Below are 70,382 nucleotides of genomic sequence, written 5' to 3' on the forward strand. Positions count from 1 at the left end.
GATAGAATGATGGACTCCTAAGTATTCCACATCTCATTTTTAATAACCCAAAGCATCTTTCAATAACATTACGTGCTGAGGCATGTTTCATATTAAAAAATTCTTGCGGAGTACTTGGCTGATAACATTGACGCCAGGCATTCAAATGATATCGTTCTCCTCTAAAAGGTGCAAGAAATCCCTCACAATTTGTGTATCTAGTATCAACTAGATAATAACAACCTATAAAAAAATTTAATTATTAATTCCCAAAAAAGTTTGATCTTAATGAATAATTCAAAGTCCTCTAACTATCCACTTTACCATGAGGAACTTTTAGTTCATACCTTCTACTAATGGCATCTCGAAGAACTCGTCCATCAGCAACAGAACCTTTCTAACCAGGAAGAACATAAACAAATTGCATTTCAGGTGTACAAACATCTAGCATATTTGTTTCTATGTCACCTTTCCGCGTTCGATATCTAGGTTTATCAACTGTTGGAACCCTAATCTTGATGTGGGTTCCATCAAGAGTACCTAAGCAATTCTATATCACATGTTATAAAACCTTAAGTTAGGATACTAAATTTAAATCTAAATCAACTAAATTATGTACAAGCTATATATAAAACTTATTCCAATACCTTAAACCATTTCCACCTTGTGTCTGAAGAATCTGCTATAATTGGGTCTGGCTTTTTAAATAACACATCTTGTAAGCGTATGACAGCATTTAAAACACTATGAAATGATCTGCTAACAGTTTCCCCAGACCTATTGATGTGATGCTTGATAACTCGATTTTTAAGGTGATGGGAAATGATATGTAAAAACATTGCAACTTGCTCATCAACAAGCATGTGCCTTGATGACTTCAATCCCCCTAACGTTTGTAACATCTCACATAGTTTGAAAAAGGCAAATCTATTCATCCTAACTTGTTCAAGACAGGTCTCGTCACTAGCATGTACAAGCCTTTTCACATAATCCCATTGTGCATAAAAATCTAAAATATAGGACCTAATCCTTGGTCTATAAGTATAAAGGCTATCGATGGCACCCAATGTAAGTATAAACCAACTCGCAATGTTACAGATTTCCAACCATATTGTCAATGCAATTCCAATTCTTTTACGCCTCACACTTTGTGCAATTAAAGGCAAACGAGCCATTACTGCAAGATATTAATGTGTTCCATATTGTCAAATTTATTTAAAAGGGTCACATTTCTCCAATCATAATTTCAAAAACAGTAAACTAAAATTAAATAATTTAATTGCCAAAGAACTTACAGTGATTGTGTGAAAAGAAGACGCTCAACTGTGGGTGGAGGAAGCAATCAAACAAGCCGCTTCAATAGGAAGCAATATCACACTATCAAAGAAAAATGAACAATACTAGTTTAGAATCTTAACCGTATTTTTTGACAACAATGTTACAAATTTAACATTAACAAACCACATTTTTCTTTAAAGAATTTTTAGAAGCACTTTCAATCATAATAACAATGAATATTTGTTTTCTTTCAATCATAATTTTAGAAGCACTTTCAAGCATTCAACCCTTGATTTAATTACGATTTTAACGGATTCACCTTTAAGTTGGTAATAGTTTAAAATTATGGATTAATTAACGTAATTAGATTTTCAAAAAAGTTATAATTTAAGTTATAAATTTTGTTTAGTATATTAATTAAAACTACATACTGAATATAATTAGATTATTTGATAAGATAATATAATCTTAAATGAAATATAATAAAGAAATAGAATTTACTCTCTATTAAATGATAAATTTTCCACATTTTTAAAAGAAAATTTTATCTACCAGTTTTTATTGTAGGTTATCAAACATATTTAAAACATTAAATTATGAAAATATTAATTTTAAAAAAATTTCCAAACACTCTATCATCAAACAAGGCTTTTGTAAAAAACAAAAGAAGACTTTAAAATAAAATAAAATAATATTACAATGTAGACTTACAAGTTACAAATGGTGTGCGAGATTAAATAAGGGAAAGAAAGTAAGCAGTGGGAGGAAATTGTAATATAAATCCCTTTCCTTTTAAATTATTTCAATAGCATTCAGCAAGTTATATTTTCCCAATTTTCTTATATTCAACAATTCAACATTTCAACTTCCAATTTTACTTAATAAAGTAGTATAAATTATAAAGCCGTTTAAAAAGATGTTCTTAAATTTATCACTACTTTTAAAAGTTAAATACATTATTTAAATTGAAATAGAAGTAAAATAATGATACAATAAGTTAATTATTGGTCATATTATTTAAATTTAATTAAAATTTCATAAATTAGTGACTATATATAAAAATACCAATAAAAATTATCCTATACCAATAAATTATCCTATAAAGCCCATTATTGAAATGAAATTGATCCCAAATTCAAAATTTTCAATACCAATAAAAATCAACTTATTACATCACCACTTGCAAGATATAACTATAAAAAATTACTATGGAGTAAACTAGAAAAAAATTGTAATGGCCTGAATTTTCAGTGATGTCGGAATGGTGATTCGAGATCACTAAATCTGACAAATGAGTAGAAAATATTATTAATTTAGTGAGAATAAGTAAATGTGAAGTTGGGAAAATTTTTGAAATAGTGAATAGTGTACTAGGAATAAATATTAAAATAATTAAAATTGAAAACGAGGTATCGAGACCTCAAAGATTTTAAACCGAGCCATAAGTATTTTTAGAAATATTTTTAGAGTGTCATTGAGTTGGTATTAAAGTTTCGTTAGAAAATTTTAACGTTTGGATAGTCAATTAACTAAAAAGGACTAAATTGAAAATAGTGTAAAATTTGTTAAATTGTGATTAAATAGCTTAAGTGATTAAAAAGGAGGGATTTAAAAGGCAATTAGGCCCAAACTATATGGGCTGGACGGTTGGGCAAGAAAAATCTGGAAAAGTGATGTAATAAGGGTAAAATTGGAAATTTTGTAAAAGTTAACAAATAAAAATCTCAATTAAAAGAGTTTCTAGGCAATTCTTCATAATTATCAGCCAAAAAATGCCATTGAAGAGTTCCTCCAAGCTGGTTTTTCATATATTTGAATCATGTAAGTTTAATTCTTGATTATTTCTTCTAATTTTTGTGGTTTTGATACTTTTACAATTAGATCCAACTAATTGTTTCATTAGTTATTGATCTTATGGCTGATTTTGAAAGTTACCATTGATGAGTACTGAATTTTTATGATGAATAAGCATGGAATTAAAGCTTTGATTTTGTTATATGATGATTCTATTAAAGTAATTTTGATAGAAATTGATTTTAGGGACCTAATTGTGAAAAAGTTGGGAATTAGTGTTTGGTGTTGCGGTTTTGAATATTAAAGGCTATGTAGTAGTCTAAAATAGTTGTAAAAGGTGTTTATTGAGAAAAATTAGATCAATTGAGGGGTTAATTGAGTAGGGACCAAATTGTAAAAACTGTAAAGTTTGGGGTAAAAGTGTAATTTCGAAAATTTAAGGGCATAAATTGTGAAATGGATTAGAATAGAATTATATGCTGATGAATGAATAAATTTGTATTTTAGATCGAGAACCCGAAGCAAGCGAGGAAAAGAAAAAGTAGTTGATTAGTCCACGAACTTTTACAAATTCGCAAATCGACCTGTAAGTTCATATGGCTGAAATTTAATGATTAAATGTTAATTTCATGAATTATATAATGTATGATGAAATGTATTTAGTGTTGAAAGAGAGTAAAATAAAATGCGAAAATCGAATAAATGATCAAATTAAGCGAACGGATTTGAGTACTTCGATCAAGAGATAAAGTGATAAGTGGTAGCTTTAGCTACACTTATCGATCAAGTGAAAAGTGATAAGTGCTACACTTATCGATCAAGAGACAAAGTGATAAGTGGTAGCTTTAGCTACACTTATCTGATCAAGTGAAAAAGTGATAAGTGTTATACTTATCTGATCAAGTGAAAAAGTGATAAGTGCTATACTTATCTGATCAAGTGACAAAGTGATAAGTGGTAGCTTAGCTACACTTATCTGATCAGGGACAAATGATAAGTGATCATACGTAAGACCATAGTTATACTATGGCAAAGTGAAAGTGAAGTACTCAATTTTCCGTGACCGTTCCTTAATTTTGATCAAGGATGGTAAGTGACAAATGGGCCCAAAGGAATTATGGTAAAAGAATAAGTAGTAGTGAGTTTATACCAAGGAACTCACCAAAGATTGTGGTTGACAGGTAAATTTACTAATGGTGTATATTGTATAAGTGTACAAGTGTTTGGTAAGATTTATGTTTTTTGCCTATGAACTTACTAAGCTTTTCTATAAGCTTACATGTGTGTGTTTATTGTTTTTGTAGATTAACGTATTTATACATTCGGAGGATCAGATCTACATCAAGAATCACACTATCCAGATATACTCCGGTAGATTATGTTAAGCAACTTTTTGGATTTATATGGCATGTATAGGGAACTGAAGTAAAAAGTAATAGAATGAATGACTAAGTATGCAAAGTAAATTTGAATGTTATGGTTGTGTTAGATATCGAAATATATACATGTTTTTAGTTTGAAATGGTTGATTGGTTGAACTTCATTAGTATTTAAATGAAGTAGATGAAATACTGGAATTGGTTGTGATTTGAAATTTGCAGGGAAGGTTAGACAATTATAAAGGGGTTATATTGAATTTTTTTTAAAAATTGCAATGGAGCAGTTCTTGGATAGTAGCATTGATGTAATTTTGAAAAATCACCAAAAATAGTGGAAATAGAATTAGAAGTTGAGTGAGATATGAAATTAAAGCTGAAAGAGTCTACTTTCACATGAAAGAAGTGGAGTAAGCAAAAGAATTATATACTTTTAGATATTTGAATTTTAGTGAAACAGGGCAAGAATGTTTTTGAAGTCCCCTGTTCTGACTTTAGAAATTCATTAAAAATTGTACAGAAGGAATTATGAGTTATAATTTATATGTATAGATTCCTTAATGAGTCTATTTTCAGTAGAAATAAGTTTAAGCACCATATGAAGTCTGTAATAAGAGATAATTAAATTTTAGTGATGAGTTGTCAGGATAGTCAATCAGTGAAACAGGGGAGACTTCAACTAATAAACTGTACTAATTTGCTACACCAAAAATTCTGAAAAATTTATGGTGAATAGATATATGAGTCTAGTTTTAGGGAAAATTTACTGATCTAAATTTTGAGTTTTGTATCTTGAATTATAATTATTTTAGTGAATGCTGCGCAGGTGGATAGCTTTATTATGAATGAAGAAATTAAATTTGAAAGTAAATTTTTATGCCCCAAACTTTTAAGTTAAGTCAAGTAACGCCTCATGCTCGACTTCGGCAACGATATTGGGTAAGGGGTGTTACAAAAATAGTCTAATTTACTGGAATTGCAACTATAAAATACCTCTTGAAATGCAACTAGAGCTTCAGCTTGCCAACGATTTATGTCTGGAGCAAATCGGTAGGTAACAGTCCAATACCTACAAAGGAATCACAGTCAATCAGCCAATCATCCTAGTGACAGACAGCCACATTTTAAGCAAAATAACGAGCAAAAGAAAAGAAAGAACAAATAACAAGGGCAGAAGCACGCAATTCATTCAACAATATGAGGTCTATATCTATAGGTTCCGTAAAATACAAACAACAAGTTTCATAACAATATGAGGTCTATATGTCAACGTTAACAGTTTCAGGGAACGAATTAATGGTGCCCCCCCGACGTTGCGTAAGAGACGATATCTTCCACCCAGAAATATGCCAGAGATGCTAAAACCCATGATTTTTTTTCAGCTTTCTCAGGTCATGTAAGATTGACTGGTTAAATTCCACATATAGCGTATGTCAGCAAGTAAAAGCCCCAGCCAGTAAACATTTTGACCCCAAAGAGACAACCACCACACTGACAGGAGGTGCAAGCAAGAATAACTTTATGTTACATAGCATGCACCATGATATCTACATCAACATGAAGTTAAAATACTTATCTTAATGAAAACAGATTACCAACAGTTCTAGTTTCTAACATGCCAGCACAATTAGAGATTAAGATACAATTGACTGATTGATGGTTACAAGGAAAGAAGATGATCCACAACATGAAGTTCATTTAGTAGGAAGAAAAAATAACATGAAAATTAACAGAACCTAGCACACTGAGAGAGAATGTTTACAAGAGATTACCTATGACTCTATCTCAAGCATTACCTAAAGAGGAAATGGTAAAGAATAAACTAATTCTTACATTACATCCTGCGGTCTTATATAATCTTCCAAGGTGAAAGATTTTTACATCTTTCTGCTCATACACCCTATCCCTCTCCTTATACGCAGGTTTATGAATATATTGAAATGACTCAAATCAGTTGAACAAGAAACTAATATTATTTAACTTTTTAGATCCTACTCTCTAGAGATTTAAGATACGCGCGGTTGTTTCTTTGTTCTGAATAGGAATAGTCCCTCATTCACTCATGCAATATTGGTTACACACAGGATGCTAACTCAAACTCGAACTCATTACTGTATAAGAAATGCAAATTTTGATAGCCGAGTGTAAGGTGCTAGCTTAGCTTTATATTTTGGTGTTAAAAGTAACTACATTTGTAACCACTCAATTCATGAACAATATCACATAGCTTCATAACAATTCATTCAAATGAAGTTCATAATCAAGCAATTAAACTCACGGCATAAACCAAAATGAAAAAACAAGACCAGTGCTACAAGCCTACAAGTCAACCATAAATTTTCCAACATCATGCATTATCATCCATAACAAGCAGAAACAAAGAATGAACACAGCAGAAGTAATATCAGATAGAAAAACGATTAAATTAAAGTATTACCATATAAAATGTGCTCTTAGCTTCAGCTCACAAACAGGGAAAAGTTCAAAATCTTTATTTAATACTCTCTAGGTTTAGAAATCAATATGCCAGAAAATATTTATCATCAAGTACATGCACATATACATAGACATAAGGAAGCAACAGAATCCAATATGTTACATCTACAAACTAAAAAGAACAATCTAATCATCTTCTTCTCAAAGAATTAAAGTTCACCTACAGAAACCACACAAATGAGATTAACGTTCCTAAAAGATTGCAACTCTAAATAAACTGTTCAGTTACAGTAATAATACATTGTAACCCTGACATTGCACTAGTTTAAGCCCTAGTTTTCAGAAACATTAGATGTCAATTTTTAACGATAGTTACATGATTCAACTAATTTGATGAATCAAGTCTTAAACTTTTTAAAACCTGAAACTAATGCATGATTCAATTTCTAGAAATGTTGAATCTTTCATCATAGAAATTAAAAACATAAAAGGGAAAACACGTTGAAAGAAAAATGTTAGGGCAGACAATGTTTACCTTGATTGAATTAGAAAGGTTTTCTTGACGGTTTATTTGGAAATACTTGTTGGGATTTGAAGAACAGAAGTCTGTTTTTGGACTTCCCTACTCACTACATTTGAAGAACAGAAGGGTGCGGGTGCGTTTGGTTCGACAAAACAATCAAATGAAAGTGAAACGGGAACGGTGGAGGTCACTTTGCTGGCCTGTTTGATGTTGGGAGGGAGAGTTCTGGAGGTGGATTGCGGCTTGGGAAGATGAGGGTAAAACAGGGCATAGAAATTCTAAGAATGCTAAACGGGAGCTAAACTGAACAAAGGGCAGGGAATAGAAATCGGTGAGTAAGGAGGAATACGTACGTAACCGATTCGGCGCGTAATGGGCATTACAGTGAACCAAACGCCGGAATAGGTGGGGCCCACCAATTCGGCGCGTAATGGTAAACCCATTACATCAAACCAAACAAGCTATTATTCCCTTCCCATCCCACCTCTCATCTACCCCAAACCCTCCCCCCATCCATTTTTTTTTAATATTTTCCCTCCAAAATTTTACTCCCCCTATTTACTTTCCCTCAAACTTTTATTCCCCAAAACTTTTTATTTTCCCCATAAACTTTTACTTCTCACCCTTTACTCTCAAATAAAAAATTAAAATTATCCAAAAAAAATCGCTAAACATAAATAGTAATAATTTTATTTATATCTACTATTTATATTATTAAATTAAATTTCACATTTTATATTATTTATATTATTGAATTGTTTAGTCATATCGAATATTTATATTAAAATTGAATTATTAATTATGCCATGAAATATTCGTGTTAAAATTTTATATTGGTATCAATTTCACATTTTATTTTTAAAATAAATTTTATTAAAAAATCATATTTTTACATTTAATATATTTTTAATTCCAAAATATATAGTGACAAGAATCAAGATAATTGAAACAACTAAGTAAGCAAAGAAGCTAACTAGTATATAAAAATTAATAAATAAATTATGAGGTGATGAAAGTTAATAAAAAATTTGATTAAGGTGGACAAATTTTATTATGATGGGTACAAGGACCCAAAATTATTTTTTAAAATTTAACTCGAACAAATATATTCGATTCGAATTCCATCTCACTCGACTCGATTCGAGAAAACTTCAAATAAAGTTAGGATGATAAAATGATATTCGAAAACTCGATTAACTCAAAAATTTTTGATTGGATTCGATTCGATCGAATGCTCACCCTTAACTTTAATGTCAGACTAGATGGATAATGGGAGGGTAATTTTGACTTTTGGGGAGACGGAATGGATAATTTCGTAAATCTACATTATAATTTAAATTTACCAGGGATTCACTGAGCGGGAAATTTAAAAAATTCTGAGTTTTTGAGTCTTCAACCTTTTTTGCCCTTCGGCTCCATCCAGGCTAACTTATCTCTCACTGAAATCAAGATTCTAGATTCAGGGTTTCTCACCAATCAGCTATTGTGAAACTTGGGAAAATTTCACTTGCCTACACTCCTTCAAGAATTGAACTCTCCTTGGACGCATTTGCAATGAACGGATCTTGTTTGGAATTCAAGAATCCGATCCAAGACGCGATTTCCAGGGTCCGATTCGCGCCGCAGTCCAACAACCTCCTCATTTCTTCTTGGGACCCCGTCAGTAGTCTTCTCTTATGTCTTATTTCAGTTTTGTTTTCCGATGAATTGCAATCGCTCGAACTGATTTTGATTCTCTGATTTGTAACAGTGTCTTCGACTGTATGATGTGGATTGTTCTCAACTTAGATTAGAAGCTCCGTCCGAGGCTGCGCTTCTCGACTGTTGTTTCCAGGAGGAATCTGTCGCTTTCAGCGCTGCCTCTGATGGTTCTATTACAAGGTTTTTCATTTTAATTGATTTAGTGAATTCGAATTTTCATTTAAGCTCTTACATGAGAGGTTTCTTCTTCAGTTAGGGTTTCTACTATTAAACTGAATGAAAAAAAGGTTCCTAACCGGTTATAATCTGATGAGTTATAAAAAGTAAGCAATGTGTATCTTAGTTGAGTTGAATTTAGCAAGCAAATGAGATTTTCCTACTTGTTAACCTCATTTGATCATGCATCTGATGCATGGTAATAATTTTGTTATGTAAATTTGATATTTTGCAATGTACATTAACTTTATTGTCATTTCAATCGGGAAAAAGTTTGGAATTTTAATTATCACTCTTTGTGACTGGACTTCGGGAAAAAGATATCTGCTTTGAATTTTATACCATATTGCTAAAATGTGATTAAGAGCATGAAATATATAACCACTTTCTTTTGTAAATCCAAGCTTCTTTACATATGGAAATCCTTTTATTTTTCTAGGTATGATTTGCATTCTGGAATCAGCAATAAAATAGGAAATCATGATGATATAGCAACATGCGTGGAATATTCTACTGAAACTCGTAAGTTAGCTACTTCGTTTCTACAGAAAAGTGCACATGTGGAACATATACATCAAGAGACTTCGTTTTACTTTTATGTCCCGCAACTTGTCTTTGTCTTGTTTCAATCAGCAAACGAATGTAATTTGTCCTAAAGGTCCCTGATTGTTTCTATGTACTTTATCATGGTAATCTGTGAACAAGTAATGATGGTTACATTTTGTAATTAAATTTCCTTGTAATTCATTTAGCTAAGAAACTAAACATCGTTCCATTACCTTAAACCTTCTATAAACGTTGTAAGTGTCCACTATTTTGTGTATCGGGTTTTTCACAACTTAATCACTAAAAAGATTAAGAATATTCTAAAGAATATTGCTCTGTTCTGTACTTCCCTCGCAGAAGTTGATGAGCAACTGAATGTTTTGTTTTTCATGTTGTTATATAAGCTGGGGCTTTGACAATGCTGTCATAAAGAAATTTTAGCTGATAAATGACTTGGTCCTCTTTTCAGAAGGCTTTCAAGAGCACCGCTGTCAGTTTTAATTGCATGTACATGTATAAATATGCACCTATGCAACTATGTGCATAATGTTAATAATATAATTCTTAGAATGTATTTGTGAGTTTACGGTTTCATATGACAGCACAATGTTTTGTTCTTGCCGTTGGAGGGGCCATGTCCCATGAGGACCCTTTAAATTGCAATTTTCTGATGAACATCCAAAACAGCCCTTAATACAACCTTAGATCTTAGATTACCATTCAAATATGTTTCTATAATCCGATTTATTTCTAGTAGAAGTTAAACTCCTAATTCTATTATTTCAGGTCAAGTGATTACTGCAGGTTTTGATAAGAAGATCATAGCCTGGGACATTTTTGGAGCAAAACCACTTGTGTACCTGAGAAATCTAGATGCAGAAGTGGAGTCAATGTCACTCTCTGGATATGAATTAATAATAGCTGTCGGATCATCAGTAGATATTTATGACTTGCGTAACTCAGACAAATGTGTTCAATCAAATAAATTTTGTATGGATGTTCCAATACGATGTGTCTCCTCAATTCCTTATTTGAAAGGTATTATTTCTTGATTGTGTTGGCTCTACATGTAATGATGTTGTGAAGACTTGTTGACGAATGGTCTATTATATCCTATGACCAAACAGCAAGCCGTGAATTTCACATGAATGAAGATTTTATGCATAGCCTTCTGTCAGAAATCGTAATCTTCAATATACCAACTTTCTGAGATGACTTTCAACTTTCTTAATACTGCCCTTAAAGCAGATTAATGTCTATGCAGGATATGCAGTTGGATCGGTAGATGGACGAGTAAAATTAGAGATTTCATATCCGTCCAGTTCAAACAATATCGGGTTAGTTTTTGAAAATCGTATAACTTTGGGGCCGTTTTAACAGTTGAACATTGAAAATCATGGTCTGGGTCAATTTATAAACCATTTTATTCATGCATCTGAAAGCACTTAAAGTTAAATTTTCCTCTAGACCTAAACAGAAAGCATATCGTTCAATAGCCTTCTTAGCCTTTGGCATAATTTTGAAAGTATACCTACGGATATTGGATTATGCCTTACTTTATACATCTCATGCTTGCAGGTATATGTTCCGATGTCATCCAAGATCAAGAGATGGAAGAAACCATCTAGTACCAGTGAATGACATTGCATTCAACCCATTGTATGTGCTCTTCTATCAGTAGCCTCTCGTAGATTATGGACATTGCTGTATAACGGGATTTTTATGGTACTTTCTGTTTTAGCATCTCAGGTGCTTTTGTCACCGGTGATAATGTGGGTTATGTTACAGCATGGGATGCTAAAAGTAGAAGAAGACTCTTTGAGGTGATCTTATGCGTTCTTTTTACTTTTACTTCTTGTGCTGTTACTCTAGATAAGTGCATCATATGATTCCTCAGACTATCAAATAGTGGTTTTAGTTTGGGATAATATGCTTATGTAACTGATGGTTGATACCATAGCGACCTTCATTAAGCAAATAAAATGCTTTTAGAAGGCACATGCTAAATAACTAGTGTCAAACAATGCAATTATGATAATAATGATGAACAATTTGTAGAGAAATTCGTTGTTGACTTTGCTTTTCTTTGGTTTTAGTTGCCTGATTGCGCAAACAGTATTGCGTCCTTGACATACAACAATGAAGGACAAATTTTGGCTGTTGCATCAAGCCATACTTACCAAGAGGCCACTGAAATGTTAGTTGTTCTTCGATTTCTATTACCTCCACCATCTCGTGTTTACATGATTTGATAAAGTGTATATATATATATATATATATATATATATAACAAGAGGGAGTTGAGTGTGTCTTGTCATTTGTTATTAATTTTTCAATTGAATCATTTCCAATTTTCCGGAGACAGAGAAAAACCCCCACAAATATTTGTGCATAAACTGGAGGAAAGCCATCTCGGATCAGTTTCTGATGGAAGTTCAAGCAGGAAATGACTGCTTCAGGCATAGCAATCAAAAGAACACAGCTGCACACTCTTGTATGTACAACATTGAGAAGGTGCTTCTAGTCATTGATTGCCGGTAGATTTATTGATAATTTGAAAATGAAGCCTGATTCTGTCTGGATCAAGATAGCAAGAACTTTCAACATTTACTTATGATCGTTACCCCTTTGCTTGCTCATTTTCAGATCACCGGCAGAGTCTGCCAAATCAATCTGTTTCTTGCATCCTGAACCTGACTCCCTACTGGGCTGAGACCTAAAAGGCCATTTACTTTTTTGTACTTCATTCAGTTTTCTTCTTGTCACTGGTATTTTGAAGTAACACGAAGAGGGTGCTATAACTATAATAACATAATGTTTAATTTATGTATTGTATTTTGTTTGTAAAAGATTTGGTCATCATAATTCATGATTGTAGTGTGTTTAGGGTTACATGGTTGGGACTATGGGAAATTTGGAGTTTGTCGAAGACTTGAATTGAGTTCAATTGGTTTTTCTTCTTCTTCTTCTAATTGGTATGAAAAAAGAAATCTGCATCCAGCAATAATCTATCTGTTAATACCCGATTTATTAAAAAGAAATAGAAAAAAAATGGTAGTAACTGCTAAAATATCAGATTTGAGTTGACACTGGGGCCCAAAGAAGCCCACGTGGAAACATCTCAAGCTGAGTATCAGTTCCACGCACTAACTAACTCGTTCACTCTCCTTACTCTCCCTCGATTTCCCACTTCGAAGCTTTGCTTTGATCCGTATCTCTCGCTTTCTCCAAAAACTTGCGAATTCTTTAGCTTCGTCGCCATGTCTGATGAAGATCATCATTTTGAATCTAAAGCTGACGCCGGAGCTTCTAAGACATTTCCACAGCAGGCAGGCACCATTAGAAAGAATGGTCATATCGTCATCAAAAGTCGGCCTTGCAAGGTTACATTTTTTTAATTTTATTGTTTATGTTCATTTATGCCGCTGTTACTCTTTATTTTTAAGATCACCAGAATTTCTTTTATGTATTTATCAAAATCTGTAAATAAATTGTTGAATCTCCGAATTTGTTTGGCGAAATTAGTGAAATGAAGGGTTTTATCTTTGATTTTTAATTATTACTTAGCTAAAATAATATTTTTTTGTTGTTGAAATTTTGCAGGTTGTGGAAGTTTCAACTTCCAAGACTGGGAAGCACGGACACGCCAAATGTCACTTTGTTGGAATTGATATCTTCACTGGGAAAAAGGTGGAAGATATAGTTCCTTCGTCTCACAACTGTGATGTAAGTCGCTCTTATTCGCTCGCTTTACTCATTATGCTGTAGGTTTTGGAGGCTAAAGGATGTTGTTTGGTTACAGGTTCCTCATGTCAATCGCACTGATTACCAGCTGATTGATATCTCCGAGGATGGATTTGTAAAACCTATTATTTGGTTTGTTTTTGACATTCTTTTTGGGCTTTAGACGATGTTCTGATCATATCATTTGCTAATGATTTAGGTGAGCTTGCTGACTGAAAGTGGGAACACTAAGGACGATCTGCGGCTTCCAACTGATGAATTTCTGCTTACACAGGTTAGTTTGCATGTCAAAACGGGTATCTCATTTCTTTCCTTTTTGCTACCCTGAAATTGCCAAATTCATCCAACTTCATATGGTTTCTCACCCATTTTCCATGTTTTAGTATTGCTCCCACTTCATTTTTCATAAAATACCCCAAATTCTCGTGCTGCAACACTTGTCATCGACACTGTCTGTCTTTAGATACGGGGACTCTACAAATATATGAAACTCTTGAAAAAAAGACATCGAACATATAATCATATCAATGTTGGACCAAGTAGGTAGGAGTATGTGATTTGAAAATAATATGTAGTGTTTGGTGAATGTAGATAAAGACAGGATTTGCAGAGGGGAAGGATCTGATTGTGACAGTGATGTCAGCAATGGGTGAAGAGCAGATCTGTGCTCTGAAAGATATTGGCCCCAAGTAAATTCCTGGGGGGCGTCCTTCACATTTCACATTTAGTGCATGGAATGGGTTTTGCTAATTTAGTGCATTCTTTAAGACCATTTAAATTTAATTTATTTTAAATAATTGACAATTTTATTTGTCATTTTTTAAAGATATTTCTCTTAGATAATAATTTAAGGTCGTTAATAATAATTTTTGACATGTTTTACTGTATCAAAAGTGTATTTTAGTTTATATGCTTTTCATGTTATGTTCCAATTGGGGGGGTATGTCAAAACATAAGAATGAGTCTGAGAAACCCACCCTTTGAGACACAAAATCAGATTGAAAAATTATTGTTTATGGTTGAAAACCAAAATAGTTAATCCTTACAACAAGCTTTGATCTCAATAATCTAGTCAATTGCTTTGCTGGTGTGATAAAGATGATGAAAATTACAAGGCAGAAATAACAAAATAAATGAATGCAAACAATGGTGTTGAATTTAAATCTGCATTTTAATCATCTTTGACACTTACAATGGTAGGAATTTGGCCATGATTTGCAAAATCAATCTTATTCAGCCGCAGACAGCACAAGGCTTGCTCTGGTAATTCCTCTGGTTTTTGTGCCTGCACCAGAAACTAAATGTTATGAATTTCTCCTCTATTTAGTTTCGTCCTATTCGGAAATTCAGAGAAAATGGGAAGAAGCTACCTGAATAGTCAAACCCAGATTAATGATTCCATTCTTCATGCGGTCTAGAAACGATTCAAGTCCTTTCCTAGATATGTAGCTAAATCTGTGTATATCAAGGTCGATCTCGAAGTAATTTGGTCCCTGCATCATGATCAACACAGAGACGCAACTTTTAACCTCGGAAGAAGTTAAAAAATGGTTGCATGCTTTCTAAAACACTATATGCACTAGGCGTAGGCTATGTTGTTTGAGACGTCAACTGAAAATGTTTTCAGAATTAAGTACGGAAATATAATCTATCGACAGACTCAAGCCTGAGTAACCTAGGCTTAGTTCATGCCCTAGAAAAACTGCTAACACTATCCAGGCATAGATAGAAAGATCATATCCCATACTTGTGTCCGAATATGTGATGGCAGTAAATACTTCACGAAAAGTAAAAAGTAGAAACAACGTAGAATCATTTGACTGCATGTAATTGAATTCCTTCAAACCTTGCATATACATGCATCTATACAGTATGTGAAAGCAGCAAAGAAAGCTATAAATTACCTTATAAAAATTATGTTGAGGACGCGAAAGCACTGGCTTATCGTTATAAGCTTGAATAAGCTTCTTTTCAGTAGAACCTAACTGAAGCTCGTCTGGGTTAACTAAACTGGCCATAATTTTTAGCCTCTCTCTGAAAGGAACAATGGACTCTTTCGCAAACCCTTTAACCTTTTCCATTTCATCTTCAATAAATTTCTGTAACAAAGCACGGACACTAATATCAACTAAAATATTCTTCAAGGTGGAAAGAATAGATCCTACTCTATATTACTTGAGCTCAAGTGTGATTTTCTGGCATGAATTTATTTTCAAAATTTTCATGTATTCGAAGGGTTATTGAAGAATCATAACCCCATATCCAAGCGCAGCATAAAATGGCAGTACTTAATTCGTTGGTAGCTAACATTGAATGTTAAGTTGTACGGGGAAATTGGTAAGGGGAATACCTTTATGCTGTCCTGGAAGTGAGGGGATACATCTTTGTCAAAAGTATCCGAGACCTTAAAATATAACACAAGGCTCAAGCCTTCCCCGTTGGCATCACCAAGAAACACACTTGCTGGATAGGTCGGAACCTGCAACAAGTATACCAAACAAATTATAGATGTCATAAAAACAATTTACCAAACAATGATGAAAAGAAGACATTATCCGGGGCAATAAGGAGAGAAATAAGAACCTGTATATTAACAATCAGAAGTGCAGGCACATTTTCATGCGGTTTTACGTGTGGTAGTTCGAGATGCTGAGCAATGTGATTCACTTTCCGAGGGCAGATAAATAAATCGACCCCAATTGGTACATATGGGCTACAATCAGGAGCAGGGAACTTCTGTTTATCTCTGCATGATAAGGCTCAACTTCAGTTCTACTTAAGAAAATGATATATTGTGGAATGCAGATAACAGTGAACTAAATGGCTTACCGAAAGTAATTCTTGCCTCGGAGCTTAAAAAGCAAAGGAGAAATCTCCGACCAGCTTCCTACCGTCGGTTTCTCTCCTGAGCATGGAATTATAAGTCCAGCTCTTGGACGGTATAAGTACCTCTCAGCTGCACCTGTTAACAAATTTGTTAGCCCTAGTTGAAAGATAGAAAGGCTATTCGTTTGATTTTGTTTTGATTTTTAGAGTATATACCAATGCTATAATTCACAAATATCATGAATTATGCATATATATTTTTTTATCAGAATGTTCCTACAAGTTCGATTAAGAGGTCTACTTTACAAAATTCCAAGATTTTACCGTCAAAAGATTTCCTCTTCACGGAAAGCATGATAACTGTTGATTTCTTTCGGCTTTCTTGGGTTTTCTCCCCCGAATCAACCGTGCCATCTTTGCGGCCCTTAGAGCTGTAACTTTCATACACTCTTTCATGTTTAGACCCGTTATCAACAAGGCATGATGAATTTCCGTACTGAAACACTTGTGCATTTGAAATATTCCCTATCGGATTACCTAATGAAGAAAATGCATCTGGAGGCAGCAACAAAAGGGGAGAAAAAAGTGTAAGCTTTGCCAACCAACTGAACATTGAAAATCGTAGTCGAAAGAAATATAACTTGGTTGCAATAAGATGCAACTGCATTACCTCCATATACACTGCCAGCATCATCATCCGACTCGGACTCCATAATGCTAACAGAATCGAACCATACTTCCTCTTGGCATCTTCCTGCAAAATAATTTCATTTCTACAGTTACAAATTGTTTGGATTTCAATAAGGTAGGAAATATGTAGAAAATATCTCCTAACAAGCACAAATGCGAAAAGCATTCACCATGCATATTCATATATGTATATGTAACATATATCAGAAATTTTGTAGTGAGAGATGAATAGAAGAAGAGACCATTGGCATCAATTTGACTGTGGTTCCATTGTAGCTGGGTTAGATGAAATGCCACATTAGACAACTCCGAGCGCTTACAATTGCAGGTGGTTGAAGCACCCTTCTGAACATATTCACTAACAGCAATATCTGTTACGTGACTCCCAGCATCGCTCATCCTTTTCATGCATTCATCAGGAATGGAAGTGGCGATTTTCCCACGGTTCTTGCAGAATCTGCCAAAGCGTCCTTTGTGCGGCCTTGATCGTGCCTTTTCACTATGTACGGAGACACAGCCGCCCATTATGCTGATAATCTTTTATCACAACTGCTACTAGTGAAGCTGAATCAGGCACAAAGGAACCACTAACCTGCAGATTAATCCAAGACAAATGAATCAAATGTTGCAAAGCAACATCAAACATGAGGACCTTAGTACCATCCTAAGAAGACAACGTATGAATTAAACATTCATGAATGCAGCATGCAAAAATAATATTAGCAATGAACGAGCGAATTATTCCAAACTCGAAATGTGGTTATATTATCTGTTCTTAATAACAGATAAACTCATTACTACTTTCGGCTAAGAACCTGGAAATCCATTGCATGACCAAGACATGCACAAAATAGACTAAAAAATTGATGAACTTGGCTAAACAAACTAGTAAATTACTATAAGAATTTGGCTCATACCTTAAAGTCATTCCAAAAGAAAAAGCACTCCTTTGGAGATTCCTTATCCAATCAAAATCACATCAAGCGAAGCTTATTCCATTGGATCGCCTAAGAAGCTTGACCAAAACTAACACTGTCCTACCTGAACATCAATAATATGTATTAAAAAAAATGCAACTAAAAAACCAATATAATTTTATCATAATTATGTTGAGAAATTCTAAAAGACACTTGCAAAACATCCTCAATTTCGAAACCTAAAAGAGACACCGTGGGCTAAGATAACAACAAACTATTTCGTCTAATCATTGAAGTCTTCCCCCCCCCCCCAAAAAAAAAAAAAAAAAACGCCCCACCACATGATTGGATCCCTAAGTATGTATTTAGAAAATCAGAGTGACTAATCCTTAAACTAGGAATTTTCAAAAAATATATATATATAGTTGTATCAAATATTGCTAGATAAAAAAGATACTTACAAAACTAGTAGGAAAATAGTTATATTTGATAAAGAAAAAAAATAGAGCAAAATCATAATGAAAACGGAATCAAATCAAGTTTCGAAATTGAAACGATCATGATTACTGTAAAACATTTAAAAAGGAGAAAAAAAGAAGAAGAAGAAGAAACGAAAACGACAAGCTTTCAGTAAGCAATACGAATGACAAAACTCAATCAAGTTTGAAGGAACAAAAAAAACCAAGTGGAGAGAAGAACCTATGGAGAGAAAGAGAGCAAGGTTAAAATCCGGATATGGAGGAGGAACAGCTGTTTCTTCACTTCGGACACTTTGAATTCCTGTCACAGTCTCAATCACTATCTAAGATCGATACAGAGCTGAAAAATCAGAGAAAATACGAAAAAAAAGAAAAAAAAAAAAGACAGAGAAGAAACTGTGACTCTTCCGTTGTAAACAGATGCTTACTCTGCAAACCTCACCTTTTAAATGTTGTCTTTCTTTTCTGCGCTCAATTACTGCCTGTGGGTTATTATTATTATTATTTATTTTCTTTGTCGCCCGAGATTTCGCGGGCATTACTGTATTTGTGTTAAATGTTAATCCTACATCTATTTTACAAAGGTAAGAAAGCATATTGATTTTATAGTCCAAAACCTCGGCTTATAAGAGGTTCATTGAATCTCTGTTTTCTCTTCATTAATTATGTTATGGATCATAGATGGTAAGCCAAATAAGAAAACACGTGTTTGTCATAGAAACCATCAAATAATCATTGAATTTCACAAAAGGCTTCTGTTGGGTAAAATTATCAAATCATTGATTCTTTTTTAATTTATTGGCTGAGAGAAGAAAAGCGAATTTCACAAGATACTAAATATTTAAATTTAATTGGAAAACAATTTTCATGAAAATATAATAACATCAAATTAAAACTTGTTTCAACAAGTTGTATTGCTGAGAACAAAAACGTTGCAATCAAACTGATGTTGGTTTTTAGGAAAAAATTAATTTAATTAGTTAAAAAGAAAAAATGAAAGCACAAATATGTCTCCATCATGGCAGAGAGGCAAATAATTACGATTGCGCGTTCGTGTGCAGCTGCTCCATGAAAACGACACCGTATGGGCATTAAACAATTTTAGGGTTGTTCCATATTGATTATTATAAATTCAAATGAAAGTGGTAGCTTAAGGAATATAAAATTTAATTGTTTTGCTTAAGGATCTTGAGGGTGTGATATTTGATCTTTGCCATCCTTTTTCTATTTTCAGATTCCAAATATTTATTTAAAAAATATGTTGGGTTTTAATTATAAAAACGATATTGGTATGGTTGTCTCCAACCCAGCTTTCAATTTCAGACCGAGCTTTTTTATCATTATTGTTGTTGTCCTCTCATTTTTGTCTTAATTACAAAAATAGGATTTGTTAAGTGTATGTGATGGTAAGATGATTGATTTGAGTTTGTGTTTGAAGTGGGAAGTTTGGGCAATGATTAGTTGAATTTGTCATTAAGTGGAGAGGTTTGAGGCAATGTGGGAAAGTGGTTGAGCCGTAAAGGGGGAGTTTTTAGATGAATTCAAGTCCAAAATTGGTCTCCAATTCTCCATCTCACCAACCTGTTGAAGAAGCAAAGGAAACAGGACATTAGTTTGAAGTCAATATTTGTACATTTCTACATATTGTAAGTATGGATGAAAGAGAAGGCTGTTTGAAGTAAATAATGATTTTAACTGGGGAGAATAGAATATGTGAAAACACGAAAACTTGTTCGGGACAAAGTAGACCAAATCCAAAGACTAATTTATGGTTAGTGGAGAGTCATCTCAACACATCACTGGTCTTAGGATAATATTTAATAGGGAATTAAAACTCACCTACTCAATTATTTTGCCTTCAAACTTAGCTACATTTGCACTGAACCTCTATTTCTTTGCGATTTTGGTTTTGAATGTCAAATCCCTTACCAAATTTTGAGGAATTTCATTTTAAATTTTAAGACTTTAATTTAGATTTGATTTTTTCTAAACTGAAAATGTTGATGTTATATAAAATTATTGGAAAAGGGATACAAATGACGTGGTGTCACTCTTTCATACAATTATTTTCCGATGCAATAATAAGGTATTTTAAGTTTAAGTGATTTTAGATATACCTAATTTCAATCCGATTTGACATGTATAATTATTTTTATGGTTATGTGAGTTTAAAAAATTATTTTAATTGATAATTTTAAAATCTTTTATACTTAATATTACTAGATTTAACAAAACAGAAGTTATTAACATTTTGATTTATTAACAGGTAGATTTAAATGTCATGTTGGGTTTTATTTTTGGCATAATGACTTATTTGATCCTCCAATTTTATAAAAAAAGAAGAAATCATTTTAGTTCTCTATTTAATTTTTATTATTATCTTTTTAACCTTTAAACTTGCATTTTTTGTCAAATCACCCTAAAATGAATAGAAAAATTTATAATTTTTAAACTTTGTTGACATTGCATACATGTAGGTTGCCACGTGGATGACACATCAAAATTTAAAATTTTAATATATATAAACTTTTTAATGATTAAAATCATTAAAATTATATAAAAATTCTAAAATTTATAAATTTTTAAATATTTAAAATATTAATTAAATGCTCTACATGGTGGCAATCCATGTGGCATCAGTAAAGTTAATAAACATTAAATTTGTCATCCATTTTGGGATCATTTGACAAAAAATATAAATTCAATTGTTAAAGAGACAAAATTAAATAAAAGACTAAAATGATTTATTTTGGTAAGATGAGGGGTGCAAAAAATCATTATACATTTACTTTTTCTTCTTTTATGAGCTCGGAAATATGTACATTTAACGTGCTGTTCTGCCAATAGTTCAAGATCCAAGGTTTTAAAAAAATTGCTTATTTTATTTTGTTTTGTGGGGAAATTAAAAGTTTTGACTAAAAAGATGGCAAAGCATTAAAGTCCAGTGTGTCGAATGGCTTAATTTATTGAGATCAGTAGTAGTAGATATTTGAATACTTCCACGTCCATTCAATTTCACAATAAATTATAGGTTTAATTATAAAACGGATAAACTACATCCATGGTCACTAAACTATTAGTAAGTTTATGTGTTGATCACGTAACTTTAAAAAATTATAAAGTGGTATTATATATTCTCTTTCTTGTCTACAATTCAGTTTTTTTCTTGAAACAACTTTGAATGTCACAAATTTGGGTACCAAAATCCAAACAATTTTTTTCTTCAGTTTTTGACACTGACTATCATATTAGCTTGGATCTAAGGTATGTTTTTTAACTCGTCGATGGGTACTAATCTACTTTACTGATCATTGAATTGTCACTTGAAACTTGTTAGCCAGACTGTTTTTAAAAAAAATAAATAACAATTCAGTAACTTAAAATAAAAATTTTGAATAGTCCAATAACTTAAATGAAAACTTTTGAATAACTAAATGACCATTTTGTAATTTTTGAAATTGAATGAACAAAATGTAAACTTACAAATAATTCAATGACTTTGAATGTAGTTTACGTTTATAAAAGTGGCTCTTAAATTGTATTTTTTTACTTAGTTTTTTTATTACTTAAATTACTCATTTTACCTAAAACAATATCAACCCATAAAAATATAACACACTTATTAGATATATATTTTAATAAAATAGATGAAATATCACTTAAAAAACTATAATAAAAATGATAATATTTAAGAGTCATGCCTAGATTATATTGGATTTCTTTAAAACTCATCAAATAAATCCCACCCTATAATGTAATAAATAAATCTCTAGTATCATAAAGATGTTGATTGAGATAGTATTTTAATTCAGTTGAAAATTATTAAAAAATATTATTTTACAAAATAAATTTTATTATTGCGAGAGTGTTTTATTTTGTATATTTTATAAATTAAGAAAAATATTTTGAACTAAGAACACCATTTATATGAAGAGTAATTATTCGTCGATTGCTACCACAAACGGATTTAAAATGATGTCAAGTGTCTTTTTAATTATCACTTGTGAAATTCTTTTTACGTCACTAACCGTGTATAGGATAATTATTCTTAGACAAAAATTTTAACTTTATCATAAATACCAAAGCCACATTTAATTTTTGTATAAATTTTAATTCATATATTTGTTATATAAAACTTTTAATTTGTTGGTGGTTTTCTTTGGAATATTGTTTTAAAGAAAGTGGGTAGTTATTGTAAAGAAAGTGAGTTTTATTCTTATTTTTAAAATCAAATTATTTTGTAACCTACTAAGATATTAATTTTTAAACCTTTGTGGAATATTGTTTTAAAGAAAGTGGGTAGTTATTCTAAAGAACGCGAGTTCTTTACTTCTTTCTTTTTTTTAATTAAATTAATTTATAATCCCACTAATGTATATATTGAAATCAACAAATCTTTCATACGAATTCTCTTCTCGACAGTGCAACGTGTTTTACCATTGCACCCAACATTTGTCGGTAATAAGTTTTTTTTACGATTTCAATTAAATTGTCTTTTTCTCACTTAAATTGGTGTCTGATTAATTTGTGACATTAACTCAATTAAAGATTTAAATTTAGATCAGTTTTATAATACACTCATATTTTGGTTGTGTTGGGAATATCTTAAATTCTTAGTTTCTTAAATTCAAGTCTACCAAATTAATATGTAGTCAACCTTCTCTGTCACAGTCTCATTTGTCTGTCAAGATTTTGCTAATTAGTATAGGGAGGGGATTGTTGTACACCTAACATGCTGTTATGGAGGGATAATTATTGTCTACCTATCATAGAATTTATCTAGTGAATTTCCACCAAACGAAAGAAGTGAGAACTATGTTAAGGAAAAAAAAGAAAGTAGAAAACAAATCAACAAAATTAAAAGACGTATAACAGGCGCATGCATGATTGCTTTTATACCTACCTGGTTTTACATTCTTTTACACGACTAATTATAAAGTTCATAAATCTAATAAGTTTAATTAATCAGTGTGAGTTATCAAATTAAAATAATTAATTTATCATGAATTATTAAATTCAAGTAATCAAGTTATAAGTTAATGATGTTTCAAATTCATAGTAGAATATTTAATCAAAGAACTTAATATCTTCAAGCCCACTCCTTGAAGCTTATTTCATTTAACAAAATATAATTAATAGATTTTTTCATGTGAAATTTAAACATTTTATTAAAATAATATTTTAACTAAGATAATCTTTATTTAATAAATTATAATTAATAAACTTCCTTATATGAAATATCTATAATTTTACTTAAAATTTTAAATAATATATTTTATAGAGAACTAATTTAATAAAGAATGTATTTAATAATCATGATGGTTGCTTTTACAAGTGAAAAACTTGACTATTATAGCGAAAGACTGTTATAACGAGGCGGACGGTATTACTTTTAGTTTAATTCTACTATTAATATATTATTTTTGATTTAATCAAATCACTCAAACATTTTATGCGTGGTATATATAAAAATAGATAAAATAAAAATGAAATAATTCAAAAAATATTTTATTCGCATTTTATGATTTATATAATTGAACTATCCGAAGCGATCGAATCGGTAATTTAATCGATTCCACCGTCGATTTAATTTTAGAAAACTTGAAGATGACTTTTTTTTTTTTTTAATGGGAGTTAGAGCCACATGTTTGGTAGACAGCTTAGGCTTGTCCTTTGTTTGGGCCTTTAAGAGAAGCAGTAATGGGCTTTTTATTTTGGATTTAATGCATGGTTGCATTGACAGAGTCATGTAATTAATACACCATAGCTCATTCATTTCCTCAATCTTACTAAAAATGGGAGCAATATAATTTATCATATAGGACGAGTAACTGTCAATGAAATATTTTTATTAGTAGCAATTACTTGAGCTGAAAAGTGTAAAACTTTGGCTATCGAAGCTGAAATAATGATATCAGAAAATTTTCTTCCTTTATTTTCTCTACTAGAAAACAGAACACATGAAATGATTCAAATTAAGACTTGTAAATTCTAATAATCCTGACTGAATGTTGATAAGCTTACAAAAATTATTGTATTTGTTTGCTGTGTATGCAAAATCTTATTTATTAAGAGTATAAAAATGAAGCAGTAAGTAGTAAATTAATGGAAACTAATTGATGAAGGTGATAGAAGGAAGATCAGGTAAGCTCCACATTTCACAAGCTGATGAAGATCCTATTCCTTGATCATCTTCTTCCTTGAATTCCAATCTCATTTCATTTTCACAACTGTTACTGTTTCTGAGATTAGATGGTTGACATTGTTGTTGGATGTTGTGATTATTTTCTGATTCACGCTGTTTAAGCCTCAAGCATTCAGGTATCCCATTGAAGGCGTAAAGAGATGCCGAGAACTTCCGTTCATATTTCATTCTCTTCATCGTCTCTCTAAGCATGCAGGGATCAAGGTCGTCGCCATTAATGTCTTCTTGCTGCTTCTCCATTGGCTCCACCATTTCTTCCGCAATCTCAAACGGAGAACGGTAATCACACGACGATCCAAAAGAATCCAAAAACTGGAAATCCATGATATCGATGTCTTGTTTCGAACCCACGTAATCAGGGTTCCCATCAACGTTATTATTATCCTCCAAATGAAGTGATTTGGGATCAGCACAAGTTGAGCCGAAGCTCTCCAGCATGCAATCACTAGAGGAGGTGCTGCAGTCTTCAGGAACATTGAAGAAATCATCAAAGCAAATGGTGTCTAGTTGGTTAAGAGGGAAATTGGGAGGCATATTGGAAGATGCAGAAGCAGCATCATTTCTAGCTTTGAGCCTGAGCAAGAGAAGATTGGCGATTTTAGAAGGCAGGGCTGGTTTGGAAATGGAAGATGGTGAAAAAGGCCAGAAATTGGTTCGAGTATTGGCTCCACGAAGCAAATAAGCAGCTTCATCGTAAGCTCTGGCTGCTTCTTCAGCAGTATCGTAAGTTCCCAACCATACCCTAATCTTTTGAATCGTATCTTTAATCTCCGCCACCCATCTCCCCGACGGCCTTTGCCTCACTCCCACGAATCGTTTTCTCGCACGACGGCCTCCACTCAATGCCGCCGCAACCGCAGCAACATTAGCATCCATCGCCGCCTTTTCATCCACATTGTTGTTTCCTTTCTCTTCATCATTAACATCAGTGGCCATCACTTTTCTCTTCCCCATGATTATGATTTCCTAGTTCATCAACACTAATGGAAATGTGTTTATATAAGGGGGAGATTCGGATTATGAAGCTGAAATATGAGAGGGTGGTGTTGTAACTATTTCTTTGTTGTATGCTTAATTCGGCTTTAATTTCTTAGTGGATTTTATGCATTCCTTTCACTTTCATGCAAGGAGGAGATTACAAGGAAAAATTATTTTAAAAAGAAAAAGCCATTAAAGTGTACCTTTTTTAAACTTTGATTTAGTCAGAGAAAGTTTAATTATTTGTTTTTATCCTTTCCATCTTAACCATCAAATATTTCTGTACCTCCATGGTTTAAATTTAGTAGGCAACTAGGCCTCTCTAAAATTTGGTATCCAATCTTTTGAGTTTTATTCTTATACGATTTTAATTTTTATTTTACTTTAAATCTATTTAGATTTTTTTTAAAAAAAATTAATCTTTATTATTTTTTAATAATTAAAATATTATTAACCTCATGTGATGATTTGATGGTCAACGGGGTTTACCGCCCCAGGTGTGGTTTAGATTTAAATTGCGCTAGTTGTAATTCACCAACAACAAAAAAATTAAAACATCATTATAGAAATGAATAAGAAGATGCACACACAAATATAAGAGGGTTATCAATGAACCTTAGCATTATTGGCAAAAGTTAAAATCACGAGCCTCTGAGTAGAGTCTCACTTTACAAAATTGTTATGTGTGATGCAATCTCATCATACGTGGTTACCATAGGTAGATTTTATCAAATTATATTCTGATTCGTGATCGAATTAATTTGGTTCTTCAATATATATTTGTAGTTATACTATATTTATATTTATATTTATATTTATATAAGAAAGTTAATATTTAACAGGCACAAACCCTATATACTATAGTTAACCACAACCTGAATAATAACTTTAATAGTTTTTTTAATCTTAAATAAAATTATTCATTAAAACTTTGTATTCACTTCATTAATCAAATGTGAAGTTATGATTAAAATGGATATAATTTCAGAAAGGGTCGGCTTTCCGGTAAGCTTCTCCCTAAGTAAAGCACATTCCAATATTCCTTTTGCTTGATATCTTAAAGAATATTGCGTGCTAACATCATCAATCTAAGACATCTATTTGATTTTAACGCCAACATTTTCAACCCATTTTTTTTTCTTTTATACGCACACAACCAACTTTATTAGGATTTATCTTGAAAAGTAACAATTTTTATTAAGAATTTAATCCAATGCTTGATGCATTCGTAATAACATGCATTACGTTATAATTCAATCATTAGTGTTCGTTTTTTAAAAACTAAAAACGTAAAATGTCAATCTTTAAATAAATTTTTAAAAAATAAAACAATTATGGAAGGCAACTTTCCAAAAGAGGAGACAGAAGAAGCTTCGTGAATGAATGGTGATGGAGTAATGCCCATGGGTTTACGTTTTTTGTGTTGTTTTTATTTTTCTTTGAAATTACCACCCACGATTTCACACAATAAAATATACATGCGACGATAATGTCGCTTTGTTTCAATAAAAATTATAAAAAAAAAAAATTAAAATTGGGATGGGGAACCTGCTAGCCTATGTCCCAGAAATTTAAAGATTTAAGGTGGGTTTGGATTAACAGTGCGTTTATATGTAGTTAGTGTAAAAACAACGGTGATGGTGAGATTAGATACTCTAGCGATACTGTAGCGTGAGACAAAAAGATAAGCGCACCACATCGCATCCCACCGCCATTCAAACTCACCCTTAATTTCGGATTGAGTTTAATTCGGTGAGATTAAAAATAGAAGTAATAGTAAGATTACTTTTTATAGTGACGAGTTTGAATACTATACTAGTGAATAAAATTTATGATGAGAGGTGCTCATGGGTCGGGACCAACTAAAATTTTTGGCATGTTTGCTAGATCAGTGCCCAACCTAAAAAATGGACTTAAAATTTTACCCAAGCCCAATCCAACCCAGTCGTATTAAAATTTTTTATATAATTTTTTAAAAGATATAATACATCAAAAATAATAAAAAAATTAAAATAAATGTTTCCCATCAAATTGAAAATAAATTAAAAAAACATATATACTTAAATAACACTAAGATAGGTACAACTTAATAAGCAAATACCTCTAAAATGGTAACAAAATTAACAATAAAACAAGAGTTATACAATACCCAAATAATAACATCAAAATAGTAGCAACATAATAGTGAAATGATAGCAAAATAGTGAGAAAACAACAAGAAATTAGCAGCAAAATAGTAAAAAGCAGTAAAAAATAGTTTTTTTTTTTGCAAATTCGGGCTGGGTCAGGCCAAGCTTAAGCCAAAAAAAGCCTTCCTCGAGGCTTGACACATTTTCTAAGCGGGCCTTATTTTTTGTCTAAGCCTATTTTTCGGGCTTATATTTTTACCTAAACCTTTTCATTTTTTGGACAAGCCAAGTGACTCGACCCAAGGACAGATCTATAGCGATGACATTGAATTTAAAGTAGAAAATGATTCCTTTTAGGTGTAATTGATGAGAAAGTTACTTTAGTCTAAAAATTATTAATTAAAATATTACTTACTATAGCGATGAATTTAAATATTGTAGTGGTGAGATTAAAACCAATGATGAGATCTATGTTTAGATTCAATCACAACGAAGACAATAAGTTGAAAGTAGAAAATAATTCTTTTAAGTGTAATTGAAGAGAAAGTTACTTTCTAATGGAAAGTATTAATTAAAATATCGGAAAGTTACATTAGAATGTTTGGTACATTAACACTTTAATGTTACTTTATAAAATTACTCTTATTAAATAAAATAAAATATTCATTTATTTTAAATTTTAAAATTTTTTATTATCAATTATTTGAATTAAATATTTAATAATATATTTTTAATAATTTTATTATTAACAAATATTTGAATTAATCCACAATGTATGATTTTCTCACGTCAATTAAATTTGTTATATGATGTAACTTGTATATTAACTTAAGATTGTAAAGATGTACAATTTATAATCATTTTTCCTCATTACATTGTAGGTATAGCTTCAATGCCTCGTTTGGGTATTTGTGTAGTAACATGAGGAAAAAGTTTATTTATCACTTATGTGTTACAGTTAGACATAAACTAAAGAATAATTAGGGTATTTTACAAAAATAATACAAAAAAATAAAAAAAATACCAAAATAGTATTAATTTTTTTATTTACCAAAATAATACATAAAAAACATGACAGCCTGGTGGAGGGCCTGCCACAGACGACACTGGACTGGTGGAGGGCCTGCTACAGGCGACACCGGACTGAAATGTAATGATCTAAAGTATTCAAGGACCTAATATGCAAATTTATCATTTTGAGCAAAGAAAGTGAAATGGCGCCGCCTGACAGTGTGGCGGCACTAAACTTTAAACGTGGCTAATTACCTTCTAAGCCCTCCTTATTTATTATTTTCTTTTTATTCCCCTTCAACTCACTACATTATGTTTAAACAAGCCCTCAACCTATTTTTGTAGTTAAATAAGCTCTTAATCTATGATTTTTACTCATAAAAGCCCTTTATTTTATTATTAAAGTAAATATATTTTACCCAAAGTAAAGCTATTTAAAAAAGTATAAACTAATTCGCATTTTATGTTTATGTGAATTTGATAAGAATAGTTTATTAAATAAAAAATTTTAAATTTTACTTTAATAATAAAATAAAGGGCTTTTAATAAATTAATAAATTCAATCATCGATGCAAGGATAATTTCATGCCTTTAATAAATTAGTTCTAGTTGTTAACTCAATACTGGACAACCAATTTTACCTTACTTGTTCAATAACTTAAAGACAACTTGTTTGTAATTACTTCCCTTATTAATAAATAACCTCGCAACTCAACCCCTAAGATTTAACTTATCAACAACATTAATAACTAGAGAAACTTAATCCCCTAACCCACAAATCCACCTCAACGGGGGTTCATTTAAGCTAAATTGCACATCCACACCACATGTAAATTACGATATAAACGAGTTATACAGTTTGCACTAGTATTAGAATGAGTTAAAGAACTACAAATTTAATTATCTTAATTGATTCGACAACCATTCTAAGCTCTTGAATATTGGTCATCTAATCAATAAACTTGAGCAATTGTAACTAAAATTGCAGATTCATGAATACTAAAGAACAAAGAAGAATTAAAGCGCAAATTAAGTCTCACAAATTTATTAAATCAACTTTCGATAAAATCTTTAACTAGAAAAGAGAGTTTAGAAACACATAAAATAAACAAAAACAAAATAAAACTAAGAAGGACTAGGTCTACATCTCTAAGTTTTAACCTAATAATGTCTATTTATAGGGCAAAAAAATAGCATAAATGTTTAAAATACAAAGTGCCCTAAATCATATAAAATAGAATTCTTCAAGATATTTTGATAATTTTCGCGTCAAACTTCCATGCCATTTTTGGATATCTTCCTAACGTTTTTGGGCTTCATCCATGAAATAACTTTAGCTAGATTTTTTAGTTATCTTTGAATCCGTATATTATGGGCCGAAAAAGAAGTCTATAGTTAAGTTATGGCCAAAATATTGAAATTATACTATGTTAAAAGTTTAAATCGAAAAAACTTGTTAAAAATAAACTTTAAACTCTTTTTTCTCCAATTATTAATAATAAATAAAATATAAAAATAAATAATATTATTACAACATAAATAATATAAATAAAGAAAAAAATATCGTGCCAACTTATATTATATTGAAGTTCCCAACTTTAAAACCTTTTTAAATGTTACTTTTTAAGAAAAATCATTTATAACAATTATGAGAAAAAAAAAATCATGCCAATGAAATTGAGGGGTTGGCCCACAGTAATCTCCCAATGGAAGACCCAAACGAAGTAGACCTAATCAACAATCCTAAGCGGTTCCCACTTTCTCAAGCCCTTCTTCGGAGATATTTTATTTGCCATTATCCAAAGTAGATATTTTAAGCCAATATATACAATTAGAGGACCAATCTCTAGAGATAAAATGGATGAAGGCGAAACATGGGGTGGCTTCAACGACTGGGAGCAAGTCAAAGTCCCAACACATTCAAGCTCAATCCATCATCAGTCCACACCACCAGCTGAACCAGACATTGTTCATCGAGGACTCGAAATGTCATCGGGTGATGAAGCAGAGGTTAATTCATCAGTCGCCTCTAACAATGGGGATGAACCTAATTCAGGGCCTTTGAAGAAAGCCAACGAGTTTGGTCGAATCCTGAGTAATGGGGTAGTAAAAGTTGCTGCTAGACTTGGATATTATTTGCGGATTTTGCCTTTTGGGGCAACTACTGGTATTTTAGCCGCTTTGTTGGTGCCATTTGTGTATGCTAAAATGAGGAAATGGCGTGCAAGAGTCAAGGAAGAGAAGAAGGATCCCTTGATTCTTTTGATTCAAGAGAAAGACCAGGTCAGTTTCTAATGTTCTTTTATCTTTCTTTCATGATCTCGTAGTCAAGGTGTCTCACATGGATATATATATATATATATCCGATATGAGTTCATACCCATACATATATCCACAAACATAAAACTAATTCTAGATTACTTTTTCTTTTTCCAATTTTAATGGTGCAGATGATCAACAAGCTGCTTATTCAAATTGCTCATATGAAAGAGCTGATATCTACACGACGCAGGGTTCCAGTGCTTCGAGTCAGTTGACTGACCATTTTTATCAACATGGAATCATTTTCACTCATGATTTCCTTTGTAATTTTTAGTCAGTTTATGAATTTTACACTACCCTTTTGTATATGCAACAGAAAACATATATATATCTCGATATACTACTCCCATTTTTGTACAATTAGACGCCTATTAATATTTCCTCTTTTTGGTTTATTTTTAAAAAATTATAAACTCTACAATTATGCTAGTTTTTACTCATCATGACTTATTTCAACTTTCAATTTTATAAAAAAAAAATCATTGTAATATTCTATTTATTTTTAGTCTTTTTTTAAATTTTTTTAATTTATATTATTTGAATGAAAAAATTAACAAATATTAACTTTGCGATACACGTGTATGTCATCGTGATTTACAAATTGAAAAACTATTATGCAGAAAATAAAATTTTTAAAGGTTTTTATAAATAATGAAAAATAAAAACTTATCTTTTATATTAAAAGGGGGGGGGGGGGGTTGTGTTTCAACCCGTTTTGAACCCTTAGGATCCGAAATTCTTTCAGTGATGGTGTAATTGCATTTTTAAAAAAATCTTTTTCAGTTTGTTTCCTCTGCGATTTGATACCCAGTACAATTTTAATTAATTCAATTTGATCCTGATCTAATTTCAAATGCATTCAATTTGATCACTTCTATTTTTTTTTATGTAGGTCTAAATCTAAATGTTTATGCTTGTTATAGAATATATCACGACCCGGCCCGCGATCCGGTCAGTTGACTTGAAACAGTTCGTGATCCAGTATGTTGACCCAAATCAGCTCACCAGCCTCCAGTAGTTTGCTAACTTATTGGCTCCCTACCTCTCTATAATAGCTCAGCACATCGTGGTACGGTCTCGTATACTGCAGGATTTCAGCAAAGATATCTCTAAAGATATATGTCAAGCCTAAAAGATGTAACATGTCATTATGCATGTTACCTAATTACCCCTAACACATCACATCAAGTAGTTGTACCTTATAAATATGGAGAATGACCTCATGGAACTGTAAAAAGGACCATTAACAATGCTATAGGATGTTAATTATTAATGCTACTATATATGTTTGATTTTTGGTTTAGTCAAATTAATTAAATTCATTGTGTAAAAAAATTTCAACTATTAAATGAACATTTTATATACATCTTTTAAGTTGATATGATAGAGATGTCGATCGGTTCAAATTTTTACATTCATGACGGTATAATTATAGATAAATTCAACAGTTGGATCGCTCCTATTAAACTTAAAATTTTAAAGCTATTTATATATTTCAAATATCATTTATGAACAATTTTAGTTAATAGACCAATATTTAAATAACTACAATTTTATAAAATAAACGAGCAACCCGTGTATAAATTAGTTTTGAACAACATATTTTTATAATGCATATTGAAATACTTAGAAAAATTAAAATGAAAATACATAGACGGTTGAAAATTTTAAAGTATAATAATAATTTAAATAATTAAAATATTGCTAACAAAATTGCATGTAATCAATCCGTACATGGGACGGGTAAAAGAGTAATGTACATATATAAAAGAAAAAGGTGAATTTCATAATAATAATAATAATAATAATAATAATTTTCCAACATAAGCTCTTTTATGGTGTAAATCAAAAGTTTAAATATTATTCATAAGTCCCAACAATCTTAAAATTTTATGTCTAAAAGCAAAAGTTATTTACATTTTTTACTTTAAAAAAAGCAAAAAAAACAAAATCACTAATAAGATTTTCGATTAGGAAAGGCCTAGGGAATGGCCCAAATCACTTGAAAGCCCAAAATTACAAAGCAAAGTTCATCTACGGTCAATGAAGTTTCTTGCAGCATAACTCGGGCGACTCTTATCCGGTCGGATCCGACCCAAACTTGAACTAGTTAAAGCCTAAAGGGCACAATCTGAGTTGAGCAGGAAGCGTGTAACTCGGGGAAAGATCGATTCATCAGTCTTCTTCTCTAAGTAGAGGTATGATTTTCAAACTTTACTTTAGGGTTTTGAATTTTGCCAGTCTAAACTTTGATTTGTTTCTTTTCCCCGGTATGATTCAAGATATATGTGTTAATTTTCTTTAACAACGCAATTTTCGTTGTGAATTGGTTCTTTTTATGATTATTCTTTGAAATCTTCTTTTGTTTGATTTTGATGCGTTATGTGCTCAAGGCAGCCCCGCCGCCGTTGATTTGTCATCAGATCATCTGAGTAAAAAACTTTTGAGCACCTTTTTACTTATGAATACTCTATTAGATGACTTTGCCTTTTCTTTCCCTTGTTAGCAAGAGATGGAACCTTGAATAGCTAATAATTGCAATTTCAAGTATGGTTAGATATCCACATTCCTCGAAGCAATTATGACGCTTCCAATTTTTTCATCATAAGATTGAAATTTTCAAGGGTTGCGGATGCTCATTATCACTTGGTTTTGATGTCACATGACTGTTTATTCCATGGTAACTACATTGACATTCCATAGTTATTTGCGGTTTAATGAAATGAAACTTCAGTGGGTAACTGTAGGTCAGGTAAAAAGAACCCTAATATCCTTTTCTCTTGTGCTCTTGTAATATGTTGAAACCTTTAGCAATAACAAGCTTTGTAGTTGTGGATTCGTAGAATTTATGGTGTTTTTCCCATAGATTTGTATAATATGCACCTCTTCTCAGTAGATCTCTGAAATGGCACATGGATATGGATGATGGACAATGATTCGTGGTAAAACATGTTTAAAGGGGACTGAACAATTGAACTCTTTATTCTCACAATCTTTTATAAAAGGTTGCATGGCCTGTGAAGGTCGAAGTTGGCTTGTAAGAATAGTTCTGGTTGCGTAAAAAAAGTGAGTTGTTTGATGGTGTTATTCTTTTTATTGAGTGATGGTAATCTAATTTGTTGCTATTAAATTCCATTGACTGTTGTTTGTTGAGTTTGTCCAATTTGAGATTTACTAGCTAGAATGGCTGCAATCCATTTTGTCGAAGTAGCTAGAAACTTCTCGGGCTTTTAACCTTTGTGTCCCTTTTTGTACTGGAATTTAATTATTTATGTGAGTTCGTCTATGTCAAACTGAATTGCTGATTTTGCAGGTTTTGGATTTGTAAGCATTTACAATGTCTTCGTCCTATCTCCCAGCAACCACCGACTCAATTGCTCAGGCCTTAGAAGCCAAAACACCATCTGAAGCCATCTCGATCCTTTACCATGTAATAGAAAATCCTGCATCTGCTCCTGACGCTCTACGGATTAAAGAGCAGGCCATAACAAATCTATCTGATCTTCTTAGACAAGAGAACCGAGCAGAGGAGCTCAGAAGCCTTCTGACCCAACTGAGGCCCTTTTTTGCACTAATTCCAAAGGCAAAAACTGCTAAAATTGTCCGTGGTATAATTGATGATGTAGCTAAGATACCAGGAACATCAGATCTCCAGATTTCTCTTTGCAAAGAAGTGGTGCAGTGGACTCGTGCTGAGAAGCGAACTTTCCTTCGCCAACGAGTTGAGGCAAAGCTTGCGGCACTTTTGATGGAGAACAAGGAGTACTCTGAGGCACTGAATCTCCTTTCTGGTCTAATCAAGGAGGTCAGAAGGTTGGATGACAAGCTTCTTCTAGTTGACATAGACTTGTTAGAGAGTAAGCTTCATTTCTCTCTTCGAAACCTGCCGAAAGCCAAGGCATCTCTAACAGCTGCAAGGACAGCGGCAAATGCAATTTATGTGCCACCAGCGCAACAAGGTAATATAGATTTGCAAAGCGGAATCCTCCATGCAGAGGAAAAGGATTACAAAACTGCTTATAGCTACTTCTTTGAAGCATTTGAAGCATTCAATGCCCTAGAAGATCCCCGTGCTGTTTTTAGTCTCAAGTATATGTTGTTGTGCAAGATAATGGTGAGCCAGGCCGATGATGTTGCTAGTATAATATCATCCAAGGCAGGGCTACAGTATGTGGGGCCTGAACTTGATGCTATGAAAGCTGTTGCTGACGCCCATGCCAAACGTTCCCTGAAGCTTTTCGAGATTGCTCTTCATGATTTCAAGGCTCAACTAGAGGAAGACCCAATTGTTCACAGGCACCTTTCTTCGCTATATGACACTCTATTGGAGCAGAACCTGTGCCGATTGATTGAGCCTTTCTCAAGGGTTGAGATTGCACATATTGCTGAACTGATTGAGTTGCCTGTAGACCATTTGGAGAAGAAACTTTCTCAGATGATTCTTGACAAGAAGTTTTCAGGGACGCTGGATCAGGGTGCTGGATGCCTCGTCATCTTTGACGATCCCAAGACCGATGCCATTTTCCCTGCAACATTGGAGACCATCTCCAACATTGGCAAGGTTGTAGATAGCCTCTATGTGAGGTCTGCTAAGATAATGGCATAAGAGTCAAGATTTACCGATGCTTATATACAGCTTGCAACTCGGTTCTAGCCAAAAACAAGTGTTCAGTGACACTGGATGTTCACATGTTTTAATGTTTCAGCTTTTAATTTAATGGTATTGCGGCACAACATTTGGTTCAAAATATGGAGTTGATTCAGACAATCTTGTGTTTGCTCACGTATGCCGAGTTTTCTTTATTTCATAAACGATATAGAATCCTATTTATTTCTGATCACTGAATTTTTAGTATTTATGAATATACCTTTTTTTCCATATATTCATTCTTCTTAGCAAATGCCAACCTATTTTGATTTTTCTTTTAGGGATGTTTTTATTATTAAATTGATAAATTTAATTCCTACATAATTATTCTTTGAGTTGAACTACAAGTGAAATAAATCATTTTATTTCATTTTTAACTGTAAATAATAACTCTATTACAATTTAGCTTTTTTTAACGGTTTTTAACCATATAAAAAATTAATACATTTAATAATATGCACCAAATTAATCTAATCTCGGACTTAGCATGGCAGGTGCTTCCATGAATTAGCAAGGAGTAACACGCAGCGTTTTGGGTAGAAGAGACGACCAACAAGGCAACTACAACTAACAAAACACGAGACAGAATCTAGCTGTCCGAAGGAAGCTTTGCTATATCTTTGTCCAGTTTTACGGGTCCTCATTTAGATTATTTTACCAAACCCCCAACTTCCACAACAGTTTTCTTCAATTAGATCTAAATCTTTTTCTCATTGGTGATCTAATCTTTGGCTGAAAATTTTGTGAAGATGAGTGAGGTTTTCGAAGGTTATGAACGACAGTACTGCGAACTCTCTGCCAATCTTTCCCGAAAATGCAATTCTGCTTCTGCTATTACAGATTCAGGTACTTTCCTAACATGGATCAATCCATTTCAATTCCCCCCTCCCGGGCCACCCCCAAAAAAAGCATATAATTTTTTATGGTGTGAAAACCTTTTGCAGAACAGAAGAAACAGAAGTTTTCGGAGATCAATTCTGGGATCGATGAGGCTGATGTCCTGGTACTATGTTGTCTAAAGATTTTGGTTTTGTTTTTGTGGGTTTGTTGTTTGATATGGATTTGTCTTTTTTATGGGTAGATTCGGAAAATGGACCTGGAAGCGAGGAGTTTGCAACCAGGGGTTAAGGCTTCACTTCTTGCTAAATTAAGGGAATACAAAGCTGATCTGAACAAATTGAAGAAGGAATTCAAGAGAATTTCTTCACCCAATGCTCATGATGAGTTGTTAGAATCAGGGATTGCTGATATACACTCGGTAATTTCTGGATCTTTCTATCACATGATTTAGGATGTTTGAGGGATGACGACTTGATTTATAACTCTATGCGTCTACTTTAACTTTGTCATCTAACTTGCTTGGAGAAACTTTATGTGAAGTCATTGCCTATGTTACTTGCATTATACATGTATATGTTCGATACAAGTATGTTCAATTTTTTCTATGTTTTTGTATGCATTTGGAGGATCTTTGAAAAGTTCATATGTGTTACACACAAGTATCAAATACGTATACTTCAAAAAACATTGAAGAGTCAGAGAGCAAGAACAACATAGTCTGTTGTTATTTGTTGAAGTTATAATAATAATAATCAAGCATTACATCCATGTATAAAAAATCTTTGAATAAATCAAACAAACAAGCCTGAACATAACTGGACAACTCCAATGCGAAGTTAGACCGAACCCACATTTGGTGAAACGTGAGCTTGGTAGTAACTCAAAGTTCTCAAAGTTTTGGAACTTCCTTCTTAGCATTAAGCCAGAGTCTTTATTGACATGCATGCTTGTTTTTGACTGTTAAACAAGTTGGTGAAGAATTTTTTGTGTTGAGTCGTGACCCATGGTGCAGGTTTCTGCTGAGCAAAGGGATCGATTGTCAATGTCAGTGGAGAGACTAAATCAGTCAAGTGAGAGAATTAAGGAGAGTAGAAGAACTGTTCTGGAAACAGAAGAGCTCGGTATTTCGATACTTGAAGATTTGCATCAACAGCGACAAACTCTTTTACATGCCCATAACAAGGTGTTGTTTCTCATCAAAATGCTCGTGCTTATTTCTCGATCGCATATTGTTCTTTTTCACTGAACCTTGATTTCTCTCTAATCTCTTTGTTGTGTCAATTGGGTCCATATTACATGTTTAGCTAGTTTCTCATGCATAATGGAGGTTTTTTTAGAATTGGCAACAGGTTGGGGTGGGTAGACTTTTTACTTATTCCGCTCCTGATCTAACCTTCAAATATTCCACCCCATACCTGTTCAGAACTTGAACTTCTCTTGAGCTCAAAACTGTCTGATTCGGATTATTTTATTTACCAACTATATATATGAGCTTATTGAATTTATGTGTTTGCTTGTTGTTTTGAAGCTTTATGATGTGGATAGCGCCATTGACAAGAGCAAGAAAGTTTTAACAACCATGTCGAGAAGGATTACCAAGAACAAATGGATCGTTATCTCGATAATCGTAGCACTTGTCCTTGCAATCATCTTAATCCTGTATTACAAGATTTCACATGGCTGATGAAATCTTTTGAACCATTAATGGTCTGCAGTTTGTATATGTTGATTCGCATTTGATACTTCCATCTTTAAATAATGGTTTAACACTTTGAACTGATATATGTTATATGTATATTTGCTCTTTACGTTTCTGTTTGTTTTATGTTGTAAATACATCAAGTGAAACTGTTGTTTGCATTTATTTTTCGGAGTCTCCTTTTGATGGAATCTTGAAAGAGAGGTTTGGATACTTTTTTTATAATTTTAACCTTGTGTAACTGTCACGGGTTAGAACTTTAGTCTCGCAATTCATGTTGTCTTAGGCGATTTCTTCGCTTTAAATACGTCTAAGTGAGGCCTAGCTCTTGAAAGGTGAGAATTCACTCGAAAATTTTCTAAAACAATGGAAAAAAGATGCAGAAGCAACTTGAACTGAAAAGAGTAGCAAAATTGTTGGAAAGCCACAAGGAAACAATGCACACCAAGTGTATGAGTAAATGCTCTACATATAATCTTAACTCAAGAATAATTGAATACAATAGGATTATACTTGTCCATGGGTTGGGCCATCTTACTCGAATGCTCGCTAGTTCGCTAGAAAAATGGGCTTGGACAAAAAAATAAGACCCATTTGGAAAACGGACTGGGCCTCGAATAAGGTTTTTTAGCCCGAGCTCGGCCCGAATATGAAAACAAAAAATTTGTTTTTTTATTACTTTTTTTTCAGTTTTTTTTTATCATTTTCTTCTCTCTTTTTTTCACTATTTTGCTACCGTTTCACAATTATGTTGTTACTATTTTTTTTATTATTTGGATGTTGTATAACTCTTGTTTTATTGTTAATTTTGTTACTATTTTTCACATTTGCTTGTTAAGTTACATTTATCTTAGTGTTATTTAAGTATACATATTTTTAAAAATTTATTTTCAATTTGTTGAGAAATATTTATTTTAATATTTTTTATGTATTATATATATTTAAAAAAATTATATAAACAAATTAATATAGGAGGGTTGGGCTCGGGTTTTAATAGTTTTATCCAATCGGGCCTGGGCCTAAAATTTTTGTTGAGTCCAGCCTTGCCCATGGACACCTCTAAATGGGATGAATACAAATAAAAAGGGGAAACATTTATTTATAGTTGACCTCTCTCAAAATCAACAGTACAAATTGAGTTACATTGACGGTCAATATTAAAAGTCTATCTACAATTGAGAGTCCTATGAGATTTAAATTCTATGCAATCTTATCCCTTTAGGATTTATCCTATTTACCTTGGTAACTTTAGTTTGATTGAAGTATTTCATTGGGCTGCCAAGGTTTCAAGTAAATAGGCTTCTCCATGGATTTCACGAATCGAATCAGTTTATGCGGGTCAAATGGGGCGTTTTGTATACAATGGCCAAGGGCTTTGATTCGCGACCTATGGCATTCTCCCCCACCTATTCTCGCAATGCATTCGTTGCATCATCGGAATGATACTGACTTGACTCGCCTTGGAACTTTCTTGATGCCTCAGTCGATTTCTAACTAGCCTCTCTGTCAAGTGGTCCTACCACTCGGAACACTTACCTCGACTTCCATCGTCTTCTAACTCGAATTATTTTTCTCCTTTTTGGTACATCTCGTTTGCAAGAGTCCACCAATCTTACTTGCCCACATTGTGACTTGCCCTGATCAAGATCCCTTTGATTCGAACAAATAGGATTTGGCACATCCACTTTGAGCACCTGGTGAACTTTGAGTCTCGCTATTAACTTTGGTTTGTAAGCCCTTTGGTCTACCAGCTTTAGAACTTTGAAAGGGCTCCTGTGTTCTTGCCAAGCCAACAAGTCAGAATGAAAAACGCTACCAAAGTGTTTGAAATATACCTCACTCGTTGCATTTACTCGTCTCAGCTATCCAGTTTGCATCGCCACTTTTCCCCTAAAGTCTGATGCATAACCCATCTCTCTCTTAAGTGGTAGCTCCGCTAATAACTCAACAAACTTCAATCAATTCGTTGCCCTCTAGCATTTCCAATATGGTCTCCTTAGCACTCTATTGATCTACCGAGCCAATGTTCTTTCCCTTATGAACATCCTCAGCTAGTTGGATTGCTAACAATACCTTTGTTTTGCCACTCATGTCTTGACTCAGCAACACAACACATTGTTGTTGTCGAGTATCTAGGATACACATACTGTCCGCAAAAGGAACCAAAAGAGCATTAATCTCGTCAAAGAAATTTAAGCTAAGAAAAAAGTCGTAATCATCCAAGTGAATTACCTCGAAGTCTTCATTTCTTTTCCATTGACCAATCTGTAGCTCAACTCCTTGTGCTACTTCCACAGTTGAGACCCCTTTAGAATTAACAGTATCGATCTTCTTAGTTAGTTCACTAACTGAGAAACCAAGTTTACCTGCGATTTTTTTCTATAAACAGGTCTAATGCCCCTATATTAATAAGAACACTCTTCCTTTTACCTACGATGTTGATATCCACATACATTAACCCTTTCTGCTTACAATCCCTCTTCACTTTCGCAGAATTGAGTATCATTAACCCAAACTTCAATACCTTACTCTCAACAGGCTCCGCTTCTTTTTTATTAGCTGCGGATATATTGGATCGCTTTGGACAGTCTCGCATCCTATGCGGACCACAACACAAGAAGCACTTTGCTGGATTATTCTCATTCTCTTTAACTCTCTTGGATTCGACAGAATGCACAATCGAGCTGAGTCTTATTGATGTTTTATTTGGCTCATCATCCCCATCAATAACAGATAATACCGATCGTTTCAGACAATCCCTCACAATATGCAAACCTTCGCAAAGGAAGCACCTCATTGGCCTCTGTGGTTTACTATTGGACTTCCACTTCCCATTCAATGGTTTTCCATTGCCACCACTATCGTTGCTATTCTCGACTGACCCTTCTTCATTTCTCCCACTATTACCCCTTTCTTTGGGCTCAAAAGGCTTGAACTTGTTTCTCTTCAGAATAAGCTCAAATAAGGACTTCGCTACAGTCATAGCTTTGGAAAGTTCTTGAACCCCTTAGCATTGCAACTTTTACTTCGCCCACATCTTTAGCCTATCCATGAATGAGAAAATGCCTCCATCTCACCCAAATCAGAAATCTAAAACATGATTTCACTAAACTTCTGCGCATACTCTTTCACTATGTGCTGTTGTGTAAGCTGGCGCAACTTAGCCCGTGCCTCATCCTCTGCATACTTTGGGTAAATTGTGCCTTGAATTCTCTATTGAACTCATCGCAAGTCTCAATAGCGGTACCACATCGTCTCTCATTTGTGGACCTACAACGCCACAATAACAAAGTAATATCAGTAAAATACATGACAGTAGTATTTACCTTAGTAGCACCATCCATGATGCCTTTGGCACAGAAGTATTGCTCTATTCCCCACAAGAAGTTGTTCACATCCTTTGTCGACCTTGTCCCATTGAACTCTTCTGGCTTCGGGACATCTACCTTAGGCATAGGTGTCTCAGCCAACACCTCATTACCTAAAGCAGCTTTGCAAATATTGAGCTCCTCAATCTATTTCTTCAAGACCGACACCATAGCCTTGAGAGCATCATTCTTCTTAGTTAGTTCACCGACAACGATATTCAGAACCCATTGTATTACATCTACCTTGGTCCTTGAGCTGATCATGCCATGATTCCAGCTTTTCGTACGCCCATCAACTTCCTCAATGGTCTCCTTCACATCACCCATAGAGCCTTCAAGTTTGGCCACCCTACCATCTAAATTTGATAGCATATCTATCGATCGACTTGATTTCCTAGCCCTCCCACAAGTGTCCATTGGCTCTTGATCGTCTACTCCTTTCGACATATTCATCGACACCTTCGAAACTTTAGCTCTTATACTAATTCTCACGGGGCTAGAACTTTAATCTCGTAATTTGTGCAGCCTTGGGCGTTTTCTTCGCTTCAAATGCACCTAAGTCAGCCTAACTCTCGAAAGATGATAATTCTCCTCAAAATTCTCTAAGGCAACTCGAACTAGAAAGAGCAACAAAAGTGTTGGAAAGCCACAAGAAAATAATGCACACCAAGTGTTTGAGTAAATGCTATAAATATATTCTTAATTTAAGAATAACTGAATATAATGGGATGAATACAAATGAATGGGGATGCCTCTATTTATAGTTTAGCTCCCCCAAAATCGATGATATAGATTGAGTTATATCAACGATCAAGATTAAAGCCTATCTACAATTGAGAGTCCTAAGAGATTTAAACTCTATACAATTTTATCCCTTTATGATTTACCCTATTTACCCTAGTAACTCTAGTTTAACTGGAGCGTTTCATCGAGCCACCAAAGCTTCAAGTAGATGAGCTTCTCCATGGGTTCCACAAATTGGACCAATTCATATGGGTCAAATGAGCCCCATTTAATAAATTAACCTCTATGGGATGTTCTGTATGCAATGGTCAAGGGCTTTGATCCGCAGACCATGACATATGAGACAACATATTTTATCATTATAAAATTAATATTAATTAAAAATAATTATTTTATTAAATAATATTTGATAATATTTGTTTTTAATTTCTATTAATAAATATAAATTTTAATAAATTTTGATTATTTATTAAATTTATAAAATAAAATAAAAATTTTATACACATTTTAATCTTTAAATCTAACCTTCTAATTAATTTTCATTTTCTTTTTCACTATAAATTCACAATTGTTGTATTTGAAACTAAACTCATTTTCACCGTTGATTTCAACCTCATTGTTACAATATTTAATCTCGTCGATACAATTATTTTTAAACTCATTGGAACAAATCTCACCACGCATCTAAAGAATGCCTAAGGTTTGATAAGAAATTTCTTCCTTATTATTTGAACAATACCCATTTATTTCCATTTTCTTTATTTATTTGTTTATATTTTAATCAATTACTTTTCCATTAAATCTTTCCAAACAACAGCAATTAATTATTTCAAAATAAATGAATTAAATTTAAGTTTAAAATATTTTATTTAACTTGAAGTTAGAATTATTCATAAATATGATGAAGTCGGATCTTACATACTAAGCCAAGTAAGTCACTCAAATTTTGGACCCATCTATCTAAAATAAAATATAATTTAAATATTTTTTATAATAATTTAAGGTAGTTTTAAATTAATTAAATTTTCACTATTTTGTAATTAAAATGAAATAAAAAAGTTAAAAAGAAAAGAAAGACAAAAAATAAAAGTAATTATATTTTTATTTAAAATTTACTTAGCAAATAAATTTGAGGGATTTATGTGGTTTTTTCTCAAACTAGAAGGAATAAGTAGTATTTTTAAATCATAGAGACAATGTATTTTAAAAATATTATTGATAAACAATTTTCGCCTAGTAAAACTTACAAGTAAACCAAATATAGAGATGGCGACTAAGGTTGTTGTTTCCATTATTATATAATTTCAATATCACAATGAGTTTATGATAAGATTGTTTATCTACAGCGGAATGATATATAAAGTCAACAGATCTCACTGAATACAAAATAAGATTTATGGCTACACAAACCGTTGAGAGAAACAATGAGACCCTAAAGTCAAGGAATGAATCCTATATTTATTTTATTTTTTAAATATTATTGATAAACCATATAAAACAATAATGAAGAAACATAAAAAAAAGGGGCATATGTGTATACTAGTTTTGAATGTTACTAATTTTATGTGTTCAAATGTAAATTTATGATTTTTAAGAAGGGTAAGTTATTGTCACTTTAAAATGAATTATTTTGGTCACTTTAAACTTTTTCTTAATTTAGTTATCCTAAATAAGATAATTGTGTGAGTTAGTCATTGCTATTAAAATTTTTGTTTGCTTTTAATGAATTATTGACGCAGCATTTTGAGTGATTGACACGTGACATCTTTTTGTTAACTTTTGACTAAATTTTAGGATTCTCCTTATAATTAGTCTAAAACTTTAGTTAAAAGTCAATAAAAAAGTACTACATGTCATTCATTGAGCTAATGTGCCATGTAGTAATTTGTTAAAAGAAAACGAAAATGTTAAGAACGGTAAATAATTCGCACAATCATCTTATTTAAATTTTATAGAGTGATCACTAAACTTTAGTCAAAAGTCAATAAAAAAATATCACATATCAGTCAATCAATGAGCTAATGTGCCATGTAGCAATCTGTTAAAAATAGATAAAAATGTTATCAACAACAAATAATTCGTACAATTATATTATTTAAAGTGATTAAATTAAAAAAAAAGTTAAAATAACTAAAATAAAATAAATCTATTTTAGAGTAAAAAAAATTGTAATTTACCATTTGAAATATATATTTAATGAAAATATCTTAAAAGCCACAACAAGTGACACAGAACTTGTCGGACCAAAATAAAAAAACCCTTAAATCTCGTAAACAGGCCGACGCCGACGCCGACGCCGACGCGGCTCAGGCGCTCACTCACCTACAGCATCTCCCTTGAAGTAGTAGTCCCACAATTTATATATTCTAATTGCATTTCATTTGTGATTTCTGCGGATTTCGATTCCAACGATATATATAATAAACATTTCGAGGTCTATATATATATATATAAGAACAGATCGTTGACTATGAGCTCAGACACATGCGGCGGAGGGTCGCCGGCGCAGGGATCTAATGAGAAAGGTAGCTCGACATCGTCGGTGGACAAGCAAAGGGATAAGGCGAGGGTGAGTAGGACTTCGCTGATCCTATGGCATGCTCATCAGAACGATGCCGCCGCTGTCCGTAAGCTTCTCGAGGAGGATCGCTCTTTGGTTCAGGCTAGGGACTATGACAACCGTACTCCTCTCCACGTTGCTTCGCTCCACGGTTGGATCGACGTTGCCAAGTGCCTCATCGATTATGGCGCCGATGTCAACGCCCAAGATCGCTGGAAGAATACGGTGCTACTTCTACTTTTCGTTTTTTGTCTCATTTTATCTGTTTTTAGGTTTTTACCGTTTCCATGGTCTTCTTTTTCCGGATTTAATTTAAAAGTTCCTTTTCCCGATAATTGTAGCCTTTAGCTGATGCTGAAGGAGCTAAGAAGCATGATATGATTGAGTTATTGAAATCACATGGAGGATTATCTTATGTAAGTCAGCTTTTTTATTTTTTATTTTTCATTTCTCGAGTATTTTGTTAGTTATTTTCCTCCAATATTTAGTCTAATTTTAGAGTTCTTGAGATGTCTGTTCTTCGATTTGCATTCCTTCGTTGAGACAAGCCTTAACAGTATGGTGATGAATGATTAGTTTCTGAAAATACCACTTTTAGTATATTATTTAGTCCAAGGAACGAGTCAAAATTTTAGATATTCAGACTTACTTGAAATTTTGGATGGCGTTTAACTTTCCAACAGCTTTCCCTAGTTTCTATTAATCCATCTTTAAGATATTCTTTGTTTGAATGTCAAAAAGACATCCTTACTGTCGTTCATTTGAAGTTTGCTGACCTTGTCTAAGGTATATCATAATGATGGCTGTTTGTTCACAATGTTATGTGATGTTTAAACTTTACAGTACCTATGAACAATTTCCTTAAGACTACGATGCACACTGGTTTTGGTTCTTAATTCTTGTTTGTTATCCCATTTTATCTGATTATACTGGAGCTGGTTAAACAAGTTCAATTGATTAAACACTTCTAGACCTTGTTAGGTTTGCATTTTAACTGCTTTTATGGGCTGAAGTTGAACTTTTAATTATTGCAGGGCCAAAATGGAAGCCATTTTGAATCAAAGCCTGTTCCACCCCCTCTACCAAACAAGTGTGACTGGGAAATTGACCCTTCTGAGCTGGACTTCTCAAATTCAAATATCATAGGGAAGGTGTGCTTTCAATTTCTTAATGTTACTAATTTTCAGAGCTGCACTTGCTTGCCATGCATGCAAACTTTTTAAAGTGCAAAACCATATTGAGAAAATTTTTTGCTTCAATTGTTGCTTGATGTACCTGTCTTGATTTTAGTCTTTGCTTGATAAGAAGGATGGAATTTTTTATCCAACGTTTAGGTTCATAACCACCTTCCACCATTTAGCTTAACCATTGAATTAAAAATTATTTCTTCCTCTTTCTGATGATCCCAACCAAGCAAAGCCTTAATTCACTTATTGTGAATAGGATCCAGTGTCTTCTATTGTTTTGTTTGGAAGTGCTTGTAATTGTTAATCAAATCAGAGAGTGCTGCTTATCAGGGGTTTAGATGCGTGGTGTTTTCCAAAATAGTGTAATAAAGATTCTCTTATGACTAGCATTATGATAATCACCACTTTGGCAAGATTGTAATCATTTGATGGAACGGAGATTTAATCCGTCTGAATTTAATAGTCATCATTGACAATTACATCAACATCGGCCCTAATCAGGACATGTTCTTTGGAAGTATGATCCGATCTCTCTGTATTTGGAGATGACTGAATGTACAGATCCTTTTCTGCTTGCTTGAAAAGTTAGAAAGGTTGGTTATAATTAAATTGGTATTTCAGAATATGCTTCTGTGGGCGAACCTAAGTTTGAATTAGCTGTCAAACGACTTTATGGGTTTTCATTGTTAGTGTGTCCCTTTGATGTGTAAGTTCCATCTGGCTGTTCGGAACTTGAATTTATATACGAGCTGCTAATATTCTGGGCATCAGCAGTTCAACATGCAAGTAACTTGATTCATCTTCCTTGTGTTATCCGGTATATGTGCTTTCACTGACTAATCTCATACTGCCAGGGTTCATTTGGTGAAATTTTAAAAGCCAGTTGGCGAGGAACACCTGTAGCTGTCAAACGCATTCTTCCGTCACTTTCAGATGACAGATTAGTGATGTAAGGCCTCTATGTTTTGAATATATATATTGTTAGCATCGAGGCCCTTTCCCATGAATGTTTGCTTTCTTTGTTGTGTGCCATATGCTCAAAATTATGTTCTCATTGACAATGAATAGTGACTGAAGGAAAATATAAAATTGACATGATTTATCCAAGAAGGCATGAAACATTTTCTTTGATGGCTCATAGTTCATGTCTCTCCTTGGTGTAATTTGGTTAAAATTTTGAAGTTGCTTCCACATGTCATAGGGTTAATCTGACACTTGTCATAGCTATGATTAATTTCTTCTCAATCTTGTTTTTTATTGTACTAAGAATGCAATTCTTGTGTGGGTTCTGCTGTTCTGATTCAGTCAGGATTTCCGGCATGAAGTGAAGTTGCTTGTAAAGCTCCGCCATCCTAATATTGTTCAATTCCTCGGAGCTGTCACTGACAGGAAGCCTCTTATGTTAATTACTGAGTATTTAAGAGGGGTATGTTAATGCACATATGTTGTTTTCCCTGATAGTTTAGTTCTATCTGTAGAATATTTTATTAGAAATCTTAAATTTTACTTTAATTACTTATTATTATGTGCTATTACAGGGTGATCTTCATCAGCATCTCAAGGAAAAGGGTGCACTTCATCCATCAACTGCCATCAACTTTGCTTTGGACATTGCTAGGTATATGAGAATTCTTCTATTCTAAGTTGTATTGCCGGTGTTGCACTCCATGTCATGTTCATGGTATCCAAGTAAAACTTGGTGAAAAAGAGCATACAATAAATCACGTTTTCTTAATTAGGATAAAATCATTAATTTTCTTTGGTTTTGAACAACTTCTGTTGCTTCTGACAAGGAGCTACTCTGCAGAATATGTATTAGCTACATGACTGCATTGAATTTTCTCTCGTATGTATGCTATTTTGCTAATCTGGATTTTATAAATTTTGTTGCCAGGGGTATGGCTTATCTTCACACTGAGCCAAATGTGATTATTCATCGGGACCTAAAACCGAGGTGAGTCAGTTGCTATTTCAGTTTTGCTGTGCAAAGGATCCTGTTTTTGTTCTTATTGTTTCAAGGCTCTATGCATTTACATTGAATGCACGCATATGTTGTATAAATTACTTTCTTGAATTTTGAATGTTTAATGCACTTCTTTTAATATCTGAAAACACTAAATATTTTCTGATTTATCTGGTCGATGACTTTTCTTTTTTGCTTCAATGATTGAAAATTTTGAATTACATCGACTTTTTCATGTTAAAATTCATTTCTTTTTATCAGGAATGTGCTTTTAGTCAACTCTAGTGCAGACCATTTGAAAGTCGGAGACTTTGGACTGAGCAAGCTCATCAAAGTTCAAAATTCTCATGATGTCTACAAAATGACTGGCGAGACAGGGAGTTGTGAGTGTCACTTATAGATTTCCTTTGGATAAAATATGATCCTCAGATTCTTACTTTCTTTTACATTACCTGGAATTGGAATAGATCGTTATATGGCTCCTGAAGTTTTCAAGCACCGGAAATATGATAAAAAGGTTGATGTTTTCTCCTTCGCAATGATACTTTATCAGGTAGTCTTACTCCTCACTTGTGATGAAGTTGATCATGAAGTATTTTTGAGAATACTTCTAATAATGCATGTTATTTTTACTTGGACTAGATGCTTGAAGGAGATCCACCTTTGTCAAATTATGAACCTTATGAAGCAGCTAAGTATGTTGCAGACGGACACCGTCCTATTTTTCGGTCAAAATCATACCTCCCTGAACTAAGAGAGTAAGCCATCCATACAATTTTCTACTTCACTAAAAACTTTTTGCAGTTTGTCTACATGTTCATGTTCCAACCATAACTCGAGTTTTAAAACAATAAGTTGGTTAATATAAACTATCATGTCTGCATGAAGATCTGCATATTGCTACTATTTATTTATTACTAATTAGCATCTTGACAGCTACCACACATTGAAGTACTTGTGTTTGACGCACACCCGAGCATAGATATAGGGATATGACTCAACTCTAAGAAAAATGAGCATATCTGTGTCAAACATACCTTTCGCCCTTTGTTTCAAAGATGTTTAGTGATATCTTTTCTTATTGTTTTCTTTTTTCTTGAATCTTTCTTAGCTTAACAAGCCAGTGTTGGGCTGCTGACATGAACCAAAGACCTTCATTCTTGGATATTCTCAAGAGGCTGGAAAAGATCAAGGAAAATGTACCTTGAGATCATCCTTGGAATATATTCAGCACATGACATTGGAAGATTCCATGAAACTAATGCGGAGGGTATACATCTCCTTTCCTCCGCCCACATCCCGCTTGGCCATTCCTGCAGATGGTATTGTGAATGCACTCAGTAAGTAGCTTTGTGATGATAGATTTTTCCGTGACCGGATTTCATCTATTTGTTCCTGAATTCAACCATGAACTAGGTGTGTCTTTATTTCGACTATTACTTCTCACATGGATTGGAATTATATAAAAATGTTTACTCATCTTGCAGAGATTTATTTTTCAACCTTCAATTGTAATTCCTTATAATCAATATTGATTATAAGAAGTAATAATAGACAATAAAATCCCACGTTGTATTGTCTGTATGAAAATTGTTGGACAAAGCAAATTCTAATTGCATAAAGTTAGTTATATATGTAAGTATTTTTTATATATATATTTTGCACTTAATTAATTATACTCACTTGATAAAGGTTTGTATATTAGGGATAAGAACACTTCGATAAAGATGCCTAAATTTTAGGATCTTATTCAGCGGGCATACCATCCATCATCCATGTTAGGACTCAGTTGGCCTAAATGTAGCTTTGATCTTTGGGTGTCTGATACTGTATGTGTTAGATGCGAGCATGTTCAATATTTTTAGGGTATTTTCCTCCATTGTAGGAGCTTGTTTAGCAAGCATCCCATGTGACTTAATACTCATTTTGGCATAGATATATTTGTGCCACTTGTATTCGAGTGTGAGTGTTAAAAACACAAATGTATATCTCTAATATAGGGTATATACAACTTTTTAACTTTTGTTTTTCAGAGGAAAAAAACCCGAAGAGAATATAAGGTTTAAGAATTATTGACCAACAAAATATAAGAAAGGTACGGTTACTGTCGTTTGCGGAAATAACTTCTATTTGATTTCATTTTAGAGAGCAGTCAGAATGATAAACATTCTCTGTTATGAAGAATTTCTACAAATAACTATTAAGCACGTTAGAACTTTTTAGTTTTTTAGGCATAATTATTTATTTGGGCTTTTCATTTTTTTTCGTTTTAAAATAGATAGAAAAATTAACATTTGTTAATTTTGTTGATATTGCATCCACATGGGTTATCACGTGGATGACATATCAAGATTTAATTAATTTTTAAAATTTTAAAATTTTAAAAAATATATTGTTTTAAATAATTAAAAAGCATTAAAATTATTTTAAAATTAAAAAGTTAATCTTTTTAAATTTAAAAATTAATTAAAAGTGATGTGTCATCTACTTGGCAATCCAAGTGTATGGCACATTAACAAAGTTAACAAACGATAATTTTTCCATCTATTTTGGGATAATTTGACAAAAATACAAATTTACGAGTTAAAAGGGACAAAAATTAAATTGAATAGTAAAAAATCATCATACCTAAATTTTAAAAATTATATAATTCATAAAATGTATTTTTAAAATATTAAACGATTCTATTACTCATAAGTGTTAAGGTTAGCGTAACTGATTTAAATGATGAAAATCCTTTCTAAAATTGTTCGATCATTGGTTCTCTCTAAATTTTGTAAGCATTAATCAATAAGGGTTATGTTATTTTGAGTTTGAATTCAGCACTCATCAGCAACTAAATCACTCGTGTCTTTTTAAATTTTCACTATTTCAATATTTACCTCTCAAAAACACATTAAACTCTTCCTACTATTTTAAAATTTTATATAATACCTTCTAATCATATAATTGTTTGTGTTGTTTTGGTACAATTATCATTCAAACCGAAATTATTTTTAAGATAAATAAACACTCAATCAATAAGTCACAATTTAAGGGTTTTGTATTTTAAAATTATTTATAAAAATCGATAATGTTATTTTTATTTTTAATATGCAATAATATGTATTTTTAATGTTATATATTATTTTATTTCCATCATTGAGATGTTATATGTATTAGTGAATTATTAAGTTGAAATTATATTTTGGTCACTCAATTTTTAAAATTACACAATAGCTACTATCGTTATCAATTTGTTACATTTTGATCATTTGTCTATTAACTTCTATTACCCCTTAATGTAATGATGACATGATATGTTAACTCAATGCGTTTATAATTAATTTGATCCCTAAACTATTGTGAAATTCATTGTAGATATTTTTCAGAGACCATCACATCTAAAAATAACACAAATTTTAACTTATTCTCACTATACCTAAAGTTGCAATTGTCATTGTAGGTGCCTTTTACATATTTATCAATTTCCTATCACAAACAAGCCAACTCCTTTATATAGAATGGTCCAAATTATGAATGCTCCATTTGTTAAAATATCAAATACAAGTAGCATTATCACTTGTTATTAAAATTATAAGTTCTATCGAATAATATATTAAGCTTATAAGAAGAAATGCGTGTGAAGCGCCAAATTTTTTTGGCATTAGTGCTTCTCCAATCAGCCACATAATGTAGACTCTATCGCTGATAGTAATAGTTAATTCTCTCTGTATGGGAACTCTTTGAAAAAGTAAACAGTTAGTCATGAAATGTGTTTCATTCCCATGAATGAAGACCAAACCCCCGGTTACATTATTAAGGGACAAAGTGAGTTACCACCATGCCATACCTCATCGTTGCGAATTAACTCTCTAACCATGTAAATTTCACTTGCTTTGTAAGACCCCTAACCCGTATCCATCGTCGGATCAAGGTTACGGAGCATTATCGAAATTTACAGAACAAATACAGTTAATTCATAACATTTACTATTCATATTCAAAATTATACATAATCAATTGTATTGTCCCTCAAATGGACCTTCAAGGCCCAAATTATGCATTAGAAACAAGTCGGGACTAAACTTAGAACTCAAGGAATTTTTTGCGAAATTTCAAAATTTTCCGTATGTGCAGGGGACACACACCCGTTTGGCCAGGCCATGTGGCTTACATGGCCAAGTGACACACCCGTGTTCAAGAAACTCATATAACGAGAAGCTTATTTGGGCTTTATAACGGGAAGCTTATAAGAGCCATATTCAGGAAACTCATGCGAGCCAATATCGAATAGCTCTGATGAGCCATTAACAGGAAGCTCCAGATAGCTTCATATCGGGAAGTTCAAGCAAGCCTTATCGGGAAGCTCACAAAGAGCCAATTAACGAGAAGCTCACAAAGTGCCATATTCGGGAAGTTCATAAGAGTTGTGCTGTGTCCACAACACATGTAGGATCACAACCAATCGGAATGCTCTGAAGAGTTATTAATGGGAAGCTCGCAAGAACCATATAACTGAAACTCGAGAGGGCTAATAATAGGATGCTCTTTCGAGCCGTGGTGTGTCCGCAACATATGCAGGACTACAACCAATACGGGAAACTTGTATCCATTGATTTTCATTTGTTCAAACGAGACTTAACATTTATCGAGCATTTTCGGATATTTAATCAATTTCATATACATGGAAATTATACAAGTTTTCATATATAACATTTAATTCAAACATAAAAATGTACACAATTTAGTTACACGAACTTACTGTTGGATCGTCGGCACCCCTACGGCGCAGCGGAAAAATTTAATAATCGGTGACCCTAACCACGGATCCATGTGTGAGGAACGAATCGGGGTGAAAAGGGTTACGAAATTACCTAATGTTTGTTCTGAGTAGACAACAACTTCTCAACAATGTGTAGTCTGATCTACAATCGAACCAAGTCGCAATTTATCGAGACTCCGACCTCTACGTAATCCACCCAGTTGACTACGAACGGAAGAAATCCCCAAAACGGTTTTGAAAGTAATTTTTCTTTGACGGCTGCTAGACACAAAACAAAGAAAAACGAGATTCTTATATCCTGTTATTTTAGGGTTTTTAGGATTTAAATAAATATAATAATATTTTAAACCGAAAATTATAATTACATTAATTATAATATAATTTCGGTAAACCATATATTTATTTGAATTCATATGCTAACCAAATTCATGTCCTCATTATGCGTACAACAAACTTGTACATAATGTGTTGGAAATTTGATTACCGAATTAAATTAATTCTATAATTAATTTAATTCAAGCAAAACCCAAAAATAATACCAACTATGGTTTATTCCGTTCATTTCAACTATAGGGTGTGACCCTGTACGTTCCTGTAACGTTAATAGTAATAATAGAACGATTCCAATGTTACAAACAATGAGTGGCATCTAGCAATGCATCATTGCTACCTAAGTCAAAAGAGATCATGATTCGACATAACCTTTTTTTTTATGATTAACCTTTTATGCAATAATTCTTAAGTCCTTTATCTCTGGATTGGACACAAGTCATGGAATAGTCACACTTGTATAGTCCATTCCATGTTCCTTGATACCTTAAGCAGACTACAATATACAAATAAGTATGGCATCTCATATCAACTTATTTGAGCATGGCCATGCATTTCTAGTCTCACTTAATCAAGTGGCCTAAGATATTACTCCCATAATGTAGGAGGGACTTATTCTATATCGACCAACCATATCCCTCTACATTGATTGTGGTATATCCAACATCAGCCTTTATAGAACAACCAGTTACGGTGTACGTTTGACTGTATCAAAATATACTACTCACGATGTTGGGATTATGATGATCTCAAAGTCTGTGGATCATATACATATTAATCACGATGAGTAATGTCGTGACAATTACATAATAATCCATGAAACATACTCATAATGGGTCAATCCAATATGTTGTTCTCTAACACACATATTCATGCATCGATTCTGACATTCCATATCAATGATAACTCTTTATCATCAATCAACTACATGTTAGTCTTAATGCATTATCGTTTTCCTATCTAACAATAATACTTGACTAAGGATCTTTTAAGAATAATCATATTATTCTTAGGACATTATTATAAAACAGTTTATTTATACACACAGAAAAGGAACTGAAATAATAATGGTAACGCCTTATATTAATAAACATGATAAATCAAGTATGTTATTACAACCATCCCATGATTGATCTTTGGGCATACTCTAACACTTACCTCGACACTTGTTCGTATACGAAAATATACTAATCCGATACTTTTTGTTTTTCTCGATCCAATTCCATACTAGATCTATCCGGATCTATACGAGTAAATTTAACTCAATTTAATACAATTCATAGTTTAGGCAAAAGTATCATTTTGCCCCTATACTTTTAATTAATTCCAATTTCGTCCCTAGGCTCGGAAAATGAAATTCATGCAATTTAATCCCTTTTTCCAAGCCTAGCCGAATTTTTCATATAACAATATCAGTCCATGAATTTCACAAAAATCAGAAATTTTCTGTGAATTTTACATCTTTTCGATTTAGTCCATAAGTCACAATTTCATGAAAATTTCCTTTACAAAAGTTGTTTATCTATCAACAACCTTTCATTTTCAACCATAAATTTCAAAATTTCAGCATACTCATCCTTGGAAAAATTTAAATACTTTGTTAGCTTTGCAAATTAATCCCCAAAATAGCTAAATTAGGTTATTACGATCTTGGAAATATAAAAATTACTAAAAACGGGACATGAATGCTTACCCAATTAAACTTGCTTGGATTCTTTTCTCTTAGCTAGGGTTTCCATGAAAATAATTTGGGGAAGATGATGAAATAAAATGATATTTTATCTTTTAATTAATTATCATCTTTTATTATTTCCACTTTTCAATTTAGTCCTTTTTTTTCTTAAATTTCCATGGATGAATCATCATAATTATCTACTAACTTCTGTTAATGGTCTATTTGCCTTTTAAGGACCTCAAATTTTGAATTTTATAGCTATTTAATCCCTCTAGATATTAGAATTTAACTTTTGCACTTTATGCAATTTGGTCCTTTCTAGCAATTAAACTTGAAATCGGTAAGATTTTCTTAACGAAATTTTCATACGTCATTCCTATCATAATGCAAACCATGCAATACTATTAAAATAATTTTTCTTTTTGACTCGGATTTGTGGTCCCGAAACTACTGTTCCGATTTCACTGAAAACAGGCTGTTACATGCTTCCTATCCACATTAACCTTGTTTGTGAGGTATGTGCTAACAACCTAATGAGTAAGTTCAGAATCTCAACATCACTACTTCTAATTACCTCATTATTGTGAGTTGAAAGGTTTGTTAGTAGAACTATATCTTTCAACGTCATTATGGCTTCACTGCATGAAAAATGGAAAGTATGAGCCTTACATTTCTATCATTCAACAATAACATGAACAAACTTTAGCACTAAGTTGAAACCACTCATTTGACTAACTATATAAACACCATCATGTTGGACTCTTTTTTTCACAATGCTAGAATATTCACACTTAATTTGTTGTTGTAACTTCAGTTACATGTTTTTCTAGCGATCTATTGTAAAGAAGAGGCCAATATAAATTTTTGAATTTCGAGTTTAGAAAAGAATGGAGGAAATGAGAAGGTAGAAAATAAAAATGGAGTGAGATAAACGGTTTAAAGTTAATGTTATTGTTTTAAAGGAATTAATTGGATCATTTAAAAAGAATAAAATATTTAAATTAACCTCGAAATTAGACTTAAAAGGATTGGTTAATAATAATAAAAATTGGATGAAGTTATTTCTCCCGTGAGTCTGCATGATGAGGCTGGATTCAGACAATAAATCATTTTATTTAATTCCTTCAAGTTCTTCGATCTTCCCGGTAACCAAACAGACCCTATCCACTAGAGAAAACAGAATAGAAAAGTGAAAAATATGCATAAAATTCATACTCTAAATATACTTTATATCTGTTAAAAGCCTGAAAAGGAAAATACAAATCTTTTCCAGTTGTTTTCTGTTCGGTCGGTGGGATTCTTTCATTCATTCAATTTAATTCTCTTTTTCTTACCTTCATCTGTTGGGGATCGATATCTCTTTCTAGGGCTTCCTTTTTTGGGGAAAAAAAGGACGGAAATCGCAAAGTGTGAAAAGAAATGATATTTTTTTGTTGAAATGAAGAAGCGGCAATGAAGAGAGAAGAAGAGGAATGGAGGTTAGATCAGAGAATAATATACAAGTGAGGTGCGACAAGATTCCTTGTCAACTGATTCCTAGGACTCGTCTTCAGGTCTGGTTCTTTAGAGTTTGTTCCAGCATTTTGCTTTGGACTTGTTTGATTCAGCTCCTTGCCGTCTGTGAGTTATGGCACCCGCGTTTGCTTACTGGTTTAACCAATCGGATTCCCTGGACCTCTCGCCCTCCTCTTCGTCTTCAACACTCGCTCCATTCCCCGCCTCCTCTTCCTCCCCCCAGTGAGTCCCCCCCCCCCCTTCTTTCTGTTTTGCTTTGAATTTGCCCTAAATTTTTTATTCACTTAGGAATTTATTTTGAATTTGATTAAGAGAGAAAAAGGGTCTTAGGAAATATGCTTGGGAATTTTATTCTGTTTATGAGTAAGTTTTTTTAGGCCCTCAGAGTGATTTTTAGCTACAAGTTTGGCAGATAAATTGTAGGAATGTTTTTCTAGTTGCTACCTTGGTGTTGGCTTCAGTTTCCCAAAATGCATATCACAGATTTGATATTTGAAATTGTTTTGTTTTGATCGTTATTTTCTCTATTAAAGGTATAGTTTTTCTTGTTCCCTATCATATGCTGGTTCCTTTTGATTGGCTACTTCTGCATGTTTAGATGATCAATACAAAGCAATATGTTGCGACAAAGAAAAGAGATCATCCCTTTTATTTTCTATCTGGATGCTGATCTTGCAACATTCTGATCGATCATCTTGTTACATTTGATATATTTGTTACCTTGAAGAACTACGACCTTCCCCTTTATTTATTTATTCATTTTTCTCTAGTTGCTGATTTAACAACATTCTGATTACATGTCATATATTTACCTTTCTCCCATCATTCCACCGATGGGGTGTCTGGGGCTCATTATGATTGCCAATTACTCAAGGAGTGCAATCATTGCTATCGGAAAGGCCACATTTCAGATTTGAACTGCATCACTCTGTTATACTAGAAAAAATTATAACAGCAATTTATTTTTATTGCTTGCTGGAAGACGGTGTATGTTAGATTGCTATGTACTTTTCAGTTTGCATTTCATTATAGCATCCTTAGTTTTATTCGTTAATAGTTTTGCCTCGAAGCTCTAATGCATTCATGCCATCTATGTTACCTTCAAGGCTTGTCAGCATACCGTGGATGCTAAATTTCTAGGTTCTTGATCATCTTTCTGAATTACTTGGGTTAAGGTACGGTTTGTAAGTTCTGCTTTCCAAAAATTGTTAATGGTTCATGACTTAAGAACCTCCGTATCTTGGTTTCTGTAAATATCTGACAAATTCCATATAAGCACAAACTTGTGCTACCAGACAATATTTTGAGTCATTAGCTTCCTTATTATCTAACATGCTGGGTAATCTTCTTGGGCAATTGAGAAATTTATACCAATACTTTGTACCTTGTATGTGTCCCTGAATTTTATTGAAGGAAATATTTTTGCTTTCTCAGTTTGATCTTTTGGAAAAAGTAAGAACTTCATTCTCGTACATTTTCATTTTGCAGGAAACTATAGAAGTAATGGTTTTCTCAAAGTTTCATGCAATGGGGGCTTGAATCAAATGCGTGCTGCGGTCTGTGTCTTTTCTCTAGCTCATCTTTTCCTTGTTCTTCTGTTCAACATTATGTTATTAATTTAAGCTGATTAAGCCTTTTTAGATCTGTGACATGGTAATCGTTGCTCGACTTTTAAATCTCACTTTGGTTGTTCCAGAACTTGATAAGACATCATTCTGGGCGGACCCTAGGTATATTTATAATTCTGGAAAGGTTGTTTAATTCTTTCTCAGCTGCTGTAAATGTCTTTGACTCATGATCTGTTTGGCAGTGATTTTGGTGACATTTTTGATGTGAGCCATTTCATTGATTCTCTAAGGGATGAAGTTCGGATTATCAAAAGGCTGCCAAAGAAGTTTAGTAGGAAATATGGGTTTCAAGCTTTTCGGATGTCTCCTGTTAGCTGGTCAAATGAAAAGTACTACTTAGAACAGGTTTGGTTGCTCGTTATTAATTACTATTTTTAGCTTACAAAAGAATTTTCTCTCTCATTTACTGTTTCAACAACAACAAAATGGTGATTCTCTCAATGAATGGATGGAAGTGTTTATCTCTTCTCTTTTTTTTTTTTTGGGGGGGGGGGGAGTGGGGGAGGGATATATGCAGTAAAATCTAATGTCTTTGACATTATTTTCGCAGATTCTTCCCCTGTTCAGTAAGCATAAGGTAGTGCACTTCAATCGAACTGATACACGACTGGCAAATAATGGGATTCAACTTGATCTTCAGAAACTTAGGTGCCGTGTGAATTTCCAAGGACTGAAATTTACTCCTGAGATTGAGACATTGGGGTACAAATTGGTTCGCATACTTCAAGATAAGGGACCCTTCGTGGCATTGCATCTAAGATATGAGATGGACATGTTGGCTTTCTCAGGTTGCACGCATGGCTGCACCGTTGAAGAAGCTGAGGAGCTAAAACGATTGAGGTTGGCCATGTTTGAAGCTGAAATATTCATGTCAAAACACTCAAATTGTCATAACAAAAAGTGGTGTACCATCTGTTTAGGAGACACAAAGTAGTGATTAGTGAACCCCAGCATTCACACACCCTACAAATAAGATAGCAAATCTGTGTGCTGCGACTTAGATATGAGCACTTCTCTAAAGTAAAATGTCAGACAGGGAATAAAAATAACAGTATGATGCCTTCTGCTGTTGGTAGGCAAATAACCAAAGTATGACCATGGTGTACCCTTGCCTTGTTTTTTATGACTTGCATCAAATGTTTGCACTAGTGATGACAAGATATTAATCTGCACTTTTAGATCTATGAAGTATCTTGTGATCTTAACATTATCAGTTTCAAGAATCAGGACGCAATGATACAGAAATGTAACTAGGTAGTTACCCCCTTCTTTCAGGTATGCATACCCTTGGTGGAGAGAGAAAGAGATAATGTCTGAAGAGAGGAGACAACAAGGGTTGTGTCCTCTGACACCCGAAGAAGCGACGCTAGTTTTGCAAGCATTAGGTTTCGATAAGGACACTCAGATTTACATCGCTTCTGGTGAGATTTTTGGCAGTGAACGGAGATTGGCATCGCTAAGAGCTGCATTTCCACACATTGTGAGATTTTGACCCTGTAAATGTTTTGCTTTGGGCATTCGTAAGTTTGTTTAAAGTCTGGTGAGAGCACTGGGTTTCTATATTAACAACTTTTTTGGTGCACATGAAAACTAGCTTTTGTTAGGGTTTTTGGAACCTAGTCTAAAATGGTTGTTGAGGTCTTCTTTGATTCCAATGTGATGTGCCACTCACCCATACCAAATGGACAGTTTGGATGGCATGAACCATTTTCGCTGCACTTAGTTGAGCTAACAGAATCTCTTTAATCTTTGACCAGTTTGCATGTTTTCTAACTGCATCCGGTGTTAGCTCTACTTCTGGCTTCTAAATCAGGCACCTGTAACTGAAGTTTCTGTTGTGTTTTTTATCCCCATGTGGATCTTGTAGATCTGATTACAATGTAACAATTTCAGGTTAAAAAGGAAACAATATTAGATCCTGCAGAACTGCCGCAATTTCAGAACCATTCATCTCAGATGGCGGCTTTGGACTTTATGGTATCGGTTGCCAGCAATACATTCATTCCAACATATTATGGGAACATGGCAAAAGTTGTAGAAGGTCATCGCAGGTATATATATTACTGAATTATGTAATGACACCGTGGAACAGTTATTTTAATAGGCTTGACAAGCTTTTGTTCAGGTATCTTGGGTTTAAAAGAAGTATCCTGCCTGATCGAAAGAAACTCGTTGAATTGCTGGATTTGCATCAGAACGGGACACTTCCTTGGAATGATTTTGCACTGGCCGTAAGGCAAGTGCATGAGAAACGGATGGGACAACCCTTCCGTCGTCGGATAATTCCAGACAAACCAAAGGAGGAAGATTATTTCTATGCAAACCCTGAAGAGTGCCTTTGTGAGGGAACAAAGTGTGAAGATTTGGTAGGCCCTAGTAACTCAAGTACACTACATTAATTGTGGGTGCCCAGATCCGAACTTGGACTAATATAGCGTGGATGATGCAGCAGTCAGGCTCAGGATTGAATTCCCAAACCCACCCATTTATACAACACATGCATTTAAAAGAGTTTTGTAAGAAACGGCAGCTGAAAATACCCCCAGCTCCCCTTTGTTTTGTTTTGTTTTTGCCTCTCACCTGTTGAATTTGTATTCAGAACTGGCACATAATTCCACAGTTAAATTAACCAATATTTGTACATTAATGCCATTGTCTCTCTGGTTCTTGATGCAACCAATTCAGTTCCTCTCCTTCCAAATCAAGCAGTCATCTAAAAGTCATGTTTATCAATGTTTGTACTAAATTTTAAATATATATATATAAAGGATGTCTACGATCTTATATTATATTAAAACAAAAATTAAAAATTAAAAAAAGAAAAAGTATCCAGATTTTAAATCAGAAACAAGTTGTTTTAAAAGTAATCATAATAAATAGTTTAATATTCAGGTGTAGGAGGGGTGGATGTGACTGTTTTTATTAAAAGAAAAGAGAAAAAGATAATATTGAAGTTTGATCAGAGAAGCATGGGGGTGTTAGAGGGTATCCAATTGAGAAAAGAACAAAAGCAAAAGGTGAGGATTTGGTGGTGTTGTTACTAAATGTTTGGAAGGAAGCATAGATATTATGATGAAGCAGAAGTCCAACGTTGACCAAACCCCCCGGGGGGAGTCCACAAAGTTTAGCCAAGAATAAATAGGTCAATTTATCATCCAATTCAAACACACGCTGCTCCACTAATTAGTATTTTATTTCTAAGTAATTCCCGTGGGTCCTTCCATTTTGAACCTTCCCACATTCCGTTTCTCCCATGTCTACATTTCATTCGGTGACTACCGTTTAACACTCACTGTTGTTTGAAGCGTGCTGCACGCTTCTCTCGCACTCAATTATTTTGGGATCTTTGAAAATCCACCGCACAGATATCAAAATCAAGAATGCATTTTCTCAGAAGCTCAGGCTTTTTATTTTCGCCTTAAAATGTTTACGTTAATAGCAATTTTACAATTTAGCCAAATGTTCACCGTAACCATTTTTTTTGTGGATTATTATCTATATCGAATTTGGTGCAATGAGATAATTAGGTCCACATATATAAATACAAAGATGTTTTTTTGTATTTTCATGTGTTTTCCATGGGCCCTTCATTTCTTTTCCCATTTGTACCATCAAATTTCAACATAAGAATTTATGTTTACAACAGGCAACAACTTGCAACAATAAGGTGGTCGGCTCCCTAAAATAAAATTTTTCCATATGGTACTTTTAAAATTTTTAAAAATTTAAATTAGTAAAAATAAAATTACACTTTGATTCTCTCTAAAAATATAAAAATTTGATTTAATCTTTTAAAAATTATAAAAATATAGTCTACTAAAATGGTGAAATTACATTTTATTATTGTAAAAATTATAATTTAATTTTAGCCATCTTAAAAAATTTTACTAGTTTTGTCCCTGGCTGACTTATTAGCAAGTCCACGGGTCATCCTCCGAGATTGGTGCACCTGTAGAACCGGTGAACATACTGAGATGATAGGCATGTAAATTTTTAAATGGATTCTGACTAACAATTCCACAAGTGATGAAGTCGTAAAGAGACTTCAGCAAATGGTAGCTATCATTTAGTATGATAAAAGATGTGTAATTGATAGAGTTTGTAATTATGAAGAGTTAAAAATTTATTTAGTCATTTAAAAATAAGATCAAATTGATAGAATGTGTACATATTGAGGACTACATGAGTTATTATACCAACAAAAGAAAGATCAGATCACCTTAACGAAGGGTGACTAAAATAGAATGGATTAAAAACATTAGTGAAAAAATTGAAAGTTTTGTAATTTAGTGACCAAAACAAAAATACACTAATAATTAGGTGATTAATGATGTAATTTATCTTTTTTTTATTTTTTAATTAAAATACACTTCGAGTTTTTGTACTTTTTAGTATACTTTGAATTTAATTTGTCATTTTTTTATAAGAGAATAAGTGCACTCCAACGTGTTCAAAATCATGTCCTCTTAAACTGACAACGAAATCGATGCCAACCAAATTAAGACTTTTGACAACCAATAACATTGTTTCGAGAGAAAAACTTCCAAAGTTGTAAATAAAATATTATCATAGCAGTGTGTGAGGTTATTAAAAAATTTTAATATTGTGTCTACACTTTAAATTTATATTTAAAAATAGCATGTTAACTTTTAAAAAATAAAGATATTAATCATATATTTTTCAAAACATTTCATTTTAAAATATAAAATTATTATAAAAATTTAAAATATTCAAATATTAAAAAATATTTTTAAAATATAAATTTTTTATTAATTTGTAAAAAATCATAGTATTATTTTTTAAAATATATCTTACGTCATTTCTTTTAGTTCTTTAAGAAAGAAATGAAATTATGTTGAAGGAAACAAATTTGTCATGGTTGCAGGACTCTATACATCGCATATAGGCTTAGGCTTTAAGTTAAGAGCATCGTGGTATAATCGTCGAGGTATCGCAGGACCTAAGAGATTGAATGGAGGGATACATAGACAAGTAAATCCCTTATGACACTCCTTTAATTTTAATTTAAGAGGATTTGGCATTCGAGGGGAAATAAACTACTCAAGAATTTCACATTTAATTTATGTCCTAATTTTGAATTGAATGAAGAATTAAAAAAAAATCTAAATCAATAAAAGAAGAATCAATCAATGAAATGTTTCTTCGTACTTGAGTAAAGAGTAGACCTTTTTTGGGGATTCTAGAATTTGAAAGTGAGAACTCCTTTACTTTATCTTTATTTGGTGTAACTACTTGAGCCGGATGAGAGGAAACTCTCATGCCCGATTTGGAGGGGGTGATCTTGTAGGGATTGTTTTTAAACATATAAAGTATTTTTTTGATACAATGTCTATTTCTATCCAAAATCACCTCTCAACCTTTAAATTGGAGAAAAAACACGCACAAGCACTACTCAATTGGCACTTACAGAGTAATTCTAAAATTGGTATTTATTTTTCAATAATAAAAAATGGTATCTTTTAATATTTTTAAATATGATTGGATAATCACTTTGCTAATTTTTTAAAATATTAATTTAAAGTGGAGTTTAAGGGTTATTGCGATAATATAGCATTTATAATTTTGGAAGTTTTGGTCCCAAACCCAAAAGCAAAGAAATTGGGGTTCCATAGATGACAAAGAAAATGACATTTCAATTTGGCGTCATGCATGAGTTTTCTCTTTCGCACTGCTTATTTTATTAAATAGTTTTGGTATTATATGAAAAATGGGAAGAAAACTTATCCAGGCCTTCGCCTCGAAATTCCTTTTTCATGCCGACAATCTTTTTTTTTTTATATACAATCAAGTCCATCTCCTGGACCTGAATTGATTATTTTATTTAATACAAAGAATAATTATTAAGATTAAATGGGATCAAATTAAATTATTAAAAACAGCTCGGCTTTTGAAAAAAATCTAAAAAAAAACTAAGTAAGTTGCTTGAAAAAATTTTGAGTTCCATGTACATATAAAAGTGTATCAACAGAAGATTATAGTTAATATACATAAAAGAAATCAACGAATTAGATTAGCATACAAATTACGAATTAAACAATGAAGTAATAAAATAAATAAATAAATAAATATATATATGGTTAGTTAAATCCATCGTGAAATGTGGATCAAATTTACCGTTGATGGAACTTGTACCTAATATTTCAATCTTCCATCTTTGTCTCAATAATATTGAATACAATAATGTTTGGAAAATGTATTTGAATGTCGGGTGCAATGAAGTCGAGTCGAGTTTGAATATAAGTTTGAGTTCGAGTTTAATTCGAAATTTAGAGCTCGATTCGAGTTCGATTGAACATATATATATATATTTTAAGCTTGAGTTCGAGTTTGATTAAACTCGTTTACTAATTTTTGTACTAAAGTTTGGCTTAATAATTAAGCTTAAGATTAATAATATATATTAAAAATTATAATGTAATTTAATAATATAAAAATATGAAAAACTCAATAAGGCTCGTGAACTATTCGAATTTAAGTATTACTAAACTCAAATTCAACTCGATAATTACCAAATCGAATTCATTTTCTTTTTCGAATAACTTGCGAGCACTAGTATCTCAACTTACACCCTACAAGAGAGTGTCCATTCCCTTGTCACGTTAGTACTTTTTAAATGATATTTATGGTTGTGCTGATTATGTGGATGATATCTGGACTAATAAAGATCATATCAATTGATGAAACATATATGGAGATTGGATTGGATCAGATCGGATCGGATGTGTAATAGCCCGATTTTAGGCTTAGTCGGAACAGTGGTTTCGGGACCACAAATCCGACGAAAAAAAAAATGTAATGGCTTGAATTTTCAGAGGTGTCGGAACGGTGATTCGAGATCACTAAATTCGACAAATGGGTAGAAAATATTATTAATTTAGTAAGTATAAGTTAAATATGAAGTTAGGAAAATTTTTGAAATAGTGAATAGTGCACTAGAAATAAATATTAAAATAATTAGAATCGAAATGAGGTATCAAGACCTCGGGGATTTTAAACTGAGCCATAAATATTTTTATAAATATTTATGGAGTGTTAAAAAGTTAGTATTAAAGTTTCGTTAAGAAATTTTAAAGTTCCGATAATTAATTGAACAAAAAGGACTAAATTGTAACAAATGCAAAATTTTGGGAAATGATTAAATAGCTTAAATGATAAAAGGAAGAGGGCTTAAAGACAAATAGACCCAAGGTCTATTTGGGCTGGACGGCAGAGGCATGAAATCAGCAAGAAAGTAAGGAGAATTAAGGGCAAAATTGGAAAATTGCAAAATTTGCTTAATAAAGTTAGGACCCAAGTGGAATTATCTAGATTTCTCTTCATTTTTCTGAATTCTCATCAGCTAAAACACCATGGAAAGGCTTCTTCAAGCTGGTTCTTCATATTTTTATTACAAGTAAGTTCAATTCTTGACTATTTCTTGAAATTTTTGTATTTTTATGACTTTTACAACTAGGCCCACTTGTTAAAGTCATTAGTTTTAATTTTATGAAAGAAGTTGAAAGTTTATATGAATATGTGCTGGAACTATATGATGATTTATCATGAAATTAGAGCTTTAAATTGTTCATATGCTGATTTTATTGAAAGAATTGAATAGAAAGTGAATGTTTGGGACCTAATAGTAAAAGAGTTTGAAGATAGAGTTATATGTGGAAATTCTGAATTCCAATAGTTGTGTAACAGCTTATAATGTCTAGGTAAAGTATTAATTGAGAAAATTAGATTAATTGAGGGGTTAATTGAGAAAGGACCGAATTGTATAAACTATGAAATTTGGGGCAAAATGAAAATCAACATTTTGCACTAAAGCAGTTTTGGACAGCAGCAGTAGTGTAACTTTGAAAAATCACTAAAAATTGTAAAAATTGAATTAGAGGATGAATAAAATATGAAACTAAAACTTATTGAGTCTAGTTTCTTATAAAATAAATGGTGTGAGCAATGGAATTGTAAATCATGAGATATAATAGATTTTGTGAGACAAGGTCAGAATGAATTCAGGTTCCCTGTTCTGACTTTGAAAAATCATTAAAATTGTACAAAAATGATTATGAGTTATAATTTATATGGTTAGAATCCTTAATGCGTCTATTTTTATGAGAAACAAAAGAAAATATTATCCGAATTCTGTACAATGAGATAATTAATTTTTAGTGAAGAGTGGTCGGAACTGTCAGACAGCGAAACAGGGGAAACTTTAAAGAATAAACTGTACTATTTGGCTGAACCAAAAATTCTGAAAATTTTATGGTATGAAGATATGTGAGTCTAGTTTCAGGGAAAATTAACGGATCTTAATTTGGAGCTCTGTAGCTCTGGATAAAAATAATTTAGTGACTCTGACTCGGATAAACAGCTTTGAATATACATGTTAGTGAATATTGAAATTATGGTTAATGTTGTTTAAGTGTGTTATACACATTAAGGATGTGGAATGGAGAGGAGGAGGAGGAAAATTGGGAAATATATGAATGATTCGTGTATAAATGGTCATATGTTTGATTATAACTCATAAACGATGAAATATGAATGATGCTTATTTTGTGCATTATTGGTCATGGTTTAAGCTCATGTGTGAAAATAAAGTTTCATAGTATGTGTGTATGGTATATTCAGTATATGATTTGGCATGAAATAATACCATGAATGGTTTATGAATTAACACATGTTGGTAAGCCTGATATATGAATAAATGATCAAATTGAGCGGAACGCCAGATTTGAGTACTTCTGATCAAGTGACAAAGTGATAAGTGGTAGCTTTAGCTACACTTATCTGATCAAGTGACAAGTGGAAAGTGATAAGTAATAGCTTCGGCTATACTTATCTGATCAAGTGACAAAGTGATAAGTGATAGCTTCGGCTATACTTATCTGATCAAGTGACAAAGTGATAAGTGATAGCTTCAGCTACACTTATCTGATCAAGTGACAAGTGGAAAGTGGAAAGTGATAAGTGATAGCTTCGGCTACACTTATTTGATCAAGTGACAAGTGAAAAGTGATAAGTGATAGCTTCGGCTATACTTATCTGATCAAGAGACAAAGTGATAAGTAATAGCTTTAGCTACACTTATCTGATCAAGAGACAAAGTGATAAGTGGCTACACTTATCTGATCAAGAGACAAAGTGATAAGTGGCTACACTTATCTGATCAAGAAACAAAGTGATAGGTGGCTACACTTATCTGATCGGGGACAAGTGATAAGTGATCATATCGTAAGACCATAGTTATACTATGGCAAAGTGAAAGTGAAGTACTCAATTTTTCCGTGACCGTTCCCTAATTTGATTAAGGATGGTAAGTGACAAATGGGCCCAAAAGAATTAAAGTAAATGGATAAGTGGTAGTGTATTTATATCAGGACGATGTTGTTATTCAAACTAAAGTGATATTTTCATTGCTAAATTGAGAATTTCATAAATGTGTTATTGAATGGTATAATCAATAAACATTGAGTTAAATGGTAAATACGTATTAGTTTTGAATTTGATGTCATTGAATTGTACGTGAATTAAATGGAAATTACTAGTGATATGATTTAAATTATGAGCATGAGAAATTGCGAATTGAATGAAATGGAAATGAAGCATTAAATTGCATGAGTATGTATCGGGTCTCGCAGGCCCTAATTATTATGATTATAATATTTTGAGGATATATTGTGAAAAGTTATAGAAACATGTTAATTATTTTGAAAGTTTTAATATTGATGAAATTTTATAACTCGTTTAAATACGTTTACAAGTGTATGTGTTTTGGTAATGCCTCGTACCCTATTCCGGTGTTGGATACGGGTAAGGGGTGTTACAGGATGAGATCATTCTTATCTAATCCTTTGAATCAATGACCAAGAAGCTTTGTTTACCTTGTTCCTTATTAATAAGAGTAAACTACACAGATAGTCACCCACTTATAAAAAAAGAGAGTTCATTTTAGGCACCAAAAATAAAAAATTGCAATTAAAGCACCCACATTACATAGTTTGGTCATTTTGGTCACTCTCGCTCAAATCACAAATGAGAAACTAATGTGGCAATTAAACAATCAGTATAATAATAAATTTAGCCCTCAACTTTTACATATTATATCAATTTGGTTATAATTTTAAAAGATTTAACTCTCAAAATTTACAAATGGTCTCAATTTGGTCCTAATACTAAAAAGTAAAAAAACAATATACAAATATTTTTTTAAAAAATATAATAATAAAATTAATATTAAATAAAAAGAAAAAGAAGAAATAGTGCATTTATAAAATTTTCCAAGTATTTGGTGATGGGTATCCATGGTTTTGAGTAATGGCTTGATATTTAAGACTGGTAATTACGATTAAATTGATTAGAACAGACATTAGAAATGATCTGGAAGTTGAAACTTCAAATGAAATTAAGGAAAGCTGGTGGGAGTCGACTTATGAATGAAGTGGCTCAGTTTCTTAGACTATTTTCTTCTGCCAATTTTGATTGAAGCGATCTATGTCTCATTTTCAACTTAACCCACTGTTTAAACTCCAAAATTCAAAATGTAAAAGTAGAAGGTCTATGAAGTTAATGTGGTTGGCCTAATGCCTAAACAGTCGTAAAAACGAAGACAATATTTTACTCTTTATCGTAAAAAGAAATTGGCTCGCTCAATGCCTCCACAGTCATAACAATACTACTTTTTCCCACTTTTTCAACCTCTCATTTCACAATAGTTTTTACCTTCTTTTCGAGTAAGATAAATTTTATTATTATCGTGGTGAAAAAATATTTATATAATAAATATATTTATTGAAGACAACAAATTTAAATGATTTGAAGCAAAAGTTTTATATGCATAATATTTACTAGTTCAATTTTTTAATTTATAAAAATATTAAAAACAAAATATTCACATAATCATATAACTTTGTAAATAAAATAATTTTTTTGGTAATTCGATTGATGAGTGATAATATTTCGGACTTTATAATAATTATTTTCTATTTTTATTTTATAATATAAATTTAAAGTCAAATATAATATCTAAAATTTGGAGATAAATAAAGAAATTTTATTTATAAATTCTGAGATAAAATCTTTGGATAATTTGGAGGGTTTTTCTTGAGATAAAATTTCAAGTCAAATATAACTTTTCTTCCATTCAATTATTCTATGGGTAAACTATAAAAATATATAGTTACTTTTGTTTGCCTCAGATTATATTTTAGTCACTTATGTTTGAAATGTTATGTTTTAGTCACTTATGTTATCGTTTTGTTACGACGCGGTCACTCTACCGTTAAGCTCCGTTACCTCCCTAACGATGGTCTTACGTGGCAATCCAAATTAAATTGATTAATCAATTAAAAATCTAATTTCATCCCAGCAACTGGACATTCAAGTTGACATTTAAAACCCATTTGGACTGCCACGTAGGGCTGTCATTAAGGAGGTAATGGAGCTTAATGATAGAGTGACCAATTCGTAACAAAATAATAATATAAATGACTAAAACGTAATATTTCAAACATAAATAAAAACATACCTTATTCTTATTGAGTGTAAACATACCCTTAACTTGTCTTTTTCTTAAGACAAAAAAATTGAAATTATGAAACGAATTAAATTGTCAAGTCTTAATTAAGCAATGAGAAATAATTTTAGATGCATGAACATGATACGTGAAAGCACATCCAGATAACTCCGCAAAACTATCAGAATCAATATTGACCGAGAAAAAGGCAAGGATGGGACCCAAAATTTTAGATATTTGTCAAATTCGGGAAATCAAAGTTTTAGGAATGACTTATCCAGCAGTCCGCAATGGTTACCTCAAATGGTTCCCTTTTAGTTACAACTGAGGAAAAAACGAAGCTCAAAATCCATTAGAGGTAAAATTATTTCGGTTAGCTTTTTGACTTTGATTTGGATAATTATTGAGATACATTCAAGTTTTTTAACTGAAAATGATTTCACTTAATATTTAAATAAATAAAGAAATAACATGACCAAATTTCAAGGATGATTTTGAAATTTCAAAATTTAAAATATATAAATTAAGAAATAATATAAAATTTGACCTAGTGTAATTATTACGATTATATTACGTTAACATCTTGGGTGTCCATTTCCTTGTGCATTACTTAAAATTTAAACAATAATTAATGTAGCCAATAATAACAAATTCAGATATTAATTTTGGTATTATTGATTAAGGTGGAAGCCTTTATAGGTTTTGTTTGGATTTTTCCTTGTTTTCATCTGTGGTATTTTATAATAATTTGATTATATATTACAATGTATTTTTTGATACTTGTTAATAC

At 32.5% G+C, this 70,382-nt stretch overlaps 8 protein-coding genes across 13 annotated transcripts; 6 read left to right on the top strand and 2 right to left on the bottom strand.

Annotated features, from left to right (window-relative positions):
- The first annotated feature begins 8,772 nt into the window (after positions 1–8,772).
- LOC105762223 (mitotic checkpoint protein BUB3.3) lies at positions 8,773–14,493 on the top strand. The gene is made up of 15 exons (XM_052625289.1): positions 8,773–9,045; positions 9,137–9,267; positions 9,743–9,825; positions 10,636–10,887; positions 11,114–11,186; positions 11,428–11,508; positions 11,591–11,672; positions 11,946–12,046; positions 12,215–12,296; positions 12,496–12,524; positions 12,926–13,232; positions 13,453–13,575; positions 13,652–13,708; positions 13,793–13,867; positions 14,185–14,493. Exons 1-15 carry the CDS (start codon positions 8,941–8,943, stop codon positions 14,284–14,286), a joined length of 1,683 nt encoding a protein of 560 aa, XP_052481249.1. The 5' UTR covers positions 8,773–8,940; the 3' UTR covers positions 14,287–14,493.
- A 98-nt stretch (positions 14,494–14,591) lies between these two features.
- Positions 14,592–19,095, bottom strand: LOC105764484 (uncharacterized). 4 transcript variants are annotated; one of them, XM_012583073.2, is made up of 12 exons: positions 18,948–19,095; positions 18,726–18,828; positions 18,027–18,150; positions 17,352–17,701; positions 17,090–17,173; positions 16,744–16,974; positions 16,423–16,555; positions 16,177–16,339; positions 15,944–16,072; positions 15,498–15,692; positions 14,964–15,086; positions 14,592–14,878 (listed from the first exon to the last, which is right to left on the bottom strand). In XM_012583073.2, the coding sequence occupies exons 4-12, from the start codon at positions 17,632–17,634 to the stop codon at positions 14,765–14,767; spliced, it is 1,455 nt and encodes a 484-aa protein (XP_012438527.1). In that variant the 5' UTR covers positions 17,635–17,701; positions 18,027–18,150; positions 18,726–18,828; positions 18,948–19,095; the 3' UTR covers positions 14,592–14,764. The 4 variants fall into 4 exon arrangements, with proteins under 4 accessions (XP_012438527.1, XP_052480671.1, XP_052480670.1 ...); XM_052624711.1 differs by having other exon boundaries at positions 18,726–18,806; positions 18,948–19,081; XM_052624710.1 differs by having other exon boundaries at positions 18,726–18,824; positions 18,948–19,074.
- A 5,522-nt stretch (positions 19,096–24,617) lies between these two features.
- LOC105764486 (ethylene-responsive transcription factor ERN1) lies at positions 24,618–25,664 on the bottom strand. The gene has a single exon (XM_012583079.2). The coding sequence runs from the start codon at positions 25,662–25,664 to the stop codon at positions 24,618–24,620; it is 1,047 nt and encodes a 348-aa protein (XP_012438533.1).
- Positions 25,665–30,647: 4,983 nt separating this feature from the next.
- LOC105764489 (uncharacterized) lies at positions 30,648–32,503 on the top strand. 2 transcript variants are annotated; one of them, XM_012583082.2, is made up of 3 exons: positions 30,648–31,111; positions 31,279–31,356; positions 32,074–32,503. In XM_012583082.2, exons 1-3 carry the CDS (start codon positions 30,686–30,688, stop codon positions 32,113–32,115), a joined length of 546 nt encoding a protein of 181 aa, XP_012438536.1. In that variant the 5' UTR covers positions 30,648–30,685; the 3' UTR covers positions 32,116–32,503. The 2 variants fall into 2 exon arrangements, with proteins under 2 accessions (XP_012438536.1, XP_012438537.1); XM_012583083.2 differs by having other exon boundaries at positions 30,649–31,111; positions 32,043–32,503.
- Positions 32,504–33,186: 683 nt separating this feature from the next.
- Positions 33,187–36,031, top strand: LOC105764485 (26S proteasome non-ATPase regulatory subunit 11 homolog). Of its 2 annotated transcripts, none has more exons than XM_012583077.2 (2): positions 33,187–33,348; positions 34,464–36,031. In XM_012583077.2, the coding sequence occupies exon 2, from the start codon at positions 34,488–34,490 to the stop codon at positions 35,754–35,756; it is 1,269 nt and encodes a 422-aa protein (XP_012438531.1). In that variant the 5' UTR covers positions 33,187–33,348; positions 34,464–34,487; the 3' UTR covers positions 35,757–36,031. The 2 variants fall into 2 exon arrangements, with proteins under 2 accessions (XP_012438531.1, XP_052481291.1); XM_052625331.1 differs by lacking the exon at positions 33,187–33,348 and adding an exon at positions 33,431–33,830.
- A 340-nt stretch (positions 36,032–36,371) lies between these two features.
- Positions 36,372–38,502, top strand: LOC105764488 (vesicle transport v-SNARE 12). Its single transcript, XM_012583081.2, has 5 exons — positions 36,372–36,644; positions 36,743–36,801; positions 36,880–37,056; positions 37,651–37,821; positions 38,167–38,502. Exons 1-5 carry the CDS (start codon positions 36,548–36,550, stop codon positions 38,320–38,322), a joined length of 660 nt encoding a protein of 219 aa, XP_012438535.1. The 5' UTR covers positions 36,372–36,547; the 3' UTR covers positions 38,323–38,502.
- A 6,159-nt stretch (positions 38,503–44,661) lies between these two features.
- LOC105764493 (integrin-linked protein kinase 1) lies at positions 44,662–49,793 on the top strand. Its single transcript, XM_052625533.1, has 11 exons — positions 44,662–45,234; positions 45,351–45,425; positions 46,044–46,160; positions 47,051–47,145; positions 47,502–47,622; positions 47,735–47,814; positions 48,091–48,150; positions 48,421–48,542; positions 48,627–48,712; positions 48,802–48,917; positions 49,271–49,793. The coding sequence occupies exons 1-11, from the start codon at positions 44,920–44,922 to the stop codon at positions 49,365–49,367; spliced, it is 1,284 nt and encodes a 427-aa protein (XP_052481493.1). The 5' UTR covers positions 44,662–44,919; the 3' UTR covers positions 49,368–49,793.
- Positions 49,794–56,044: 6,251 nt separating this feature from the next.
- On the top strand, positions 56,045–60,718 carry LOC105764495 (rhamnogalacturonan I rhamnosyltransferase 1). Its single transcript, XM_012583088.2, has 8 exons — positions 56,045–56,665; positions 57,932–57,999; positions 58,085–58,173; positions 58,254–58,416; positions 58,622–58,911; positions 59,347–59,551; positions 59,965–60,122; positions 60,197–60,718. Exons 1-8 carry the CDS (start codon positions 56,401–56,403, stop codon positions 60,468–60,470), a joined length of 1,512 nt encoding a protein of 503 aa, XP_012438542.1. The 5' UTR covers positions 56,045–56,400; the 3' UTR covers positions 60,471–60,718.
- The last annotated feature ends 9,664 nt before the right edge of the window (positions 60,719–70,382 follow it).

The sequence above is a fragment of the Gossypium raimondii genome, chromosome 12, assembly GCF_025698545.1.
Source record: "Gossypium raimondii isolate GPD5lz chromosome 12, ASM2569854v1, whole genome shotgun sequence".
Taxonomy (NCBI): domain Eukaryota; kingdom Viridiplantae; phylum Streptophyta; class Magnoliopsida; order Malvales; family Malvaceae; genus Gossypium; species Gossypium raimondii.

Excerpts from the sequence above, each read along its gene's own strand:
- LOC105762223 (XM_052625289.1), top strand. The coding sequence starts at position 8,941 with ATGAACGGATCTTGTTTGGAATTCAAGAATCCGATCCAAGACGCGATT. Across the intron at positions 11,187-11,427 it reads TCCAGTTCAAACAATATCGG|GTATATGTTCCGATGTCATC; the intron begins GTTAGTTTTTGA and ends TCATGCTTGCAG. Across the intron at positions 11,509-11,590 it reads GACATTGCATTCAACCCATT|CATCTCAGGTGCTTTTGTCA; the intron begins GTATGTGCTCTT and ends TTTCTGTTTTAG.
- LOC105764484 (XM_012583073.2), bottom strand. The coding sequence starts at position 17,634 with ATGGGCGGCTGTGTCTCCGTACATAGTGAAAAGGCACGATCAAGGCCG. Across the intron at positions 17,174-17,351 it reads CAGTCAAATTGATGCCAATG|GAAGATGCCAAGAGGAAGTA; the intron begins GTCTCTTCTTCT and ends ATTATTTTGCAG. Across the intron at positions 16,975-17,089 it reads TGCTGGCAGTGTATATGGAG|ATGCATTTTCTTCATTAGGT; the intron begins GTAATGCAGTTG and ends TGCTGCCTCCAG.
- LOC105764486 (XM_012583079.2), bottom strand. The coding sequence starts at position 25,664 with ATGGGGAAGAGAAAAGTGATGGCCACTGATGTTAATGATGAAGAGAAA.
- LOC105764489 (XM_012583082.2), top strand. The coding sequence starts at position 30,686 with ATGGATGAAGGCGAAACATGGGGTGGCTTCAACGACTGGGAGCAAGTC. Across the intron at positions 31,112-31,278 it reads TGATTCAAGAGAAAGACCAG|ATGATCAACAAGCTGCTTAT; the intron begins GTCAGTTTCTAA and ends TTAATGGTGCAG. Across the intron at positions 31,357-32,073 it reads GCAGGGTTCCAGTGCTTCGA|AATATATCACGACCCGGCCC; the intron begins GTCAGTTGACTG and ends TGCTTGTTATAG.
- LOC105764485 (XM_012583077.2), top strand. The coding sequence starts at position 34,488 with ATGTCTTCGTCCTATCTCCCAGCAACCACCGACTCAATTGCTCAGGCC.
- LOC105764488 (XM_012583081.2), top strand. The coding sequence starts at position 36,548 with ATGAGTGAGGTTTTCGAAGGTTATGAACGACAGTACTGCGAACTCTCT. Across the intron at positions 36,645-36,742 it reads TTCTGCTATTACAGATTCAG|AACAGAAGAAACAGAAGTTT; the intron begins GTACTTTCCTAA and ends AACCTTTTGCAG. Across the intron at positions 37,057-37,650 it reads GGATTGCTGATATACACTCG|GTTTCTGCTGAGCAAAGGGA; the intron begins GTAATTTCTGGA and ends CCCATGGTGCAG.
- LOC105764493 (XM_052625533.1), top strand. The coding sequence starts at position 44,920 with ATGAGCTCAGACACATGCGGCGGAGGGTCGCCGGCGCAGGGATCTAAT. Across the intron at positions 46,161-47,050 it reads ATTCAAATATCATAGGGAAG|GGTTCATTTGGTGAAATTTT; the intron begins GTGTGCTTTCAA and ends TCATACTGCCAG. Across the intron at positions 47,623-47,734 it reads TTACTGAGTATTTAAGAGGG|GGTGATCTTCATCAGCATCT; the intron begins GTATGTTAATGC and ends GTGCTATTACAG.
- LOC105764495 (XM_012583088.2), top strand. The coding sequence starts at position 56,401 with ATGGAGGTTAGATCAGAGAATAATATACAAGTGAGGTGCGACAAGATT. Across the intron at positions 56,666-57,931 it reads GCCTCCTCTTCCTCCCCCCA|GAAACTATAGAAGTAATGGT; the intron begins GTGAGTCCCCCC and ends TTCATTTTGCAG. Across the intron at positions 60,123-60,196 it reads GTTGTAGAAGGTCATCGCAG|GTATCTTGGGTTTAAAAGAA; the intron begins GTATATATATTA and ends GCTTTTGTTCAG.